Source organism: Perca flavescens, chromosome 4 (assembly GCF_004354835.1).
Source record: "Perca flavescens isolate YP-PL-M2 chromosome 4, PFLA_1.0, whole genome shotgun sequence".
NCBI lineage: Eukaryota > Metazoa > Chordata > Actinopteri > Perciformes > Percidae > Perca > Perca flavescens.
Genome location: NC_041334.1, coordinates 27,449,822 through 27,519,407, shown reverse-complemented (window position 1 = coordinate 27,519,407; position 69,586 = coordinate 27,449,822). Strand labels below are relative to the sequence as shown.

The window sequence follows — 69,586 nt, the reverse complement described above, 5'->3', positions numbered from 1 at the left end:
TAAAATGATAACAAAATGTGAACATTTTCAGACTGCAGCGACATGATCTCCAGCATAAAAGCCATGAAGATCTTGAAGCGAGTCGGGGGGCCAAAGGGCATGTGGACCAAAGACACCAGCAGCGGCTCTGGGAAGGTCTACATTTTTAACGGGACGGATGAAGACACCATCCATGAGTTTGCCTCTGTGCAAGACTTCTCCCGCTCGCTGGGCATGTCTCTGTCCAAGAACCTGAAGCTTCCATCTGCCTGGAGGGGAACAGGACACGTTGTCCTCAACAATCACGCGTATTATATAAATCAGGCTGAAGAGATAATGGTGGTTAAATATGACATGAAGAACAGCTCTGTGACAGACAGCGCAGTGTTCCCAGTGCAGGACCATGTCCCACCGTACGGCCTGACCCCCGAGACAGTGATGGACCTGGCTGTGGACGAGGAAGGCCTGTGGGTCATTTATGCCTCGCGGCAGAACGAGAGGTACATCTCTCTGGCTAAAATGGACGGCAACTCGCTGGACAACGAGCAAATGTGGGACACAAACTGTCCGAGAGAGAATGCGGAGGGGGCTTTTGTCATCTGTGGCACTTTGTATGTGGTGTACAACACCAAGCAGCCCGGTCGCTCACGTGTCCAGTGTGTGTTTGACGTCAATGATATGGTAACCAACGAAGAAGCACCCCTGGTTTACTTTCCAAAGCGTTACGGAACCCACTCCAGTCTAAAGTACAACCCGCAGGAGCAGCTGCTCTATGCATGGGATGATGGCTACCAGATCCTGTACAAGCTTATCATGAAAAAGAAACTAGAAGTTTGAGCTAAATAATACACCGCACCAAACCCAAACCATCTTAAAGTACCACTCCATTGTTTTTACAAGTTTAAGCTCCTTAACTACAAATCATGTGTACTTTATATTACTGCTGGCCATTTTTAAAGCTATAGTGCATAGTTTCTGTCTCCCCCATGATGAGGAATTCTAAGTAATGACAACATCACTGTCTTCAGTGATCACGCACCACCCCCAACCCTCCTCCACGCAGTTGCTTGTAGCCAAGGAGGACACTCAGGATTAAAAAAAAAACATGACGGACCCTTTAGAAGAGGTAATTATCTTCACTCGAGTTTCTGTGCGCGAAAGTTGCCGGACGACACCATTTTCTGAACATAGCCATACTGAGAAATACAGAGAGAGTTACTGTATGTGGAGCTGATAGTCTTAATTAGCTTTGTATCAACTCATTTGGCAATGGCTTGAATGTAACGGACGTTCATTAATATTTAAAAAGTTATGCACTAAAGCTTTAATGCATGTTGTGGATTTTCAGATTTGTCTGTGTATATCTGTGCGGTATAAAATTCAATGTTGAAACATACTTTAAAGGTCCCATGGCATGAAATTTTCACTTTATGTGGTTTGTAACATTAATATGAGTTCCCCCAGCCTGCCTATGGTCCCCCAGTGGCTAGAAATGGTGATAGGTGTAAATAGAGCCCTGGGTATCCTGCTCTGCCTTTGAATAAAAGTAAGCTCAGATGAGATCTGGAAGATTACCTCCCCTTTCTCTGCTTTGCCCGCCCAGAGAATTTGGCCCACCCATGAGAGAGAGAGACATCATGGCTTTCAAACGAGCAAAGTGGCAGTTGGTCAAGGCCACATCCCCACCCTCCACCTTGCCCCCCCTCTCTCCTCTTCAACAGCTACAGACACAGAAATGACACATACTAAGGAAAGCTCATTGTAGGACTGGCTCTAGTGGCTGTAATTCTGCACCAAGGCTGAATTTCAGGAAAGAGACTTCAGATACCGTATTAGGGGACCACTAAGGTCTATAGAAAAGAGACTTCAGATACCGTATTAGGGGACCACTAAGGTCTATAGAAAAGAGACTTCAGATACAGTATTAGGGGACCACTAAGGTCTATATAAAAGAGACTTCAGATACCGTATTAGGGGACCACTAAGGTCTATAGAAAAGCATCCAAAGAGCACCATGTCATGGGACCTTTAACTGTTTAATCGAGTGACCATCAAGTGTGCGTTTTTTTTTTTTTCTGTTTCATTATTGTGATCTCATATACTAATAACAGTTTAAGTCCAGACTGATTTGAAAAGTCTCAGAACATTTTCTAAAAATGAGTGCATTGTGACAACTCAAGCCAGTTTCAAGAGTCTGCATCTTGATTTTTATACCATTCGGAAATGAATTGACAACAACAGAGGATAGGAGAAATAAATTCCAAAGTTGCCAACATTCCAGCATGGTATGCAAAATGGTCAGCAGTGATGTGAAGTATTCTTGATGTGTAGTAAATCCCCCCGGCACACCCTTCCATTTCTAAGCCTGTAGTAGAACCTTCGGTAGCCTTTACATAATGCAAAAGGCCCCATCTAGAGAAGGTGTTTCGTTCTGTTCTGGGCTACTGTAGAAACCACTACAGACTGTATATAAAGATGGACGACGCGTCTCCACTTCCTCCCACTGTACAAAAGTGAAGCCAAAATATCCCGGATACAGGCACTGCCATCTTGTAATTTTGGAGTCTGAGTCTGGTAGTGATTTGGAGGTGGAGCCGCGGTAGCGAAGTCCCGCCCATACACCAGCCTGACTATACAGGTGTCAATCACAGCTGCCAATCATGACGTTTCGCCCCGTTTTTATACCATGAAATAACTAATAAAAACAAAACTTATCAGAAAAATTAACACTTAAACAAACCTCTGCGTGATAAGAACTACCTGAAATGACAGAAACCATGTTTGGGGAAAAAAGTAGTTTTGCCCGTGTCCCATCCGCTAACATAGTGGGCGCGTGATTTATGACCTTTACTGCAGCCAGCCACCAGGGGCGATCAAGATGTTTTGGCTTCACTTATACAGTCTATGCATCAAACGCATCAACCCCTGGTAGAAACAGGGAAGAGGACCCGCTCCTGTAGCTGTAGATATGAAGGGCTCATTCTAGGCTAACGAAAACACAACAATTCTTAGTTTCAGGTGATTATACACTAATAAAAACTTAATTATAAATATTAGCCTATATTTCTGCCAATAGATCCCCCTAAATCCTACACACTGGCCCTTTAAGTCTAAAAGCCCAAAAAGGTTCAAAAGGGCTGGATTGTAAAACTGTATCTGTATACTTTCACACTTTCAGATGTGAGCCAAGCACTTGTTTCTTATTGTTCATGCTGCAAATATAGGACACATCATACTTTTAAATTAGTATAATTTACCGGACCATTTGCTTTAACCTCACTTTCAAAATCTGTCCAATCTTCTTCTACTTGAGATGTCATTTTGCTGTCTGAATACATTTTGATAACATATATCTTGGTAGCATTGCTGAGTGCATAAATGAAAGCAAACTTGTTTCCTGCAATAATTCACCACATTGCCTTATGGGGAATCAAAGACAAAGATAAGTGTGTGTAACAGCTATAATAATTCAGTCAAAACACAGGCTTTGATGTTGCTGAACTATATAACATTTGTCATACTATATTAAAAGGCAATGCTTAGTTTAAAAGATAGAAGAAAATAAACATTTTCTTTAGTTATGGCTCAAACTTCATTTTGCAGCTTTATAAATTTCAACAACTACCATAATCCAGTTATATGATGTTGTCACTATTGGGGGCAACCTCAGAACTGCAATAAATAAACCTGGGATATTAGGATACGTGCAAGAAAAAGCTAGCTGGCTAGTGCTGTTATATTTCTGTTTACGCATCATGTGAACTTTTCTCACAAGTCGAGCACATATGTATTTTGTGGCGTCAACATTTTACTAAATGAAATCACCAAGATTGACAGAGCACCACTATTTGAATTATGCCTCACATAATGCACTTGTTTATTATTTATATCTGAATATAACATCTATTTCTTACTGTGTGCTTATAATATGCTAATTTTCCCACTATCATCTTTTCCTATTTCTGCTTCTAATTATTTTTTCATTGTGAAAATAAATGGCAAACTGTTATCACAAGGAGTCTGTCTTCTTTAATGTGCAGGATGTGCAGACACAAACATATTAAAGCCACTATGTGTAAGATTTAAACATTTTAGACTTTAACGACAACTTGTATCATCAAAAAGACACTGTGGCAGATAGCAATGCATTACTTTCTCGGTTACTGTACATCTTTTCAACCTTGCTCCTTAAAGGTGAAATGCATTGACTGACATGATGTCTAAGTATGGTGCTGACTAATAAAAACGTATTTAATTGACTGGTTGTAAACTCAGCAATAAAAGAAACACCGCTTTTTCAGGACACTTTATTTTAAAGATACGTTAAAATAACTTTAGAGATCTTCATTGTAAAGGGTTTAAACAATGTTTTCCATGCTTGTTCAATGAACCATAAACAATTAATGAACATGCACCTGTTGAACGGTCGAAAAGACAATAACAACTTCACAGTTATACGAAAATTATGAAAGTAAAGACCTTTCTACTGACTCTGAAAAACACCAAAAGAAAGACGCCCAGGGTCCCTGCTAATCTGCGTGAACGTGCCTTAGGCATGGTGCAAGGAGGCATGAGCACAGCAGATGTGGCCAGGGCAATACATTGCAATGTCCCTACTGTGAGATGCCTAAGACAGCGCTACAGGGAGACAGGAAGCACAGCTGATCGTCCTCACATTGGCAGACTACGTGTAACAACACCTGCATAGGATCGGTACATCCGAATATCACACCCGCAGGACAGGTACAGGTACAGGCAGGGGCGTAGCACAAAATTCTGGACCCTGTAGAAAGGCATTTTCTATGGGCCCCTCCCTGCAACCACAGCTATTCATTCTAGCATATTTTTGGGCCCTCCTCACATGAGGGCCCTGGGTCCCCTTTTTCCCCCCAGTCTGACGCCCCTGGGTACAGGATGGCAACAACAACTGCAAGAACTGGCCAGTCTGGTGCAGTACATGAGGAGATGCACTGCAGTACTTAATGCAGCTGGTGGCCACACCAGATACTGAGGGCTGCTTTTGATTTTGACCCCCCCTTTGTTCAGGGAAACATTATTCCATTTCTGTTAGTCACATGTCTGTGAAAAATGTTCAGTTTAAGTCTTAGTTGTTGCGAGACAGCATTTGACTCTGGTATTTGAGTCTCACAAACCATTTGGCATACTTGTTTCACTTGGCTGCAGAACTGAAAAAGCCATCATCCAAAAATGTTCCTCACATCGACAAACAGTAACAGTTGTTTAAACAAGTTTATTTTTTTTCAAACTGTAAATAAACAATATCCATAAAAACAGTTCATAACGTTTGAATAAAATCTAGAGTAAGAAAGATGCAACAGCACATTAAATTCCGTAAAATCTGAATTACAACAGGGAACATTTATATTTCACAACTGCACGTACAAAGCTCTGAGAACTTCAGTCAGGAGGAGTAATCCTGCCGACAAATCTGAACGACCAATAAACATTTTTGCGTGTTAAACTAAAGGTGCCGTTATAAAACCACTTCAAGATACTTTAAACCCAAATATAGAATTTAAGTGCGAGAAAATCAACCTAAAAGAACACAAGCGGAGTCCCATGTTCTTTTACCACAAACTGTTGTTAGCTGACGTTCGTTGTGTGACAACTGTCCCCTACCTCTTTCATTCAGCTGCTGCTCAGTCTTACAAAGCATGACATTTGTTGTTTGCACTATCCCATTCTAACTACCGGTAATTGACTATTTGAATTTGGACTTCCTAAAGCCAACATACCGTTTAAATTAGGAAATGGCAGTATTGGCAGATTGGGTAATGGCAGATAACTAGAATGAGTCTACCTGACCTGCACTCAGTCACAGGACCATCCCCAATCACAAATAACATTAGCATCAAAAATGGCAGTTGCACACAAAATATGCAAAATGATATTGAAAATTACAGTTTAACCTCCTCAACTATTATAACATCATGGCTGAAAAAACAGTAAACCTCTCGGGATGTCTGTCATCTAGAAAGCTGGTTTTAGGTATTAACAAATATCCATTGAAGGATCCAACATATCCTGTAGTGTCCACATTTTCTGTCCATTCCAGCCGAGGATATGAAGCGAGGAGGTCCTTATTGCTTAGACATTGTTGGTGTTAAAAAGGACTGATATTTTGCTTGACTCAGAGTCTCAGATGAGGAACTGGCATGGTGACGTCGCGGAAGTATCGATGTGCGAGGGCGTTTTTGGCAGATAACCTCTTGTTTGGATCATAATTCAGCATTTCCTGCAAGGACAACAACAGAAATGGAAAAAAAGATATAGTCAAACGATGGGTCTATAAAGTAGGGCTGCAACTAACGATAATTTTAATTAAACAACCAATTATCTTCTTGATCGATTTATCCTTTTAGTCTATAAAAAGTCGGGAAATAGAGAAAAATGTTGCTGGTTATAATTTTCCATAGCCCAAAATCATGCATCCATATTGCTTGTTTTATTCAATCAACAGTCCAAAGTGTATATGTAATCAGTTTACTATCATATATGGCAAAGAAAAACATTGAATCCACACAATGAAGAAGCTGCATTTCAGCTTGAAAGATTACGGAAATGACTAATCGATTATTGAAATTGTTGCTGACATTCTGTTAATGGACTAATCGATTAATCAACTAATTGTCGCAGCTCTACTATAAAGGTTTTGTACGCTGTAGTGGAAAACAAATGTACTTCTTATTTTGTTTGCCAACAATGCGATTTCATATCCCTGGTAGAAAAAAATGACAAAATAAAAACTAAAATAAAGCACTTGAGAAAATGACAACTTGTAATCTGCATCATAATCAAAATGAATAGAGACTACCCTGGGACATGTGTGCCTGATTTTGTTACATTTAAGTGCAGTAGTTTTTTACCCTTTTCACCAGCTGTACATATATCTTATCATCCTCATTTGGTCTCGCTGACTTACACACAAACAAGCACAAGAGAACGCCTTCCTCCGCGAAGGTAATGAATGCTAAATGAATCTGTGAATGAATGACAAATGTTCTCACTCCAAGCAGTTCTCTTCCATCCTCATCAAGAATTGGCACCACTTTAGATAATTCCTGCCGGGCCCACTTGGGGAAAGATGGTTTGTAGTCAGGCATTGATGTGACTCCAGGCCAGACAGTCTCATCAGGTGTGCCCAAGGTGCGGAAGATTCGGAATAACTGATCGATCTCAGAGTCGCCGGGGAACAAGGCCCTCTTGGTGAGCTGTACAACAGTGGACAGTGAGGGGAGTCTGCTGGTTAGATGTTACGTTTGATCCATAGTGTGCAGGCTTAATTCAATCACAGTGAAGCCTATTGTAAAACATGACACTCAGTGCAAATTACCATTTCAGCAAAGATGCACCCCAGACTCCAGATGTCGACAGCTGTGGAGTAGTATTTACAGCCCAGGAGGATTTCTGGTGCTCTGTACCAAAGTGTTACCACCTAAAAATACATCACAGAAGCAAGTTTATGAACACATATACATACATACATATATACACACACACATACACATATACACACACACATATACACATATACATATATATATATATATATATATATATATATATATATATATATATATATATATATATATATATATATATATATATATATATATATATATATATATACACACACACACATACATATATATATATATATATATATATATATATATATATATATATATATAAAAACATGATGGAGTGCACTTTGCTGCTGGACTAGTAATGAATATGCACTTCAAACCATATGACTAAATTTTTCAGAAGAAGCATGTTGACATGAACAGAGCAGCTGTACACGTTACCTCATGTGTGTATGTGCGGACAGGCACCCCAAAGGCTCTTGCCAGGCCAAAGTCAGCGAGCTTGATCTCCCCCTGGGCGTTGATGAGGAGGTTCTGGGGCTTCAGGTCTCGATGAAGAACCCTGTGAGAGTGGCAGAAGGCCAGGCCTTGCAACAGCTGGAAAAGATAACTCTACAAAAACAGAAATATAGATATACACCCAGGTAAGTCAACACAGAAATCCAGAGTCCATTTACTCTTGATTTCTTGAAAAGATCAAGACAGATATGTTTTGCAAATCTAGCTGTTGTTTACCTTAACCAAAGGCAGTGGGATACCAGCGACTGTGAAGGAGTCCATGAATTTTTTTAGATCCTGATGAAGGAACTCAAAAACAAGGTAGAGCTTGTTCTCTGTGTGGATAACATCCCGCAATCTAAAACATGTTAACAGGTAGGTTATCTTAACATCTGACGGAAACAAGTAACAAGAATCTTGCAAGCAGCAAGTAGACACTTACTTGACTATATTTGGGTGACTGAGTTCTTTGAGAAGTGAAATCTCTCGGATGGCAGTGCTTGGTACACCCTCTGTTTCCCTGCATGCAATAAACGGTAAATTAACTGGTTAAGTTTCTTAGGCTCATTCACTAATCTCAGGTTATATATATATTTTGAGTGGTTCTCAACCGTTCTGGCTCCTGACCCCTTATAATGAAGCAATGTCGACTTGTGACCCCTCATCACAGACTAATGCCTTAGTGTGGACATATTCTGTGCAGTCCAATCCAAAAGTAATATTTCCTTTTTTGAGGCTCTTAAAAGATAAACTTTCACAAGAAAAAAAAACATGTAATCTCCCAGATTTGGATGGGAGCAGGTTGGGTACCACTGCAAAACACCAACCATGGACCATGGTCTATTGTGTATCATATTTTGGTGTTATACTAAGATAAATGGCTGCGGTAAAATGTTTCGAATTTAAAATATAAGTGCTTTTACGTGTAGGGAATTACATGAGCAGTGTCTAAATGTAGTTGCAGTTTAAAGGCTGTTGGTTGAGAACCACTGTCACTGTAACGTTAACTTAATAGGTTTTGTTTCATACGTCTAAACACTAAAGAGTGATGGGAGGTAGCTCTGCAGAATAGCTGTTTGCAAATGTCGTCTGCTGGTCACACCCTGATGGGTGAGTAAAACAGTTTCATCACATTTGAAGCAGAGTCAAAGCAACAGTTAGCTCCAGGAACGTTAGCTTGGCCTCAGATGATAACCAACAACACTCATCATGAGTAAACTTACGTGTCTAGTCGGATTTTTTTCAGCGCAACAGTTTCTCCGGTGACTTTGTTCTTGGCTTTGTAAACTACTCCATACGTCCCTTCTCCTATCTTTTCCACCTTCTGAAACGTATCCATTTTACAAATCAACAGAACTTGGAGGTTTGTTGGTTGTTTAGCTAGCTAGTTAGCAAGATTCCACTCTTTGTGTGTGAGCTAACAAGTGCCCGGTGGCTACAGAGACAAACGTTAACGAACAGCGCGGGGACCGACATATAATTAACTGCTCCTCGTTAGTTCAAACGGTCCGGATACACCACAGACTGCTGAGGGCAGCGGTGTTGTCGAGGTTTCACTTTCTCAGATCGGAGCGAAACAGCTAAAGAATGTCGGGGGTCAGGTCATTTGTTGCCACTGATAATGATAATATCCGTAAACATGTGGATTAGCGTTGCGGCGGTTGCTCTTCTCTGGGCAACACTGAACCAACACAGTAGCGTTTCCCGCGTTACCTCGGGAGCGTTCGTTTTTGTGTTCAAAGCACACCGATTCATGTAGCCGGGTGATATTTTCAGAGATTTTACAATTGACTCCTCAAAAGCGTCTTCCGTTTGACTCGTTGTGAAGGGAACACTGGTGCGGACAAGTACGTAAAATTATATGTTTTCTCAAAAATACTGTCAGCTGAGTTTTATTGTCAGTTGGTGCAAGTCGACAAATTGAGTCGTATTTTACCAACAAGAGAAACGAACACCCAACAAACTAACCTCATGGGTCACATGGTGACACGGCGATGACGTTTTACGTTATCAACGTCGGCGACGGAAGTGGAACAATTTGTTTTATATAAAAAAAAAACAACAAAGAAGAGTTCTTTTGTCTGTAGGTTTTTGTAGTACAAACTTCTTGTAGCATACTACAAATAAAAAGTATATATTTTAAAGAACAGTTTTAGGTGAAGGGTAGTTGTCATGAAAATTCATTATATAATAGTCACAGTTTTTGGGTGTATAGAAAAAGAAATTAGTTAATAAAAAAAAAGCTTTTTATATGTTGACACAAAATAGGCTACAACAGCAGAAACACGCACACAAAAGGGGGATTATTCAGCTTAATACATCATTTGGTCACAGTTTTGGACACTTTTATAGCCAAGTTGTTTTCCAAAATATATAGACAGGCAGCTTTGTTTATGTTCTGTATGTTGGTAAATGCCAAATAATGTAGTAAATGGTCCTATGTTTCACAGTATATTGAACAGGACACAATGAAGGAGAATAACAGTTGCTCCCTCTGTCAGTAAGTCTAGTTGTGCATTGCGCTCCTTCACTGGTTTAGAGCTATTTCTGTCATGCCCACTCCTCTATGCTGTAGAGCAGGGATGTCAAACTCAATTCCACGAAGGGCCACACTGCAAAACAAGAATCACATCCAGGGCCAGACATGCTATTATTTCATCATAAAAGTCAAGCATCTTTTATTGTATTATTACATGTCTCATATAATCTTCTCACTTACAGCTCGGAAGACATAAAGACCCCAAAAAGTCAGTAAAAAAAGTAAAAAAAGTAACTTAGCCATCAAAGAAAAAATGACAAAAAAGCAACAAAAACGTCGTAAAACGGGCCAAAAAACATTGGAAAAAGTGGCAAAAAAGTCAGAAAAAAACAATGAAAAAGCTACAAGTGTGGGCCAAAGTCTATTGTGAACCTAAACTGATATGCGGGCTATGTCTCTGTTCCATCTATTATTACAACATGTTGCAACTCTTAACACGGTTAGTAGTCACACCAGTGTTTGGCAACTTAAATAATCCATGTAAAAAATGTCAACTTTAGTTTCACATGTGTCCCTCTGATCATGCCTTCTATCAATGGCTTGTGTGCCTCCAGGGGGCGGATTAGTTACGGGACCCTGGAGCTGCCGGGCCCTACGAAACCCCCTGGGCTGGGCAACATGCAGAATCAAGCTGACATGTGATAGTAGGAAAAGTAAAGGTGTACATAATAAAATGAATGGTGGCTAAATTCTATTTAGCCGATTCGGTTTCAGGGTCCTGGCTCATTGTCACACTGTCATGACTTACTGGGACACTTGAACAGAACAGAGCCATCGCTAATGTGCTTTTAAGTCAAAATGTCTGCTGTGAAAAAAACCTTTATTAATCGGAGCAGGATTGGTCATGAGGCATTTTCATGTCATCTGTTACTGCTTGAAGGAAAAGCCTCTGTTAGAAACACTCATACCAGTACTGCACATGATCAAAGCCCAGAGACTTGACGTGCATCCACCCAGCAGACTTATATGTGAAGTGACACATATTTCTCATTTGATTATTATATGTGAGGTAAAGGCATACAATGCTGCTGGCTATATGTTGGGTTCTTCGAACGTTTTGTCTCATTTTGTTTCATTTACAGAGATTCACTGTTTCCGAAAGTGACGCATATCACTATTCTTTCTAGCTGCTAGTACACATCCAACTTGTTGGCTACTCACAGATTTTTAATAATCTTTGTGGACATTTTAGAGGATTTATAACACCAGAAATGTATCCTGATGAAAGTCACGTACAACTGAAAGCTTTGTTTTGTGTTTGCACTAGTGTGTGTTTTATTTAGGCAACTCATTTTGTCCCATTTTTTGAGTGCTGGTGTTTGTGGCAATGATGAAATCAAATGACCAACAACAAGAAGGAATTAGGATCACTCACAAAAATGAGGGAAGTTAGTTTATTAAGTTTAAGCCTTGAATGCACTGAATGACCGCTATGCTCGCTGTATTCATGAACTCATTTGCCTGTCTGGTCTGATCTTGTACTGGCATTTCACAAACCAGATGGCCTTATTGATCGGACTTTTGGCCAATAATAAAACACAATCCTGATTTTCTGTGAGTTAGTGTTTGAAAACGGAAAAGCTTGTCGATTGTGTGTGACTGCAGGCGGAGGACGGGTTCTGTTGCCCTGATGTTCAATTCTATGACCTTTCATTACTTGTAACTTTACGTTTAGGCAATTGCTAATTATGATTATTCCCTTATTTTTATAATGGCAAATCATTTCATTTTGGCTTGCTGTAAATAAAACTACTACAAGATTGCAATCTAAAGCAATCAGTCTGTGCAACACATTGTTAAATACAAGCAGAAATAGTCCTGAAAAGCAAGCTCTCAGAATCTTTATTGCTTGACTTCCACTGTCTGAAGTCACATTATCTGATAATTACAGAAATTCCCTGAACCTCAGGCACAGTTATTAAAGGCTTTGAAAATGTCCAATTAAAGCTATATTTTAACTCTTTTTCAAGCCGCTAATTAAAGCTATATTTTAACTATTTTTTTCTCTCTTTTATTTTGCTATAAAAGCGAAACATCCTGTTTAGCCAGACTTATTTCACTTCAGAGTGATTGTACACCTCCCCAGACTGTCACTTGGGTGATATCAGAGCATTCTGATGCAGGATTTTTGAAAATGTCCAATTGAAGCTGTATTTTAACTATTTTTCAGGCTGCTAATTAAGATACAGTACTATACAATGGAGACTAATGAGCAAAGAAGCTAACAGTTGACTATTTGTGGTATGTTAAGTCAGGTGCTCTGTGGGAAGGCTTTCTTTCCTCCTGAACTCTGCTGTTAGCACATGAGGGGTCACATGTAGCGAAGCATGAGTAGACTCTCAGGCATGAGACAACATCAGTGGGAAAAACACCAGGACTCATAATGACTCTTTCTTTGTTATATAGACACGTATATGGCCCTTTTCTCAGTAAAATATCATTACATAATAATCTATTCTCTATTTAATTTAATAAGATTATTAAGATTGGTGCACACATATAATTACAAGAATACACCAAGTTCAAAGGAAAACAACAAATATTAAAAAATAAATAAAAAGTGACTGAATGATAAAAGCTATTATCAACCCATCCAGCTTTTATTAACTTTGTATTATTATATAATTCAAGAAAAAAAAAAATATATATATATATATATATATATATATCCATCCATCCATCTTCGTCTGCATATCTGGGGTTGGGTCGCAGGGGCAGTAGCTCCAGTAGGGGACCCCAAACTTCCCTTTCCCGAGCCACAGTAACCAGCTCTGACTAGGGGACCCCGAGGCGTTCCCAGGCCAGGTTGGAGATATAATTTCTCCACCTAGTCCTGGGTCTTCCCCGAGGCCTCCTCCCAGCTGGACGTGCCTGGAACACCTCCCATCCTTACCAGATGCCCGAACCACCTCAACTGGCTCCTTTCGACGCAAAGGAGCAGCGGCTCTACTCCGAGCTCCTCACGGATGACTGAGCTTCTCACCCTATCTCTAAGGGAGACGCCAGCCACCCTCCTGAGGAAACCCATTTTGGCCGTTTGTACCCTGGATCTCGTTCTTTCGGTCATGACCCAGCCTTCATGACCATAGGTGAGGGTAGGAACGAAAACCCCTCCACACCCAGAGCTTTCTGAATTTCTGGACGGATCTCATCAATCCCTGGGGCTTTGCCACTGTGGAGTTGTTTGACTACCTCAGCGACTTCCACCATGGAAATCGACGACAATCCCCCATCATCCTCCAGCTCTGCCTCTAACATAGAGGATGTATTAGTTGGATTTAGGAGTTCCTCAAAGTGCTCCTTCCACCGCCCTATTACCTCCTCAGTTGAGGTCAACAGCGTCCCATCCTTACTGTACACAGCTTGGATGGTTCCCCGCTTCCCCCTCCTGAGGTGGCGAACAGTTTTCCAGAAGCACCTTGGTGCCGACCGAAAGTCCTTCTCCATGTCTTCTCCGAACTTCTCCCACACCCGCTGCTTTGCCTCTTTCACGGCAGAGGCTGCAGCCCTTCGGTACCCTGCAACTGCCTCCGGAGTCCTCTGGGATAACATATCCCGGAAAGACTCCTTCTTCAGTCGGACGGCTTCCCTGACCACCGGTGTCCACCACGGTGTTCGTGGGTTACCGCCCCTTGAGGCACCTAAGACCCTAAGACCACAGCTCCTCGCCGCAGCTTCAGCAATGGAAACTTTGAACATTGTCCACTCGGGTTCAATGCCCCCAGCCTCCACAGGGATGCACGAAAAGCTCCGCCAGAGGTGTGAGTTGACAGTCTGTCGGACAGGGGCCTCCTCCAGACGTTCCCAATTTACTCGTACTACCCGTTTGGGCTTACCAGGTCTGTCCAGAGTCTTCCCCCACCCCCTGACCCAACTCACCACCAGATGGTGATTGGTTGACAGCTCCGCCCCTCTCTTCACCCGAGTGTCCAAAACACACGGCCTCAGATCAGATGAAACGATTATAAAATCGATCATTGACCTTCGGCCTAGGGTGCTCTGGTACCAAGTACACTTATGAGCATCCCTATGTTCGAACATGGTGTTTGTTATAGACAATCCATGACTAGCACAGACGTCCAACAACAAACAACCACTCTGAAGTTCCCCAGCAGAACAATGGAGTCCCCCACTGGAGCCCCACGCAGGACTCCACTCAAGGTCTCCAAGAAGGCCGAATACTCCGAACATTTGTCTGGTGCATATGCACAAACAACAGTCCGAGTTTTCCCTCTTACAACCCGCAGGCGTAGGGAGGCGACCCTCTCGTCCACCGGGGTAAACTCCAACGTAGCGGCGCTCAGCCGGGGGCTTATGAGTATCTCCACACTTGCCCGGTGTGGAACATACAAGTCAACAACAAAATCATCCTGTTGTATTTACATTATGAATTCAAATGTTGCTTTTCTTATTTCCAGGTTCATAGAACATAAACCCATGCAATCAGATTAACATGAATAATTAATTGTCATGTATCAATTATATCTTCTTCCAGGATTTATTGATGTAATTTGCCTTGAAGATGCTTTATTAGGCTAGATGTGACTCATAATTGTAATATAAACAAGCGAGAGAGAAAAGTCGTGGGATTTGAAACAATGCATTTATTTTCAAGAATGTGAAAGTTTATGAGTGAAAATGGATTTTTAGTTTTTTAATTCCTTTCAGTATCAATCGGCTCATTTCTCTAAATGTATATTTGTCCTTGTCTAAGTGGCTTTGGATTATGTCTTATAAACTGAGGCCGGGTGTGTCTGTGTGCTGCAAGCACAGATTCTTAGAGCTGCAGCAGCCTGAGGTGGACACCAGGATACAGAGGAATGGCTGAGGAAATAAAAAGATGCTATTGATTTGCCATCCACACACTCCTCTTGTGACGGCAGTGCATGCATAGCTCTAAGGTCATACATCTAAAACATGACTCGAGCTTTGCTCACAGTTCTCACCACACGCTTCGTCCTAAAGCAGGCATCACGTACAACATTTTCATTTACAAAGCATCCATTGATTTTTCAATAATGCACTTGGAAAATATTGTCCTGTTTGAGGGATGTCTGTTACTTTGTGTTCATTTGAATTATTTACATGCACTATATCCATCTTTTGGAGCCTTTTTTTCCATTAACTGTACAAGTTACTGAGCTTTATTGTAGATATTGTATTGATGATATGTAGTACAATTGAAATTTGGCTTAAATGTGGTTCCCAAGTAAAAACACACAGTACACATGAAGTAAAAACAGTGTTAGCTCACAGCTTAGTAAGTAATGACTTACAACAATGTCAAAAACTGTGAGTAAACACTGCAATGCTTGTGAAACACAACAATAGTTAACAAAACATCATATATTCTTACCAAAGGGGGTGGAACCAGTTTGAGACTATCAATGATGTCAGAGGTGAGAAGAAACTTTATGGTAATTCAGGTCCGAAACCCTCTTAAAGAGAGTGAGAGTACATTTCTTAAGTCTCTCTGTCGTGTTGGGGTTCAGGACTGCAGGGTAAGGATCAGGGCTCAGAGAGAGGAGACACAAAACCAAATACAGGATGAGGACTCTGGAACTGGTGCTGCTGGTTTTGGCTTTTACATTTGCCACTGCGATAAGTGAGTACTTTTTTCCCCATCAGAAAACAACTTGTTTGACATTCTTTTCAGTTTTTGGACTGGAATATATAGATACATACTGTTGTATTTTATATGAACTGGCAGTATATGTTTTGTTTCATCCTGTATTTTTGGTGTTTGTCTGTTCATACTCCCTTTGTGACTGTGAAAAGAAAAAGAAAACATGTTTTTCTCAGTCCAACTACATTGAACTTTTCTATCTAATTTGACATTTACAAAATATCTAAACCAAGTGAAACTGAATAGGGATAAAGTGAAATTACCCTATTAGCACAATTCTTCTAATTTGTTCAAGAAAAAAACTAAATTATTTGTTAAGATAGAGTTTTTTCTGTGTGTGATGTAAGACCGCTATACCAACACAGTTTAACAACAGGGAAAGTAATTTTTTTTTTTCTGTGACTAATGTAAATTAACACATTTCTGCTTTCCCCTCAATTACATGGTAAAATGTTAGTATTTCTTTGTTTGGACTACAAATTGACCAGCAAATAGATTGGTCTTTCTTTTCACACTTATTTCATGCTCACACACGCCACACTAAAGAGAGGGAAGATGGACAAACTTTTACATGCCAATTTTATGCTGTTTTTTATGCCAATTTGCATTCATGACTATAGCCTCAAATATGTTCTAAGGTGTGTGATTCAGAATACTGTACTGTAATTCATAAAGTTCTTTTCTCACTTGGAAATTTGAAGACCATTTGTCCTGTTATTGTGAGGGTATTTCATGCAAATTACACACACACACACACACACACACACACACACATATCACAAGCTGAAAAAAAACCAGTGAGCCAGTTGACTGGGATCCCTCATTCCTCTCACTGGGATTACTGATGCTGCTGCTCAGCTGATAGTCACATGAAAGGGATTGAGGGGGATTGCAGGTCGTGTGACTCCCACCGTTAAGAACCCTCACACTTCCCCCTCCTCAACACCAAAAACATGGACCTGCTCTCGTTTACATAAGCATCTGTATTAAGTTCAAAACCTGCTTGATTATAACAGTTGCAATACAAAGTGTGAAGAGTGCAAATATAAAAAGTCCAAGATAACAAATAAGTTGTGCCTCTTTTAACACAACTCAAATTCTACTGAAATTAGTAGTTAATGGTATCTGCCAAACAAAATATAAATGATATATGATCTACACAAAGAAAACTGAAATACATTTTTGCAGCTAAGGAAGGATTTTTATTTTTTTAAATAATGTGTTGGTTATTGATGATACTTGGGATATTAGCATGAGTTGCAAGATGTAGCTTCTTTTCCTGAAAGAGTGTGTGATGTTTCTTCCAGGGTCTAGAAGTCAGTTCACACGTTATCGCTCATGGAACTCACGAATGTATCCGGTGTGGAAAGATGGAGACCAGAGATTCAGGAACTGTTGGTTTGGTGAGCCCATATTCCTCCATAAGCCTCCATTTCACAAAAACAGAATTTCTTTTCAAAATTCTGTCTGCCAGCCAATCTAAAGATGTTAAATCATGAGTAATCTTTTCCCTTTTTTTTCCAGGTGGTGAAGTAACTTTTGATCTGAAAAACGATGCACCCACACTGACTGGAGCAAGAGCAACCTTCAATATTAATCTTAACTTCCCACCAAACCAGACAGCACTCCCTGATGGCCAGGTGGTCTGGGCGCAAAACTGCACCATCAATGGTAAGCAAAGCTTTCCAGTAAAGCAACTGATTTGGCTACAAAATGATCTTCATGTCATGAAAAGTGTTTGACATGGTCTTTTCTAAAGAAATGCAATTGTTTTTAGACTTTCATATACAAAATGGTTTAAAAAATAGTATAATAGTATTTAATTTAAAGAATGTATAAATGATTATAAAAAAGAACAAATTATTCTGTGAATTACCAGTTAAACCACTGACTATCATAACTAAACCAGTGTGATTTTGAAATTGTGCTAGTTTCATTATTCTAGGACAAATTGACTCTTATTTTATTTTATTACCTGTGTTGCCTCATATTGACATGTAGTGTTATAGTTTGAATCATCACATCTGTTATTGCTATTGATGTATGATCTATGTCGTCTTTTTTCAGGTCAACAGTACCAGGAGGGTCAGGCTGTGTATCCTGACCGGGGAACCCAGTCGACCGGAGTTTTCCCTGATGGTACACCGTTCTCCAGGAGCCAGAACAAGAAACCCCACTACGTGTTTGTGTGGAAGACATGGGGTAAAGATATTACATTTTTATAATATTAATATTTAGTCTGTTAAAAACTTAGGCTGCTCCTTAGCTATAATTAATGTCAAACACCCAAATCTTCCAAATGCAGCTTTGACTACATTACATTATTTGATAAAATCGCCATAGAGACAAAGAACAGACCATAAATGGGGCTCTGAAAGAAAATAGGGTAAGTTTCTCCTCCAGGCATTTGCCCCAGGCAGTATCACAAACAAAGCCTTTTTAGTCTGATCTTACATCTTATCTGTGCTAATCTCTGACAATTATATTTGTCATCACCTGTTCCATCTAAAGACACACTATTGCAGAAAATACATGTTTTAATTGTGCTGTTCTCAATAACATGATCTTATTAACTTATTCTGTAAATAGTTAATATTATCTGCAAGATGTACAGTACAACAGTAGTCTCAGTTTGCCATTTTTATTTTATATCATTAGGCTTACCTGTTTTGGTAAACAAGTCATTAAGTCTAACACAACCATCTAAGAAGAAGCTATTGTGTGCTAAATTTCACAAACTTTGGAGACATTCTTCCCAGTTTTGTCTGTTCTTTAGCACAATTCAGATTTTTTTTTATTTCTGTTGCTGTCTGTTTGGCAGACTTTTTTTTTTAATTACTTGATTATCATTACAATTGCATCTCATGTACTATATAATGAAAGTGACACCTGGAGTGTCTCCAAAATGTGTGACTTCAATTCATTTTGCTGTGATTACCAGACCACTCTAAATAAACACAATGTTGCTGTATTGAAGGGCGCTACTGGCAGGTGGCAGACGGACCGTCCTCCTCCCTTACTATCGGAACAGACAACGTCCCCCTTGGCTCCTACAACATGGAGGTTGTCATCTATCACAGCCGTGGCAAAGACACATTTATCCCTCTCGGCTACGCCTCCACGGTCTTCGCCATCACAGGTTACCTATCTAACCTAACTTGAGGAAAATTATTCTACAATATTGTTTTTTCTTTAACAAGCCTCATCATAACAACTCTTCGTCTTTCACTCCATTATCAGACCAGATTCCCTTCACTATGTCACTCGCCCAAGTCAACGATGTAAACCAGGAGGACCAGAACTTCATCCAGAACCGAGCCATTGCTTTCAACGTCAAGCTCCATGATCCCAGCCAGTATCTCAACGGCGCCGACATCAGCTTCAGCTGGGACTTCGGTGACAGCACCGGTACTCTGATCTCCAGAGAAACCACCGTCACACACACATACCTCACTGTCGGAACCTTCAAACCTCAGGTGGTCCTGATGGCAAGCATCTCCAATGGCTGCGGAAACCCCACTGCTGGTGAGATTTTAAACTACTAATTCCCTTTTGTCTTTTAGACATACATACATGCTTTCCTAAAAGAAGTCTGAACTAAGTTGTTTTAAACTTTTCTTTCAGTTGCTCCTATTGATGCCTCTGCTGCTACAGCAGTAGTCGTGATGGCCTCCACCCCTGCAGCTGACCCAGCAGTACCAGCCGAGGGAGGAGATGCAATTGCTTTGGACGTTCCTGCTTCTGACACCACTCCGCTCGCTGCTTCTGTGCAGCCAGGTGAAGCAGAAAATGGAGAAGCAGTCGTTGACACAGAGGCAGTAGAGGTCGCCTCAGTAGCGCCTGCAGGAGTCGACGCAGCTGTTGTTCCGGAGGAACAAGATCCCGCCGACACCGCTGCCCCTGCTGCAGAAGCAGATGTTGCTGCCGAGGACGCAGATCCAGCTGCAGGTGAGATGGCCACTGTTGCCCCTGTCGTACCTGTAGCTGAAGAGCCGGCAGATGCTGATACAGCAGCTGCAGATGAAACCGCAGTAGTTACAGATGCAACTGAAGAAAATGCGCCCGTGATTGATGCTGCTGCTGCTGCTGCTTCAGTTGCACCTGTTGCAGAGGGAGAAGAAGCTGTAGCTGAAGTTGCTGGCGCTGTCACTGTTGCTCCTGCAGCAGAAGTAGCTGTAGAGCAAGAAGGTGATGTGGCTGCTGATGTTGATGCCGCCGCTGCTGCTGATGTCGCTGCTGCTGCTGATGTCGCTGCTGCTGCTGATGTCCCTGCTGCTGCTGATGTCCCTGCTGCTGCTGATGTCGCTGCTGCTGCTGATGTCGCTGCTGCTGCTGATGTCCCTGCTGCTGCTGATGTCCCTGCTGCTGCTGATGTCCCTGCTGCTGTTGATGTCCCTGCTGCTGCTGATGTCCCTGCTGCCGATGCTGTAGCTGTTGATGCTGCTGTTGTTGAGGCTGCTGCAGAGGTTGTTCAAACTGAAACAGAAGCCCCTGCTGATAACGTTGTAGCTCCTGCTGCCACTGAGACCACAGCTGTAGAAGAGGCAGCACCAGCTGATGATACCGAGGCCGAAATACAGGCAACTGAGAATGAAGTTGCAGTTACTGCAGCTCCTGCAGGTTTGTGTTTTCGGTACACTAAAATAAATATGCACAAATTAAAAAGGTGGCTCTTGCAACAAAAGTATTATCACAAAAGATTCTGTGATTTTTCCAGAGCAACCAGCAGGCGTTGAAGAGGCCCTTGCAGCTGAAGGTGAAGTTCAAGCAGAGGTCGAAACAGATCCAGCACAGGTTGCCCTCGTTGTGGCTAAAAGACAAGCACCAGAGCTGACAGCTGGCTGCATGGTTTACCGTTATGGCTCCCTCGCCACCTCTCTAGATGTTGTCCGTAAGTCAATACAGTTTTTGTAACAATGGCAGTTCAAACCTCAACAGATGATATTTAGCTTAAATAGAAACAGTATGATTTTTTAGTGTTAAAATCTCTCTTTTGGCCCTTTTCAACCCTACAGAGGGTATTGAGAGTGTACAGATTGTACAGATGTCCAACGTAGTAGCAATGACGACTGAGTTGGATCAGAATGCTGTGGACGTCACCATTACCTGTCAGGGAAGGTGAGTAGTAAAATTCATCAACTCAATATAGAGAGCACACAGACACAGTCAAGAGGTTCACTTACTGATGTTCAGTGTATTGATTTGGACTAATGGTCTTCATAACAATGATCTTCTAGTGAGCGTACACCAAAGTTGATATGTAAATTGTAATTATGTATTATGTTTAGCACAAAAAAACACGTTTATAAGAATAATTTATCCACTTATGATTGTTCTCCTTGTAAATGTCTTCTTCACTATCCTTCCTTCAGTCTGCCAAGTGAGGTCTGCACAGTCATTTCAGATGCTGACTGTATCACACCCTTGGCAACAGTCTGTAATGCAGCTACACCCTCTCCAGACTGTCAAATGGTCCTTCGTCAGTTCTTCAATGACTCTGGAGTATTTTGCATCAATGTCTCCTTGACCAATGATGTCAGTCTTGCTATGGCAAGTGCTAGAGTCAGTGTAGCATTAGGTGGGTGGAAGAAAAATGAATTAATAACCACTAAAGTACTCAATCTATAGATTATTCTCTCATTTGTATGATGGGCTTCAATTTCAGCCTCCAGTGGTTCCCCAGCTGGAACTGCAGCCACAGTCCTGGGGGTTATGGTTCTCGCCTGTGTTGTCTGTTGTATTGGTTTGATGTACAGGTGAGTACCTAATTTACTAATTTAATTTATAAATAATAAAAAAAGTTATCACCAAAGTGAGTATAGCTCACTTTTTTTTCTTTACAGTTTTCATTTCTTGTTTAATTTTCATGATTTTGTTTCTTTTTGACATGTTGGCCTTTATTCCATGCCATATAAACTTATACATTTAACTTTCCTCACCTGTTTCATGTTTTTAAACAGGCGGTTCAAGCAGTATCAGCCACTAAGAGAAGACCATGGTGACAGTAATGGAAGGAGCTCAGTGGTAACATCTGTGCCTTTGATGTTGTGGAACTTGTTGAGCAGACAGTCACCTGGCGAGAGCCGTCCACTGCTTCAGGGGAGGATTGTGTGAATATCATCATCAGCTCATGCACTCAACATCTACAACATCCGCTACAATATTGACTTCATACACATAATCTAACTGTTAACAGTCTAACTCCCAGTCAATGTATTTAACCAGAACCAATTAAGTGAACCAAGTTAAGTGAAACTGCCCTCTGTACAAGAACGTGTAGAAATAGAAAGGAGTCAAGTGTGGAATAAAGGAATGTCATAAGAATGTTGAAACATTTGTAGAGGAAAGTGATATTTATTTTGACCTATGGTATTTTGTATTAATTGGCACTGGTAGCTTATAGAAGCCATAAGTTGTGCTGTTATTTGTGGCCTACTTTTACTAAACAAATTGGAAAATCAATGTAAACACAATTCAGTTCACTTTCTTTACAATGTAATTTAAATCACTTATATCACAGAACATTAATATGTTTGCTACCCTGAAATGAATAAAGTGGAACTTCGTCTCCATCAAGTGTTTATTTCCTTTTCATTTGCATGTGATATTTGTGATTTCACCCTCAGCACGCTCATAAGCGTTGCTTTTAGATGCAGCAGGCAGTTGTTTTCAACAAAAAAGCCCCGATAAACCAATTGTCACTAAAATCACAGATATAAAGAGCCAGCACAAGAGTTGGTGGAGACCAAAACTGAGCTAAAGGAAAATGTAATATTGAACTTACATTCAGAAATGTAACTCCAAATGAATGTGAATGTTGATCCCTGTCTGCTGGATGTGTAAATCATGGCAGCTGTTTGCTAGTCTGGCTCACCAGATGTATAGTGCTGGGATAAAGCTTTAAGGCATTTTCCTCTGCCTTAGATACCTATTTTGCAAGGGCACCATCGCTGCATGGGGGCTTAGCGCTGCCCAAGACAATTGTGATTGGTTTGAAAAATGTAAACAAGCCAGAGAGTTTTTCCCATATCCCTGAATGATAAGCTGTGTAGTCAGACCTTACTCTGGAGATGAAGAAAGAATGAATGCAGGTTTAAATAAAAACTCTAAAGATCATTAGGCTAAACCCATAAGGACTAATCTACTACAACAACTTAATGTTTAAAGAAAAGCATAAATACAATGGTAACATGGGTGTTGAAAGGGAAAGTTTGGGGTCCCCTGCTGGAGTTGCTGCCCCCGTGACTTGACCCCAGATGAAGTTGAATGGATGGGCAGAATATATCACACAGTAGAGTCACAGATTAGATTCAATTTACATTGTATTAGATAGGGAAAGAACATTTAGACAAAACACCAACACATAACACTCAAAAATAAAAATATAAAGTACAATATTCTTAAAACAACAAAATATGCCTTATTTGGACTGCAGCAAACTACTTAATGAAATATGGTATGTCATAAACGTTTCACATGGTCTCAGCAGGCATTTAGGTGGCGCAGAGATGCGTTCAGGAAGTGGTGTGGTCTCAGGATCACTGCAGCTGAGTGCGCTAAAAAAATACCATCATGTTCCACTCTCTGCTCAATTAAAAATGATTTGTTTAGATGTTGCGGGATGCCATCATGCATTGAGCTGACAACAAGCTGCTGGTCGTAACACGCACATCATATGAAACGCTGCAGTGCAGGAAAAAAGCTGACATCAGTGCGGCAAAATCTTTAATGGAAGAAGCTATGGCCTGGCCTACACAGTGGAAACAAACATATGGAAGGATGAAGAAGTAAAGGAAAGGATAACTCTTGGAATTGTTGTTTGCATTCAATGAAAAGTAAAGGTGTGAAGAAAGTGAAGGCTGTTTACTTAATGTACTGTATGTATTTACAGAATTTAAAATTTAGTCTATTATATTATTGCACTAGAGTAGGAATCTATCTAGCCATTTTGAGGCACTACATTTGGGATAAAACAGGAGCATACTGTGCTCTTTTCTCAACAAAACTATTTGGGATATCAGGAGGAAACTGGTGTACTGTAGTTTTAAGTTTTTAAGTACCGGTACATATTTTTCTGCTTTAATATGAATGTTATTTAACTCATGCACACTCCACAATGTCCTTTCTTACTTCTCTCTCTCTTTACCTACATACATAAATATTCCAAATGAATATCCTTCCAATAAACTTGTGTAACACTGCAGTGCGCCATTAAAGTAATTACACAAACACAGCCGTTAATCATCCCCCACCCTTAACATGTCTCTAGGTCACATGTACCAAGTGTTGTTCAGCCATCTCAGTTCCCTCCGGACGTGCACTGCAGCCACGACGAGATCCCACAGCTCTGCAGGAAGGCCATCATTTTTCACATGATTATCTCTATCTTGGACCTGACAGCCCCCCCGGATCTTACCAGGCCTGCAGCCATTTAAACTGGCTAAATCGTCAGGAAGCTCCATGAATAAGCTTCTCTTTTCCAGATAACTAGGCCAGGCCAGACTTTTCCAAGTCTTGAATTCTCTCTGGACAGTGAACCTGGAGATGAGTCAGTGGGTTGACACCACAGAAGCAGCTACACAGCTCTTATTCATTTGAACGATTCTTTATTGCTCACCATTCCCTAGCAACTGATGTTAAAAGGGATGCAGTTTCCTTCATCTGTCCTCTACAGTGCAGAAACCTACCACAGTCAAGGATGTAGCGATAAGTCTTGCTGCAGTACAAACCAGTACTGCAGCACATACTGCACATACTTTTATTTTCTACATTGGTAACATTTGTCACATGATGTATCAAGTTCTTCGTTTCAAGTGTAGCTCAGCCTCAACCCCCACTAAATTCTACACATACTGTATTACCATCCTTAATGTGTTAGTCACATATGATTTGAAACATTCAACAACTAATTTCTTTCTTCTTAATGAATTATTAAAAAAGAAATATATAACATGTGAAACATTATTACATTAACCACTTGATGGAAATGTTATACACATATAAAACTAAATACTTTAACTTTGTTGTCTTGTAAACGTGTTTTATAGGCTGCAATATCCAACTTGCACTCACAGATAATTGTATATATTTTTAAATGAATACTCAGCCCAAGTTCATTCATATCCCTACAGTAACCATAGTTTATTTGCCAAATCCACCATCTTTCCATAACCTAAACCATAGTTGACATGTAGGCATTGTTGACAAGCATTGAATGTAATCCAGTGAATAGCAAAATAGTTTAACAGGGATGTCCCCTAGCAACAGGGTTGGGATTACTACCACTATAAGTCGTCAAAGCCAGAATGTATTAACAAAATGACAGCTGAAAATGATGCTGTAAGCTCAGTTTTCAATGAAGCAGTGCCATTGTCATTGCTGACTGCTGTTCAGGACACAAGTTTGATAAGATTTCTTATCAGAGACCACACCCAAGACATCATATAGGGACATAGGGTAAATCTAACCCACCCCCTAAAATTAAATCACAACGGCTTAGGTATGAAACATGACACACATATTGTGAGTTCAATATGTGGAACAGATATTCCAGCCTGACACTGTTGAAGGAGCATGATTGAATTTATGGCCCTTCAGGGAATTCTCTGAGAACCAGAAGGATCAATTGCTTATGGTAACATCTGGCTGATGGTTAGAATTACTGAATCATTGAATGTGTGTGTGTGTGTGTGTGTGTGTGTGTGTGTGTGTGTGTGTGTGTGTGTGTGTGTGTGTGTGTCTGACATACACGTGATTAATTAAAGTGTAGAAATGCAGATTTAGTCCTAACACTGATAAGAAACCTTGACATATACTGTAGACAGATTTGATCTGGGGAAAGAATTGAAAGTAACATCTGCTCTGAGCAGAGAGCGTGAGACAGGCGGTGAGACAGAGAGGAAGGGAGGGAGCGGAGAGAGTTACTGACCATAAAGCAGGTTGATTAGATTACAGAGCTAAGACTAACATGGGCCATTTATTGCACAGAGAGCCAGACATTGGCAGTAGCAGCCTTGCAGACCCAGAGTGAGGAAAATCAAGTGTGTAAGTGCATGTTTGTGAATGACAGACAGAAGAAGAGATAACTATACTTTTATTTTAGTGTGCTCCAGATGCTCCATCAGGAAGAGGAAACTCAAAGTTACATTTAATTAGAAAAAGCGCTGAGTACAGGTCAAAATAAAGGCTGCTGTTTGATATGTTACAGTGTGTATGTTTAAAAGAGAAACGATATGTTATATTTATAATATGATATATTTGGTTGTGTATTATATTAGATACAAAAGAGCATAAATGGACAGGATGCAAGGTGCCAAGCATCACTGGGGACACAAAGGGAAGACAATACCACACCCAGTCGCAACAGAGCATGCTCAGAATTACGTCAACTTTATATTAGAGAGGTAGCCTGTCTGCATTAAAATGACCATGGACCTCACACACACACACACACACACACACACACACACAGACACACGCACGCACGCACACGCACACGCACACGCACACACACACACAGTCTGCACAATGATTTGAAGGTGCTGCCTCACAGAATATCGCTAACAATAATGTTACATTTTTACTAATATTTGAAGCTATTGTACATAATTAATTAATAATGTTACATACAATTTTTAACCCCATATCATAACTTTACAGTAAATCTTCTAGTCCATGCACTTTGTTGTTCAACCTTGCAAATAGGAATCACACATCTCTACAGAGAAAGAAACTAATACACTATTGATAGTTTTATAGCACTTTTTTGTCCATGATAAAAGATAAATTATAACACCATATGTCAAGAGCAAAATACTTTCTTTTCTGATTTAAAGGTGCTATAAAGTTGTAACTTTGATATCTGGAATACTGACCACCTAAAACAGCATCAATGTCAAGCGTTGTGTGTGGTCAGTTGCCTAATTAAATGAATGCTTTCAAAGTTATATTAAACTCAAAACAATAAAAAATTGTATAATGTCGTCCTACACTGCTAATTATTTGTGCTGGGTAGCTGGGACTGTTGCTATAACACCAGTCACTATTCTTTGACCTCTGTCATCATTAAGTCCTGATTCAGACTTCATACGACATTGCCAAAAACCTGTTCACCAAAAATAATGACAGGGTTTTGACAACTCTTACTCTACTAACAGGGGCAACTTATCTAATGCATTTGAAAAGGATAGAATAACTGCAGAGTCATGGCTCTGCCCCAGACGCCCAGAATATCAATAAAGTGTTCCATTACTGTAAAAGGAGAGAGAGACAGAGAGACTGAGAGGAGAGAGGAAGGGAGACAGATGGAGGGGGGGAAGAATTAAATCAATGTATCCAATTCATTCAATTTAGGCTACAATTTCACAGTTTCTTATTTAGAACCAGGTAACAGAATCCTTGACACACACATTTGATAGTAAAGTTAAGAACATTACATGTGCAAGTAAGAGTGAAATCATATACTGTATGTATATATATATATATATATATATATATATATATATATATATATATATATATACAGTATATATCAATCATGTGGAGAAACAAGAATCAAAACTGACTGACTGAGTAACCAGTGAACAAGTGTCAACGAGGGCATGCATTAGAGAAGGCAAGGAGGGGAGGGAGTGAGGAGACATCTTTAGATATCAAAGCAGAAATGTGGAAGCCAATCTGGCCTCCTGCCAAGTGCTCTGATAAAAAGGGTGGAGCTGTCGAGACAGAGAGAGGGAGGATCTATCTCTGAAGCATAGGGAGTGGCCAAAGATTGTATGTTCATGAGTGATTGAAAAAGGAAGGATTCATGTGGGTGGGGTGAGGAGAAATGAGGGAGGGGGATGATGGGATAGCCAGCCTGTGTGCATAAAAACTCACAGCACTCTTCAGTCTGATGTACTGTTGTATCACGAGCATCTCCAAGCCTCCAGCTCTCTCTTCTCAGAACAGAACGAGACCAACCATGAGCCACTCTTCAATGCATACCTCAACTTCCTACAGGCGCACCTTTGGAAGCCCACACCCCATCTCCATGTCCTCTTACTCCCCTGTATCCTCCCGCATGCCCGTTTCTGGGGGTCGCTATATGCGTTCAATGTCACCCGTGGTTGCATCCCGCTCCACCATCTACCAACAACAGCGTTCTCGCTCCGGCGCCCAACCCCCTCGCCTCTCCTATGACAAGGTGGACTTCACCCTGTCTGAAGCCATCAACCAGGAGTTCCTAACCACCCGCAGCAACGAGAAGGCCGAGCTGCAGGAGCTCAACGACCGCTTTGCCAGCTTCATCGAGAAGGTGCGCTACCTGGAGCAGCAGAATGGTGCACTGCAGCAGGAGCTCAACCAGTTCAAGGGCCAGCAGCAGCATGGTCAGCCCAGCCGTGCCTCTGAGATCTTCCAGGAGGAGGTGAGGGACCTGCGCCGCCAACTGGACGCCACCGGAAAGGAGAGGGACCATTACCAAGTGGAGAGGGACAACCTGGCTGAAGACGTGGTCCTGCTCAAGCAGAGGTTGGTACCAACATGATGAGAAAGAAAAGTATGATGCATGAAGAAATGAGATAGATAGATAGATAGATAGATAGATAGATAGATAGATAGATAGATAGATAGATAGATAGATAGATAGATAGATAGATAGATAGATAGATAGATAGATAGATAGATAGATAGATAGGAAGCTCCTTGTCTCAAGCAAACAAAACCAATACAGAACATTTGGCTTCAGAGAAAGTTGCATCATGTTCCAAACCATATTGCCCCAACAAAGTCAAAGGTGAAATTCTCTTTCTTCCAATATTTCGTAACTGTTTTGTACAGGTTTAGCCGGGGGTGTGGTAGTGATGGTGATGTAGGGCGTGGCACATGTGCGGACCGGACACCACAGAGCGGCAGCATGATACAGGACAGCGCACTGCATCTTGCACATGAGATTGTTTCTATGTATTTGAGTTTATATGTTTACTGAATATCTTGTGCACTGGCATGATTCAATGAAAACAAGGAGGAAAGCCTCAGTACATGAAAGCAAAGTGACCCACAGAAAACTCTAACACAGTACTTGATGCCAAATTAGATAAGGAAGTGTTTAGTGATTACCTTAAAATAATGCAAATGTATGGACTTCTGGAAACACAATTATGTATTCACACTCTGAGATGATACTAAGAGGAGGATGGATGGATGGACTAGACACAAGGTGGGGCGGGCTGAGGTGTGGGGAGGGAGAGAGAGGAAATGGGACCAGAGGAAGAGAGTTTCAGGCGTGGTAAGAATAGCGTCAGGAAAAATCAATGTGACTCAGTGACTCCATTAGGTGTGTTTTCAGTATCCCTCTGTGCTGATGGGATGGTGCCAGAGACCCCATTAGGACAAAAGGACCCCTATAACACAACATGAATTAAAGATGAGGAAGCAGGGCCCACTATGTGATGCTTTCCCCACTAATCTAATTTATGTCCAGTCTGGACATGACTTTTGTCTGACTGGACAGATGGAGCCAATCAGTCAGAGAATGAGCAAAAGTGTGTATTGTGCATTGTGATATAATTTGAGATGAGTCATCATGGTGACTCATGGATTGTAACTGAGTTTGCTACAACATTATGAAATATCTTTTTTTCATTTAAATTTTCATTTTCATTCTTGCAGGAGTAGCCAATTGGAGTACAGAGTACACCCTGGATAGGTTGCCAGACTATCATAGGGTTGACATATAGACAAACAACCATTCACGCTCCCATTCACACCTACCGGCAATTTTAGTTCAATACTAAAATGATCATTTAAAATCTTTAAAAAAGATGGGAACTGTGTGTACATAACATTATTGAGTGTGTGCAGATGACCTTATTGAACTGTAGAGAAACCACATTAGCTGAAAGGAGCAGCTGCTGATCCCACTGGGCGCACTCCCAAACCCTTTTTACAGGACAGTGAATTAACAAATTGATCCAGAATGCTTTTTGCCAGCTGATGCCTCGGTGCAACCTTAGACAGAAAGGGAGTTCTTCTTGGACAAATTCGACATGTTCTCCTCTCCCCTTTTTGTAAATAGGACATTCTTGGAACCTGAAGGAAACCTGTACATTGTTTGAAATATTTTGTCTTGCTCCTTTGTCCTCAAGGTTGGAGGAAGAGGCCCAGAAGAGGGCAGATGCTGAGCATAACCTGGTTGCCTTCCGCAAGGTAAACGCTCAGCTCACTGGACCATGATTACCTTATTGATTGCAGTGTCCTCAGGCTCTGATAACAGGTCAAAATGGACAGCTTTGCTCCCCATCTCCAACACTTCCACAATATTGACAATGTAATATGACGGGGCAGATTTATAAATGCAATTGATCTAGACTGCTGCACAGGAAAGAGACTAGGCACTTTTTTATTGAAATACTTTTCCCCCATGGCTGCAAATGCTCACAAATCAAATGGTGTATTGGCATTTTTTTTTGTCTTTAGTTAATTAATTTTTATTTATTTATTTAACAGTGTTTGTCTCATATAAAAATTAGGATGTGGATGATGCCACATTGTCCCGTCTGGAGCTGGAGAGGAAGATCGAGTCTCTGATGGATGAAATTGAATTCCTCAAGAAGCTACATGATGAAGTAAGTGACAGACACACACAAGCGCCAGAGATGCTGCAGAGCAATTTTATGTGATCAACTAGTCTATATCGACGACATTTAATTTCTCGGGATTGTTCAGGTGCCGCCGGAAATTCCTTTCGCTTTATTTGTGTTGCCATTTTAAACTCCGGTAGATTCATGAGGACTATGGTTAACTGCTCCTCAGATCTCTGCAGGGTAAATCCAGACAGCTAGTTAGACTATCTGTCCAATCTGAGTTTTCTGTTGCACGACTAAAACAACTTTTGAACGTACACATGTTCCACCAAAACAAGTTCCTTCCCGAGGCTATTTTGCAGAGGCACCGTGGCTCCGCTCAGTGCTTAGCGCTGCCCCAAGACGAATGTGATAGGTTTAAAGAAATGCCAATAAACCAGAGCACGTTTTTCTCCCATCCCGGAATGCTGTGTGGACCAGCCAGACCCTCCTCCGCAGCGCTGTGGAGGAAGGTCCGGCAATGCGAGACTAGTGTTCAACTAACAAGCTTCAACTTATTAAATTGTCTTCAGTAAGTGTCATTTTGTGAAATATGATTTTATTCTCTTTTTTTTAGGTTAAACAAATGAGTGGGTGGATACCACTGCACTGGCACTTTTGACAACCAAGCAACGCAAAGCAATGGAAGAACAGTGCAATGGTTTTTCTGACAATATTTTGTCCATATCTTGGTATTATCAGGAAATCCAGGACGTACAAGTGAGTGTCCAGACCCAGCAGCTGAAGATGGAGGTGGACAGCAGTACTGCCAGGCCTGACCTAACTGGAGCTCTGAGGGATATCCGGGCCCAGTATGAGACCATTGCCTTGAAGAACATGCAGGAATCTGAGGACTGGTACAAGTCCAAGGTAGGCAGAGAGACAAACTGACAGTAACACATGAACATATAAGCACATATTCATTATTGTGTGCTTCATCTTTTGTTCCTGCAGTTTAATGATCTGACTGAGTCTGCAAAGCGCAACACTGATAATCTGAGGCAGGCCAAGCAGGAGGCCAATGAGTCCAGGAGGCAGATTCAGTCTCTTAGCTGTGAAATTGATGCACTGAAGAACACGGTGAGGCCAAAAAAACACATGTCCTTTGGGTATAATAATCTATAATCTATGATTATACACATTACACCCTCTTATTGCACCGTATCTGCTACTGTGTTTCACAGAATGAAGCTCTGCTGAGGCAGATGCGTGAGATGGAGGACCAATTTGGCAATGAGATCGGCAACTACCAGGACAATGTAGGAAGGCTGGAGGATGAGATCCGCCACCTGAAGGACGAGATGGCTCGCCACCTTCGGGAGTACCAGGACCTCCTTAATGTCAAAATGGCTTTGGACATTGAGATTGCAACTTACCGTAAACTGCTGGAGGGGGAGGAGAGCAGGTGAGAACAAAATGTCTCTCAGGTTAAATTCTTTGCTGTTTTTACATGATTTTTATCTTTCATCACTTTTCTCTCCTGATTAGAGACAAGATCGGCAGTATCTAGAATGCAGCTGTACTTATAAAATAAACTAATACAACACATATTGTGATTTTCTTTCTGACAGCCAAAAATGTTATTGTTTTGTTTCTTGTCTAGTTTTTAGTCAATTACAAACCTCAGAGTAATTGATATGCAAGTCTAACCTCAAGTAAAGCAAGTTTTCACATCCAGCTTTCATATTCCCTGTTCAGGATTACTCTTCCCATGCTCAATATTGGCATGAGCAGTTACCAAGTCGAACGAGGTAAGCTATAGTTCTCTTTCTCCAAAATATAACATGATTAAAATCCTTTTTACCTTATAGCATTGCAACATGTGAGGAGCCACTGATTCTGTAATAGGTTTCCCCCATTGTGTAGGCCTATTTCCATTTCAAATGTTGTCCTAATATTACTTAAAGTGACTAAATGTAACTTTTTAATGTTTCTAAAGTTCTGTCATTTTTCATATAATGGCCTTAAATGACCTGTAACGGCAAACAAGACTAACAGTGAAAAGAACGCTATTTTTATATAGTTTTTGGTAAGGCATCTGTCCAGGTTAGATGTTTCCCACGAAGTCACAGAATGAATTTTAGCAGGTAGACGGCGCTACTATAACACATTCTGACGGGTCACAGATTTCTTTGTAACACCAGAACAGCCAGTGTTAGCGTATGCCAGCGGAGCCAGGTAAAAGGAAGCAGGAGATTTATTTATATTGGCCTAAGTGTATTTTAATTTTATTTTAGAAGTTAGCAGCGGATGTAATCTAATATTTTTAGCTCTGTAATGTAATTTTCCAAAATGCACCCAATTGGGAGTCAGTTGTAGCCTCGTGAGACCGTCCTGATCTCGCAAGCTCCAGTTTTCCACTCGCAGATCAGTCTGGCATCTTCAGGCAGAGAAAATTTGGAGCCGTTAGCCAAACGAACGGGCCAATCAGCGTTGGTTTTGAGGTGGGTTAGGTGGTGATAGACCGATGGTTTATCCAATCAGCTAACCAATATTATCAGACAGCGGTAGCCCTAATTCTGTTAGCCGCTCGCTAATGCTTTTTTTCTCTTGGATCCTTCTTTTGGAATATGGTCCGGGAACCTGAAATGGTGACTTTTATTCCTAAATTCTCATTACACAAACGGCAAATCTCCTTTACCGACATGTTGCTTGCATGCTGAGCTTACGAGCTATGCTTTGCCTGCAGCAGCAGGGGCGGGCTTGTGGTTGTATTTTCATACGCTTCGTGGATCTGATTGGTTGATTTGGCCCGTCTATCACTAACATAGGTGATAGACAGATGGTTCATCCAATCAGCTAACCAGTATTTCCGCCCCTTCCCAAAAGTTCTCCAACGGAAAGTTCCCAGATGGATATGCCGAGCAAATGCGAAGCAATCCATCTGGCGGAGTCAGGTTAAGTCAGTTGTGGATCATTGTACTGTCGATTCAACCAGGAGTTATTTTGTAATTTGAAACCAGGGGTGCCTCAGTTCCACCTTCAAAGTGAATCTTAAAACAAAAAAAAGTAGTTCAGAAAAGCGAAACATTTCGTGAATGCAAATTTATGTTTCTGAATTCTCAGCAGCACTTTAATCTGACTTTTCACAGACTATGAACACACTCCAGGCAGCATGAGCAAGAAGACTGTGGTGATTAAGACCGTTGAGACTAGAGACGGAGAGGTACAATAATTTATACAAAAATAACCATCTTAATATATTGATAAATTTGTTTTAAAATAATTGTAATTTATAATCTGTTTCTTTTCCATCAGGTGGTGAAGGAATCCAGGAGGGAGAAGGAGAGAGAGTCAGTCCGAACAGACAAGGACGACAAGGACGACAAGGACGACGACGACGAGTAGAAAAAAACTATTAGAAAGTGTTAAGGCCAGAGCCACGAGAGAAAAAAAATACATTAAATAAATGAGGACCCCCTCACTGCCAAAAAACAAATACAAAAAAAACCCTCTTATCTATATAGTCCTCATTCCTACTAGCTGTGTTAAATTGTCTAGCAGAAAGTCTCTCAGTATAGGTGCAATGTTGAATGAATCCCTTTAGACAGTGTCACTTTGGTGCTATTTAAACCACCCAACTTTTGCTAAACACTTATGTCATCTGTAGGGCTATGTAAAGCCACTTTATTAACATATGAAAATGTGACAGTCACCAACTGAAAATACTTTTGCTGAATGTGCTTTGCAATGCTGTGTGTATCTGGCATGATTGATGAATGAATATGTAAGTGCAAATAAACTTCACTGGCGCAAATCTGTCTTGTCTGTCCACATAACTCATTATGAATATACTAGTTTTTATATGGCTACTAATTTCCTGCTCGGTCAATGAAGGCTTGTATCATGTGGACGCACCGACAGTTTTGTTGTCATTACTTAGAATTTCTCATGGGGTGAATAGTGTACTAGCTACTTTATAATAACAGTCAACAGAAACTATAGCTTTAAACTCAAGGGTAAACACCTTTACCATACATACAGTTTCTCAAATGTGTTTAAAGCTGTACATGTCTGATCAAAACCACAAGAACCTTATAATATTTGTCTGCAGACAGGTTTGTAAAAACATCACATGGTTAATAAGAAAAACTGTGCTTGGTTAGAACATGTACAGTAGGCTACCTTCACGTTGCTTCAGTTCTCTTAGGCCTGACTATCTGGTTGCCCAGCAGGATGTCAAAACCTTTAACAATGTTTTTGATGTTTTTTCTTTCAGTGTAAATGACGGAGCTTGGTGGCTCCCATGGGTGGCTAAAGTATGGTGACATAACGAGGATACACTTTACATTAAACAAAGAAGATTTTTAGGTACAACTACTATCAAATATACAGTCTATGGCATATACTAAATATTTAACATACAAGGAGCTTTGTAAACAGGAACTCCTTCTTTCTGGCATTCTTTTGCCCGACGTACAACCTCTCAGGCGACCGTTTAGCTCAAACTGCAAGTATATTCCACTACATTCTCAAAGTTTGGCACATATAAACGTCAACCATGGATCTGGTCGTAATTATATCTTCTTGCCTCAACCTGGCACCGGCAATTCATTTATTTAAGTTAGATTTGGAGTTTGTTTGGCAGGTAAACCTGGAAAGGGGCTGCCTGTAATTCCTATCTCAGGGCAAAATATGTATCCGCACGGACGACATTCTACATCCGCTTTCTGGGGTTTTGCTATCTGTCTTGGCGCGAGACTTGTCTGACTCTCAGATTTGTGAAATATCAGACTGAAACAACCCTAATAATTGATGGAAACCTCTTCATTTTATACTCCAGCGGCTTCTTAACACGGAACCTGTCGAGGAACAGCGTTTAAACTATCTGGTAAATGAATCCGTGTTGTTGTTCTTTCTCTGAACCAAGATTCAAAAAGTTACTGGTCGACTAACGTTAATGTTAGACTGCTGTAAACTGCAGCTAACTGATAATATTAACATTAGCAATATGTGGAGGAGAACCGTCCTTTGTGGATTAGCTAGCTAGATACCGTGGCTAATATAAACTCCCGAATGTGTGAATAAATAAAGTTTAATTAATTAACACAAAATCTGAAGTTCATAGTAATCAGCTTTTTGAGATACTCTGTTGATCTTGATGTGTTGGTCTGTCTGTATCCTACTGTGTGGCAGATAAGACTAAACCGTCACCTTTAGGCAGTCTGAGTGTGTGGACTTATTCAGGATGAATTGTGAGCTCTTGGCAACGTGCACTGCTCTTGGCTATCTGGAGGGAGACACCTATCACAAAGAAGCTGATTGCTTGGGTGAGTTTTTTTTTATTTTTTTTATACATATTCTTATACTTTTTTCTGCATCATCAGAGTGAAGGGGAATATATTGATGTTATGAATTAACAACCGCAAAGCTCCTGTCCTTCTCTAACTGTTCTGTCTCTGTGTGCAGAGAGTGTGAAAGACTTGATCAGGTATTTACGCCATGAAGATGACACTCGGGACGTCCGCCAGCAGCTGGGTGCAGGCCAGATTGTACAGAATGACCTTCTGCCCATTATCATCCAGCATGGACAAGACAAAGCCTTATTTGATGCCTGCATCAGGTATAAACCCTAACTTGAATCTTCTCTCTTGAACTTGAAATGTATGCTCATGAATATTTATAACATGAGGGTCATAGGTTCTTATAAAGTGGATTATTGATACACCATTGCCAATATTGTGATACATTATTTCCATGCTGGTACCACCTATTGTTTTATTAAACATGTATTAAACATGTCATTAGATTTACTGACTCTTCTCTGTTTTTTCCCTCAGGCTCATGGTCAACCTTACTCAGCCTGCGATGCTTTGCTTTGGTAAAGTCCCTGATGACCCAGTGTTTAGACATCACTTTTTGCAAGTGACGTCTCATTTACAAGCCTGTAAAGAGGTATTAGAATCTCATTATAACAATAATAAGTTATGCCATTACTCTAATAACAACTGTAATTCACTTTTAAAATGTACTGTATATAACAGTAAGTACTTTTTTTGTCCTCTGCTTTTATTTCCAGGCATTTGCCAGTGAAGCGGTGTTTGGCATTTTAAGTGAGACATTATACACGCTTCTACAACTGGTGAGTGTTTCACTGGTAAAAAAAAACAACCTTACCTTCACCTCACCTGCTTCCCACATGGTTCTGTTTATCCACGTGTTTCTTCCTGTCTGTCTTGACTCACCTCCTTCTCTTTCAGGACTGGGAGCAGAGACAGGAGGAGGATAACCTGCTGATAGAGAGGATCCTGCTGCTGGTCAGAAATGTGCTTCATGTACCTGCCGACCCATGTGAAGAGAAGGTCTGACTTTAACGTGAATACCAATGTGTCATATAACATAATCATATAAGAGGCAGAGCTAAAGTTACAGTATTTTAGACTTTACCCTTCATCCCACCTGTACTTCTTCCCTAATCTGTTTCTCCTGTAGAAAGTGGATGATGATGCCAGCATCCATGATAGGCTGCTGTGGGCCATTCACATGAGCGGTTTCGATGACCTGATCAAGTTCCTGGCGTCGGCCCAGAGTGAGCAGCAGTGGAGTATGCATGTGTTGGAAATAATCTCCCTGATGTTCAGAGACCAGGTTAGACAGAAGAACCTTTTTAGATGAACACATATAGGTTTGCAGCTGTTCTGTGTTTGAGCTCTTGTTCTCTCCCTACAGACACCGGAAGCTTTGGTGAGCGCCGGTCAGGCTCGTACAGCAGAAGAGAAGCACAGAGACACTCAGGAGCTGGAGGCACTGAGGGAGAAGGAGCTCGCAGCCAAACGCTCCCGCACATTACAAAGAGGAACCAGGTAAAATCAAGTTTATATACAGTCACCACATTATTTATTCCATCCACAGCCAAAATGTGTTTTATTTTCCAACTTGGCCTGAAAAATCCCCTGCATGTTAGTTACAGAAATCGTTGGTTTGTGTCCTAAAATGTGTACATACATGTATATGTTTGACGTAATTCTGAGCATGCTCTGTTGCGACTGGGTGTGGTATTGTCTTCCCTTTGTGTCCCCAGTGATGCTTGGCACCTTGCATCCTGTCCATTTATGCTCTTTTGTATCTAATATAATACACAACCAAATATATCATATTATATTATAAATAAAACATATTGTTTCTCTTTTAAACATACACACTGTTACATATCAAACAGCAGCCTTTATTTTGACCTGTACTCAGCGCTTTTTCTAATTAAATGTAACTTTGGGTTTCCTCTTCCTGATGGAGCATCTGGAGCACACTGAAATAAAAGTATAGTTATCTCTTCTTCTGTCTGTCATTCACAAACACGCACTTACACACTTGATTTTCCTCAGTCTGGGTCTGCAAGGCTGCTACTGCCAATGGCTGGCTCTCTGTGCAATAAATGGCCCATGTTAGTCTTAGCTCTGTAATCTAATCAACCTGCTTTTGTGTGTGTGTGTGTGTGTGTGTGTGTGTGTGTGTGTGTGTGTGTGTGTGTGTGTGTGTGTGTGTGTGTGTGTGTGTGTGTGTGTGTGTGTGTGTGTGTGTGTGTGTGTGTGTGTGTGTGTGTGTGTGTGTGTGTGTGTGTGTGTGTGTGTGTGTGTGTTATTCTTTCAGACACTCTCGCTTTGGAGGGTCCTACGTTGTTCAAGGCCTCAAGTCGATTGGGGACAAAGATGTTATTTATCACAGAAATGTTCATAATGTGAGTAGTGAACTCCTGCAGTGATACCAAGCAATCTTGGTGCAGACTTGTATGTATTGAATATTAATTTGTTTTTGTTTTTTAGTTCAAAAACTATACTCATGACATGGGCAAAGCAGTGAGACGTGTTCCCAAGAGAAATCGACAGGCTCGGGAATGTAAGGACAAACGTCGCTCGGCCTTAAATGTTCGACTCTTCCTGCGAGAGTTTTGTGTGGACTTCTTGGAGAACTGCTACAATCGCCTCATGTACCTTGTTAAGGTCAGCTGCTGTAACATTAGTGACTTATTTTTTGCAGTATAGACTCCCAGACCCAATACAACAATCACCCTTTTTGTGTCTTGTTTAGTAGTATACAAATGGAAAATAGGACAGTTAAAATTCGAATACCTTTTTATAAAACTATGTTGTGTAAAAATCCTTTGAAAGAAGATGTCTGATATGTTTATGTGCAATAGGTGACTCATGAGTAATTCTTTCTTAAGTTTCTGTCCACATTTGTGGACCAATTCTGTAAAAGTTTCACTAGGCTCGTTCTAGGTAAAAATAGTCTCATTACTGTAATTACTGTATTTCCTTGTCTCCTCTACAGGAAAGTCTAATTCGAGAGCAAAGTCAGCAACATGACGAGACGTACTACCTCTGGGCGCTCAGCTTTTTCATGGCCTTCAACCGTGGCAACGGTTTTCGTGCTGACTTAGTTTCTGAGACCATGTCCATCCGTGCTTTTCATTATATTGAGCGCAACATCACCAACTACTACGAGATGATGCTCACAGACCGCAAGGAGGCCACGTCCTGGTCACGCAGGTAAGACCGTCATCAGGAAGCAGGTTAACAGAAAAATGTCAAATCTGTGTGTTGGTCCCAGACTTATATCACTTGTTCTTTCTAGGATGCACCTGGCACTAAAGGCATATCAGGAGCTGCTGCTAACTGTAAATGAGATGGACCGCTCACAGGATGAAAGCATCCGTCAGAGTAGCAGCGTAATTAAAAGTAAGGTGTTAACCGCTGTTGTTGACAAAGAGTTGTCTTTTCAGTTTTGAAATTTGAATTTTAGCGGGTTTTTTCTGTGTAATGAGTGTGTACATTGCTGCATAAGGCATCTAGTATATAGGATATAGGATATGCTACACAGTTTTAAATCTTGTTCTAAATCTGAAATATGAAAAAGGGTTTGCCTGTCATTGTAGTCCTAGTTGCCTCATCTATTTATCCTCACTTTCTAGGTAACATATTTTACCTGATGGAATACAGGGAGATTTTCTTGACCCTACTGAGGAAGTATGATGAAACCAGACAGCCTCACTCCTACCTCAAAGACTTGGTGGAGTCAACGCATCTCTTCATGCGCATGTTAGAGCGCTACTGCAAAGGTCGCAATAGCTTGATGGTTCAGGTATGTTCTTGTGCTAAATTTGAAGTGTGTGTAAATGCTTGCTTTTAGTACCTGCTTAAAATATTAATATCTAACTCTGTTAACTCTGCAGAAAAAGAGGGTGAAGCGAAAAAAGTCTCGAGGTCAAAAAAAGCCCTCGGCTGCAGAAACTAGTCCAGAGGCTTTGGCAGAGACCTGGAAGGTTGTGGAGGAAGAGCTGAAGGCTTCAGGGTTTCAGGTCAGTTTGAGAATCAACCTCTAGGAGGAGCAGATGGGCTCCCAACATCAATGAAAGTTTTTTTTTCTGGTCCACAGTGAACAGGGCCAAATTTAACGACACTGAATACCACCTTTTTGTCTTCTGTGTGCAGTTGTCAGAGTCTTTAACTGAAAGCATTGTGCCATTTGATGCCACATCTGACACTCCTCTTGAGGAGCAGCGCACTGACGCCATGGTGCGGGTGCAGGATGCCCTGCTGATTCGACTGGGACCAGAAGCACTGGGGCTGCTGCGTGCTGCCAGGTCAGTGAGACTCGGCCATCGCACCCTCAGACTAATCACACATGTTTAGCTATTAAAGTATTTACCATCTTCTTGGCATTTCCAGGGAGGTGTGGCCAGAGGGAGATGTTTTCGGTTCAGCTGATGTGGAACCTGAGGAGGAACTGGAACTCCTGAAGCAGATCCTGCATGCCAACCTGCCAAGTAAGTTTTTTTTTTTTTTTTTTTTTTTTTTTTTATAAATGTATATGTATGTGAGCCTTCTGTATCACAGCATCTATGCAGCATTCAAGCCTTGCCTTTTGATTTCAGGGTCATCTCCTCCTGAGCCTGCCGTGGAGGAGGATGATGATGCAGCAGAGTTAGAAGAGGAAGAGTTGCAGTCGGTCCAGGTTTTCGAAAAAGAGTTCAACTTTCTAGACTTTATCAAGAGGTGAGGAAACCAGTTATAGTAACAATAGCCTTGCATTGCCAGACCTTCTTTCACAGCGCTACGAAGGAGGGTCTGGCTAGTCCACACAGCATTCCGGGATGGGAGAGAAACGTGCTCTGGTTTATTGGCATTTCTTTAAACCAATGACAATCGTCATGGACGGTGCTAAGCGCCGCACAGAGCCACGGTGCCGCTGCAAAACAGCCTCGGGAAGGAACTTGTTTTGGTTGAACATGTGTACGTTCAAAGCTTATTTTAGTTGTGCAACAGAAAACTCAGATTCAACAGATGGTCTAGCTAGTTGTCTGGATTTACCATGCAGAGATCTGAGGAGCAGTCAACCATAGTCCTCAGAAATAGACCAGAGTTTAAAATTCCAGCACAAAAAAAGCACAAGGTAACGAACATCCGGCTGAAAAGAAAGACACGGCAAAATTTCCGGTGACAACGGAGCAATCCTGGAAGTGGAAAGTCGTGAATATAGACTATAGTAACAATAACCTGCCGCTGCATGCCGAAAAGTATTGTTGTGACCTTCCTAATGGGGCATGTTACCCTTCTCTTTCCCCTCACAGGTTTTCCAACCCCAGTGTCGTGCGTCCATACCTCCTCTTATTAAAATCATACTCCAAAAACACACCTCACACAAACCACTGCATCGCTCGAATGCTGCATCGCTTGGCTGTCGACCTCAAAATGGACGCCCAGCTTTTCCAGCTGTCAGTCTTCAACCTTTTCAACAAGATCCTGAGTGACCCCGCTGCAGCTGCTTACAAGGTACATGACATGAGAAAACCTTTCTTTAGTGTTTTCAAGCTAGCTGTTTGTGTTATACCGTCAAGTATAAGACACAGGAGCTTACTTTTATTTTCTCCTTCACAGGAACTGGTGACCTTTGCCAAGTTTGTTCTGAACCGTTTCTTTTCACTGGCAGCGCAAAACAACAAGGTATATGTTGAACTGCTGTTCTGGAAAAATGTGGGAGCCGTGCGTGAGATGACTGAAGGCTACGGCAAAGACGGGTTGGTGCTTGTTTTTGCGCGTCTACCATTGTGTGTCATGTTAAGCTGACCTTTGTTACCAAGTTACAGGTAAAAGACGCGTTTGTCCAAGATTGTAGGACATTTATTGAAACGTGGCATTTACACTTATTACAAAGTAGCAAAGTCTTGGCTTTTGTAACGTTGTGTCTCGTTGTCCTTAATATGTCAGAGAGGGAAAGAAACCAACATGGACTGAAGAAGAGGAAGAGGAGTTGCGCAACCTCTACGAGGAGCACCGTCATTCTGAAGGTATGTTTGTTGTATTATAAGTTACAAGATGCATTTTGCACACTATGTACTGTCTAGATTCTTCCGTTGACTGTTGATTCTTGTGTTTAGAGCCAGATATAGTGGAGACTCTGCTGCCATTACTCAGCGACAGCACCCGCACTCGGCGCCAGGTAGTGACGCAGCTGGTGCGTATGGGTCTGGTGGACAATGCTAAAGAACTGAAGAAACAGAAGTATGTACTCCAGACAGAATGAGTAATGTGTAAGTGCAGTAATGCAGTGAGGAATAAATTGCCGAATGGCTAAATACACTGCAATTCTCTTCCCAAAGGAAAGGTACCCGGATTGTTCTTTGGACTGAGGAGCAGGAGGAGGAGCTGCAGATGCTCTACGAGGAGTACAAAGACTCTGATGGTACCGGACACCATGATATCATTGTGTAGTGCATGAGGGGAAAATTAAGTAGCCTTTACCTCTGTCCTCATTTCCAGTCCTTGTACAACAACAGTCTCAGGAGTACTTCATGCTTTGTGTGGTGACTCTCTTTAGTGATTAAACTGTTTTCACAGATGTGCTGGGTAACATCATGAAGAAGCTCACAGCCAAGCGCTCCCGTGCGCGTGTGGTGGACAAGCTGCTTAGTATGGGCTTGGTGTCCGAGAGACGAGAGCTTTATAAGAAGAGGAGTCGCAGCGCTAAAGGGACGAGCTCTGGAAAAGGAATGGTAAAGTTATTTAAGACTATGAACCCGATTAAGAACTGGGGAGGGAGAGAGTTAATTTTGCATGTAATAAAAAAATAAATATGCTTCATAAAAGAATCACATGTATGAGAAGTTGTAGAAGTTTAAGAAATGGTGTTTCTACAATAAAGGTCCCTCTTTCTCTGCCGCAGACTGAAGACGAGTTCCTAGAAGGACTAACACAAGGGTTCACAGATGATCCTGGCGACAGAGATGATGAAGATGAGGAAGAGGATGAGTCTGAAGAGGAAGAGGAAGAGCAAGAAAGGGAAACATCACAAAATGGAAGAAGGAGTAGCCAAAGCCTGCACTCACCAGTAGAGAGGAGACCTGATGTAGGCACCATGGTGTATGCTCTACAACAGGAAGGTGAGGCAAAGGCCCTCTGTGCTTTCTTTAGTTGGCTGGATATATTTCATGTGATAATGTGTGTTAAGTAGCCTAGAAATCTAGACGCACCCTATCGGCAGCAAATGTAATTTGCAGCCAGGGGCCAACATCTTGATGTGGGTCTGTCTTGTCAGGCTATGTGTTAAGTCCATATTTAGTAAACCTTTAAGACTACAGGAATACATTATTCTTCTATTACTTTTGGGATTAGTTTCATGCTGTTGTTTTTTTACAACAGGCATGTCTGAACCCTTGTTGTGGCTACAGAATTGTCTAAACAGAACAGCAAATGACCGTCAACAAGATGGTAAGTGCAACTGTCCAATTTAATAAAAAAAAATAAAAAACTATCCATTTTGCATGTTATTTATGTACTCTATAGAGTGTTGCAGTGATGAAGTATTTTTGTAGTCGACCTGGAAGTTTGCCTCACCCAACAAAAATGGAATTGGGGACCCATTTGACATTGGATCATAGCAGAAAACAAGCTCTGTTGCAAACAAACATTGATGATACTTACACGTAATCTTCACAAATGTAATTTAATGTAATCTTCACTTATGATCGCCAGAAAGGAAAAAGCTAATGTTAAGCTTTAAACGAACCACACCCTGGTCGCATGGACCACCAGCTTCCAACCGATTTTAGGTGTTCGGGGTGATGCCGCTTGTAGTCTCAGTTATCATTAGCTAAATTAGCACCTGCCTTTTTGAAGACGCGTACAAGCTTCAGAGTTCACAAGTGCGGTATTTACTGGTGTATTTTATGTTGTAAAACAAAACATTAAAATCTCTTAGGCTTGTGTTGAACACAGACCTTATTTCAGGAAAAAAAACAAATTAAAAAAAGCCTTTGACTTCGAGATGAGGGAACCAGAAGAGAAACCCTGCTTCACTCTATTGCAAGTTGTTTTAGCTCTCACAAGTTACAGTATGTGCAAGAAAACCTATTGTGATTAGTGCTCTTTGGTCTGTTAATGAAATTGTTGTGGTCATTCACAAGGTTTCTCCCAGGATGTGCCACTTGTTCCTCTGAAAGAGGCAAATGAAGAAGCCATGGACAACAAGACCTTCCTGAGGCTGTTGCGCAAACTGGGAATTCGAGCACCTGCAAATGAACAGGTGTGGCTTTTCTGATACTTTACCACCAAATGAGTCATTTTACCTCATTCTAAGTAAATCCCTTTGATCTGCTCTTTGTGCTTTCATTTGAGACCGTGTTGGAGTTCCTCAGTTTGATTGCAAAATAATCAAAACGTGGATTTAAAAAATACCTAATGTGGAAAATACTATACAGCTGATACGTTTACATACAAATTAATTTCAGTATTTTTTTTACTGTTCGTTAACTAGGAGACCTTTTGGAGGATTCCAGCAAAGATCAGTGTATCCCAGCTCCGGAGTGCAGCTGCAGCTCTCAGTCCAAGAGAGGAGGAACCTAAAGGAGGCGAGGAGCAAGACAGCTCCAGAAGTCCAACTGGAGAATCCCAGGAGACGGAGGTCTCAGGGGAACAGAGAGCTCAGGCTCTGAGAGCTCTGCTGCTCACACGCAAGAGGAAACACCACTCCTCGGAGCATACAGGTATGTGTGCTGTACACTGGTGCTTCAGATTCTGCACCTTGTCTCATATGACAGCAGTTAATTACAGCGCTGTCACGTAGGTAAGCGTTAAGTTACATGGCTCCTAGAATAGCCTGCTTTGGCTAATCTACCAGCCATGAATGAGGTATTGCATATTTATAAATGGAAAAAGGAAATGTCTATGCTTCAATTTCCTTAGAATATAACAGAAATCTACTGCATCCACTTTGCAATGGCAACGTTCTCACAAGTGTCGTTTTATCCCCAATTTCCACCGGCCGTGGAACGTCTGCGGGTCCGCTCTGGAACGGCAGCCGAGTTAATAGGTTTCCATTTCCATTAAAGTCAATGTGTGTATTTTCACTGACTGCAGAACGGCTGCGTTCCGGTGATCCGCATCCCTCCGGAGGAGATACGCAGAGCTTCTCCGCAGCAATTCAGCACAATTCAGATTGTGCGGGACAGGAAGTTGAGCACAGAAGCAAAATAAAACATCCGGTTAATTTTCAAAATAAAATACACCCTGCTCACGGCAGATCATATTTTAGCTGCACTAAACCTTGAAAAAACAGCACAGAGTTGTTCCCCCTCTACCCCTCTGGATGGAAACAAACTGTTGTTGGTTTTGTGGTTCTATTCTACGTCTTCGCGAGATCTCGTGGGTCCTCGTGACTACAGCTGCCAGTCATGGCCGCAGCTGTGCCGCAACAAATCCAGACCTGGGTGGGTATTGAAGGACGGCGGAGCACGGAGCCGACACGCAGCGGAGCCGATCCGCAGCCGTACCGCAGTTGGTGGAATTTCAGGGTTAGCCTGGAACTTGAGAAGCAATTGTAATTGTGATTGTAAATAACCTTTCACTCTCATTTTGCATCTCAAAATGTTGGATCTAAGAAACTTAAAAATCAGCAACACATCAAGGTTAAAAAACAATAGTGAGAATCACACCTTATAATAAGATTCCTCCGGTATGCCAGTTTAAAAATGTGTTCAACTTCCTTAAAGGCGACATGTGAAGATGCTGGCTCATACCGAGGGGACACTGCATTACTGCTAATCAAAGATGAGTGAAGGACTGAGATGACTTTGTTCATGTTATGATACTTTTTTGTTGTTTTTAGCCCCTGTGTCAGATTTCACTCCTGAGGATACAGACGGTACACATGAGAGGTGACTCATCATTGAATGTTTTTTTGTAAATCAGTTAAGCCAAACCACAGCTGAGAAATGTCTATTTTTAATTCTGAACTAAACTTAATTCTTAATCTATTCATTTTCACATCCCAGGTCCCAGGAGACGATCTTGACTAAAAGAAGCAGAGTGTTGGACGATGATGATGAGGAGGAGAATGGTATTTTAATGTTTTTTTATATATATATATATATATATATATATTAGTACAGGCCAAATGTTTGGACACAGCTTCTCATTCAATGCGTTTCCTTTTTATTTTCATGACTATTTACATTGTATATTCTCACTGAAGGCATCAAAACTATGAATGAACACATATGGAATTATGTACTTAACAAAAAAGTGTGAAATAACTGAAAACATGTCTTATATTTTAGATTCTTCAAAGTAGCCACCCTTTGCTTTTTTTATTAATAAGGGAAAAAAATGTCACTAATTAACCCTGACAAAGCACACCTGTGAAGTGAAAACCATTTCAGGTGACTACCTCATGAAGCTCATTGAGAGAACACCAAGGGTTTGCAGAGTTATCAAAAAAAAGCAAAGGGTGGCTACTTTGAAGAATCTAAAATATAAGACATGTTTTCAGTTATTTCACACTTTTTTGTTAAGTACATAATTCCACATGTGTTCATTCATAGTTTAACATCTGTGCTACAGCAATCCGGCACCAATAACGGGCCTCCGACAACAGTGGTTTAATCATGACTGAACTGCAGCATTTAGGCTCACACATTACTGTCTTTACAGAGGATAACTCCACCACTGCAATGGATATGCAAACCAGCGCTGATGCCGATTCAGACAGGGAGGATATCTCTGCTCCCGTGAAGCGTAGGCGGAAGATGGTCTTAATTGATGAAGAGGACGATGAGGATTAGTGACTTTCTTTAATGGACTGTAAAAACTGCAGACAGGGGAGACATAAAAGGCCTTCTCTTTGCTTGTTGGGGGGGAATACAGCCCTCTGGAGGTCTGCAGTCCAGCCAGCGGAAACTCTATTAATGGAATACCAAACAACCCAAAGAAACAGGCCCTTAGACCGGCCCCTGGGGATACATAGATCCCATTAAGCAATTTCATTTTGTCATCTCTGCCAGTCTTTTATCTAGTCGTTCTTTTTATCTTAGCATTCTCAGCATGGATATCATACAGATGTTGCTGTATGAGAAAGATTTAGCTCACATTATGTTGTCGATAACTTTGATCTGAAAGCTGTTAAAGGTTTCACTGTTTTGATAAAATTATAGCTGCATTTGTACTTTTTGGTCATTTCCATTGCTTTGGGTTTTAGAGTACAATTAATTTCTACTTATTCATAATGATGATAATAATAAAAGCACTGTTGTCAAAATAGTGGCTCACTTGCAGCTTTTGTTTTGCCACTTTGTTGCACTGCATCATTTTAAACACTAGAGGGCACTTACATGTTGAACTATCACCTTTGTGAATTAGTTAAAGAATAATTTGTACTCTTGAATATATTGTATACCCCCTAAAATTCAAAACAGGGATCATGTGTATGCGCGGAGTCGCTGCCTGTAGTCGTCCACATTTTGCAGCTGTGTCGGAGGAGGGCTCTTGTCCCCACATCTGGACCATGTTAGTAACTTCCTGTCACATCATCTGCTCTACCCCCTAGGCAACAGAGCCACAAGCAGACCTGAGAATCCACATATGCTGCTCTGTGGTAAGCATGTGAGCACAATGGTGGCTGGGTGTAGTTTATAAAACAAAAGATTAAAGGTACATCACTTCCTTTTGCGTAGACAACTGTCCCAATATGTCCCCATGTGTTAAAAACCAGGTTTGGACAGTCTGTATATTGAATATGCAGGGATAACTCATTGTTTTTTAACCAGAACATAAAAGCTTGGAGACTGAATTGCATAAATGTTTGCAACAGATGCATTATACAGTCATTAAATCATGCAAACTTTCAGTAAATGGAAGCCATGCTTTTGTTGGTGAAAAATAAGACCTGATTTTTCATTTAAAACTCTTGAGTGTTTGAGTTGTCACATTTTCCTCAGCAATTACATCTTAATTAACACTTCAAATATATTACCTGGGTTGAAAGTATGCATAAGAAAACGTATTTCAAGCATATCTAAACCTCAGAAACCTAGCCACAGACTATTGTTGCTGCTTATCCACAAATGGGTCATTGATAGTCAAAGTTAAGGTTGTAGAAGGGCTTTAGTGATTCTCCTGCTGTATGTCACCTTGGAGCACAGTCTAATTTAGGCAAATTCTCAGGGAAATTTACTTGTCTGTTCAGCTGTGAGGGGTGAAGGAAAAACTACCTGATTTGTTTGTCACATAATTTTTTTCCCCCCAGAACTTGCTCGAACTCAGCTTCATGTCGCAACACAACAAGACACACATGGCTTTTACATTTTACCATGGAACATACAAGCCATGTCAAAGTAATCTGTCATGTTTATGATGTGCTCAGTTGAGTCAAACCTGAATGATCATACAGTGATCTCCATATGTAAATGTTGACTGTGAACACCCTGCACCTGGTAAACAATGAACACCTGTGGCTGTAGTTGTTGAACTGTTAATGTGGTGGCCATGCAGCCAATGGGCATGACTTTTACACGCGCACACACACACACACACACACACACACACACACACACACACACACACACACAACACACACACACACACACACTGAATGTACCAACACAGTCCACAGGGTTCTGTCATCAGTTGTTAGTCTCTAAAAAGCAAATTCACAACCCTTTTCAATGAATGTGTGAATGCAAAAAGGAGAAGAGAATGAGATATCCTTTAAGATGTACAACCTGTCTGTATTTATCATGTCTGTACCACTTTCTAAAAAAGACAGCCTTTAAAAAGGGTTTAAAATTCTAATGTATTAATGGTTAAATTACTATTGCGTTATAGATCAGTTATGAGACATTAACGTTTAGGTTGTCAGGTTGAAGAATGTGTATGTATAGCTTATGTATTCCGAAATTTTTTTAATTTGTCCGAAAATGACACAGTTATTTGCAATAACTCTGAAGACCCCAGGGGCGGCGGGTAATGTAGGCCTCCCAAGTACTTGATCTTGCAAATATGGACAGGCATCTATCCTTGGCACCATATTGTGACAATCTGCGGTTAATTGTCATATTACGCCAAGAAAACTGAGGGCACCCTCACTGCCCAGAAGCAATCCTCACCCAAGTCTCGGTCATGGTTACACCAATACATGTAGATAAACCTGAACACTAAATCAAGCCCCCTAGGGGCCCCGGACTCCCTGTTGGAAGATATTTGCTTTAGACTATCCTAATAATAATAATAATAATAATAATAATAATAATAAACAGCTGTAGATTAGCTAGTGTGGGTCAATTATAAGGTTATCTAGCTGTGGTCATATTTGATTATGTTGCTGTGTGCTGTGCCCCCCCCCCTTTACTCCCTCCCTCTCTCCCTCCGGGCTTCAACGGCCCAACTGACGAGACGACGCTGGATGGAGATAGGGAGGGGGGATTGCCTCGGAGGGAAAAAAAACTTTTTCTCCTTTGTTTTTTTAAGTGCCGTTTACTTCAGCGGCGAGAAAAGGAGAGGGGAGGTGTGTGATGGAGGATGGTTAAGATTTTCCAGCGAGAGGAGCTGGACTTGAAGTACTTTGGTGTGCTGCCACTGACGGGAACTCCAACGGTTAATTTAGATCCAAAGTTGGGTGACTGACTGACTGAGGCACCGCGGAGAATGGAAACTAGCCTCCTCACATCTGTGGTCACAGCTAGGTTCGCGTTTTAAAACATTTGAATGAGGCCGGGATAGGAACCAAACGATGCCGTTGTTGGCGGTGTAGTGCAGCCCGTGTGTTTAAAAAGAGTTTAGGAAGAAAACCGGTTTTTCCCTGGTACTCTACCGCCGCTTTTTAGTTGTTGGCGTTTTTCCTGTTTGACAGGACCGATTGTCAAGGAGAAGTTAACCTTACTGCCGAACGTACAGGCTCATCGGTAAGTTTTTAAAATTACTTTTACTGAAGTATTGTATTTTTGGTTGTTTGTTAACTCTAGACTATCGTTGAAAACAATAGCCGCATACTCCATTACCGATGATTGATTGTAGTTGAGGGATTCCACCTCAGATCCTGACTCATCGGTAGCCCACGTTACCAAACCCTACAGCTGGACATGTTTGTGATAACACGTAAGCTGCCTTCATGGCTGCTCCCCTCTTCAAGCCTTTTACACTTGATGCACATAATGCAATTTATCCTTTTAGCCTTTGATGACAAAGAAATAATGATCCAGGATAATAAAGGCTTTATTTGTGTGCACTGAACCAAACATTTAGACCACAATCCCCCAGTACTGTGCTTTAAGCAGTACTGGCTAACAACTCTAGGTTTTAAGTTAATTATGTGAAAGTTGGGCTAGTGGAAGATGGCAAGTGGCCTGCAGCCTATTTACAAAAAAAATCAGTACTGTTTAATTTGAAACCAGTTATATGGTATGTGTAACAGATGGAAAAATATGAACACTTCACATCTCAGAAACAGAACTTGTGTTACTTTATTTTGTTTCACCCAGTGTGGTAGAATACTACTAATAATAATAGTAAAGAATAATGAAGAAATAATAAATGAAATAAAGAAATAAACCCATAGTGTCTATGCATATGCATATATGGAATAAAGAATGGAAACATCCTTCATCTTGGAAGGCAAACATTTCATGTCCCTTTATGGCCCACGTAGTGTGTGCAAGAAGCCTTGGCCCTGCGGTTCTGCTGTGTGATCCAGGGTGGGATTGCCTCTTTGGTTTTCGTGCCGTGGGACAACAGCCCACAGGTCCTGTCTTTACTGCGGAGCTGCAGTCTGTAGTTACACCCCCTCATTGCACCCCCCCATCTACTTGAGCTAACTCTGTCAGCCTGCACCAGATGGTTTTTGGAAAAGGCAAAGAGGAAGCCCTTCCCTGCTTTGGGGAAAGAGAGAAGACAGGAAAGGAGGCATGAAGAACTGCACATGTTTCGCATGGTGCCTTTTAATTAGCGTGGGTGCACGTTCTTGTCTTTGTTATTAGAATATGCTGACTTATCGTCAACAAATAAACACAAACTTTATTGTAAATACTGTATGCAACTTTCAGGAGAGTGTTGTTGGGAAGAGTGCACAGGAAGAGCAGCTGACACGCACAGCAAAGCAGGAATTCCCATTTTATGAGAACAAGCTTTAATTTTGAAGTTTGGGTAATTACTGTGTTCGGATCTGCTTTCTTAAACACAAGCAGTCTTTTTTTCTCTTAAGACAGGTTTACTCCTCGAATTAAGGTATTGGAATCTCCATATCTGCAGTTTTGAGAAGGTAGTTTTGGTTAACTATATTTTGTAGCATTAAGTAAAAATGAAATTACTTTTTAGTTCACATTAGTACAAATCACTTTGGCTAAAGCTGTCTTAGACCCCTATTAGAAATTTGGGGAATTTCTATTTTACTTTCAACTGTACCAGCTGAAAAAGATGAACTTCATTGCTTTATTTGGTTACTTTGAAACACAATCTAGTCATGCTATCAGTATTATAAAGTGTATCCAATACATGTATGCAATACTAATCAATGACAGAATCATATACTCAGCTTCTCCTCTGATGTTATTGCTGTCGTGTGTCAGGTCGGGACATATCGACTTTATTTAAGATCAAAGCCGTCACAAATGTGGTTTTACAGTGACACTGCTGATAAATTGTTGGGTTAGCATAGCATCCCAGCTCTTTCAGGTTACACCCTCAGGCCTCCTGCATCTGTTCGTTAACACTGCACACAAATGTACTGAGGAGGAATAAGAGCAGTGTTAAGGAAGAGCTGTGCCGTATAACTTGTACAAGACTCATTGCTGTTATTAATCTAATTTGGAGATGGCTGTGCTCTGTACTTGGGACTTTCTCAAGTGCATTATTTAATGTTTTATGTCTTGTTTTTAATGTATACTAGTTTTAATGTAGTCAAAGGTAGCAAATTCACTACATTTTTAAATTACACAACCATAGGTGTAATTGCTTTCATCGTCAAATGCAGCTGATCCTGTCTTCCTATGTTACTTCTTAAATAGCAAAAAGCCTGACTGAAAGAAGAACATGGCCGAGCAGCAACTTGAGTTTGTAGTTACAATCAGAGATGGAAGGATTTGGAGACTCCTGGGTGCAAGAAAAACCCCATTGTCACATAAAGACCACATAAAACTGATAGCAGTCATTTTGAAACATCCATCCATATGCTACTTATAGCACTTTAAACACTGGTTATAGTTATGACATGAGAGGGGTGTTGAGTTGGCTTGGAAATTGAAGGACGTGATATTTTAGGCTCGTGAGATCGCTGTAGGAGGTACAATTATTGTTGACTGGAATTTGACAAAGAGGGTTAAATGGCTACTCTAAATGATAGAGCTGGAGTGGAAATGCTGCAGACATATATAGGCACTGCACTGAGGTCTGAACGGCTACTGTGTTCTGACTCCTCTTTCTGCCACTACAGCCAACCTATCTACAAAGTACCACAACTCAATCAGTGGCTTATTTTATTTTACTTTGGCAGTCTGCCTAAGCAACTTGTGTTTATTGTACACCAACTCCCTGTGAAAAGAAATAAAAACTGTTTGATAAGAGCTAAATATCCTCTTAATATACACTATAATAATATCATACCCCCACTGACATTTCCCAAGCTGCTACAGAACACTCCTGGACACTTCATCAGCAGCATATATTATCTCATACAGAGTGCCACCCTGTCATGCTCTCACTAACATATGGACATCAGACTCCACCGCACCGCCTACTAAATGCTGCTCTCTACCACAAACCCTAATCGAGCGTTGTGGAACTGCCCCTCCTTGCTGCACACAGTGTACGCTCCGTCCTCTGCTGCTGGATCACAACCCCAACTTACTGCAGCATAGAGTGTTTACTTGGTGTGTGGATATTAGTTCTTACTATGTTAACGACCATGTGAATTTCTGCTGTACAGTACACTCTTGCACCATCGACATGTGACTCTTCAAAAGGCTCCTCATTGTGTTTCAGATCTTTTTTTCATGCCTCCCTATAAGTAGCTCTCTGCATTTTTAAGTTGAAAGACCTATATTGTTTAGATTTAAGTCAGGCATGAGATTGATGGACATAATGCAATTCATACATTTAGCCTTTGATGAAAAAGAGATAATGATCCAGGCTAATAAAGGCTTTATTTGTGTGCACTGAACCAAACATTTAGACCAAAATGCCCCAGTACTGTGCTTTAAGCAGTACTGGCTAACAACTCTAGGTTTTAAGTTAATTATGTGAAAGTTGGGCTAGTGGAAGATGGCAAGTGGCCTGCAGCCTATTTACAAAAAATCAATACTGTTTAATTTGAAACCAGTTATATGGTAATTGTAACAGATTGACAAATATGAACACTTCACTACTAATGAAAACATTTGCCACAAGTGACCGTTATTGGGCTCCATGGCCAGAAGGCAAACTATTTGGCAAATAGAATTATAAACTTTATCTTTATTCGGAAATAGGAAACTTCAGTTTAAGTAGTTAAATTTAGGTCCTACAACTGCCAGTGAGATTGTGACATGTTGTCATTTGAACGGCTGCCAATTGTGTCATTATAAAAAAAAAGCTATTAAATGCAATAAAATATTGCAAAATTATGTGAATTTTCATAACTCTGGGTAGTGATGAAGATGTTGGAACTCAACTGTGCTGTGTGCAAAATTAAGGAATTGAGTTAGCTTTGGTAGGTAAATAGTTAAGCCTAAAATTCACAATTTTGGAAACTCTGTTGCCACAATCTTTTTTTTCTTCAGATTTTCTGGTTCAAGAAAGATCCATTGCATCCAAGTGCACATTTTTTTGTCTCACATCTTTTCAGAGACTTGCATTAAAGCCCATGTATTGGTAAATGTCTGCTTGAGATTGCTTTGGGTTAAGCAGCTGATAACTAGGGAAAGACCATTTGACACCCTGGAAAGGCTGGGTCACAAGAGAATAGGGCTGTGTATTGGCAAGAATCTGGCGATACGATACGTATCATGATACATGGGTCACGATTCAATATATTGCAATATATTTCGATACTGTGTGTAAGGCGATATATTGGGATTTTTTTTAAGTATAATTTTAGAAAAACTAATATTTAAAAAAAGACATGATGTTCACAAAAGTCAAAGAAGTTTACTTTGCTAAACAATTCAGTACACAGAAAATCAAACTGCCACTTTGGGATTGTGGTCTACAGGTTCTTAGTGAGCACATGTTTATATGCTAAAGTAGACCAAAGTTCAGCCATAGCTACATTGTTAGCTTCTAGCAAAAAGTCAGGCACCGCTAGGCAGTGCTAGGCAAGGACACTAGTGGTGCGTCTCAGCATAGCCATCTAGCGGTAGGGGGTTTAAACACAACATAAACGTGAAAAACTGTCTTACATGAATATTTTTTAACGTAAAAAAAAAATAAAATGTAACTTTGTTTTTTAAATTTAAAAAAAAATCGATATTGCCTTTTTGAAAATGTATACAGTATTGCAAAATAAAATATCGCAATACTCAAGTGTATCGTTTTTTTCTTAAACCCCTACAAGAGAACAGACCTGAATTTGAAAATGAATGAAGGATACATCCCAGATTATAGGCCCTGTTCACATAAATCCTGCTCACTGTTGGCCCTAAAATGGGATCCTTAGTAATGTAATAAGTTAATACAGTTGTGAATGCACCCACAATGCAACTAGGATGCACTGGGGTTGTTAAAGACCATGTCCATATGAGTATTGTGCATGCAAAAGTGTGCCATGGGTGACATGATATATTACTTAAGAGACCTAGCTGGTGTAGTGCAAGTGATTTCGATTTTGTGACTGCGGGAGTCAATACATTACAAACTGTAAGAAATCGTATGTATACATGTATTTGCCGGATTAGCTGGATTAATGACTTTAATGAAAATAAAATCATTTTGGGCTTATCCAACATAAAGTTTAGTACACTACTGATCCCAGCTGTGGAGACGTTGGTATAGTTGTCTCTTTGGACGCAGATTTTTTATTCTTTTAACCATGTATTGTGCTTTTGTACGTAATTTATTGATGTCATGTTTTGTCTTTTATTTGGATCCTGAGTCTGTAATAAAGTATTGATTAATTGATTGATTGCTGTAGTGTGCGCAAAGGCTCAACAGAGCTTTTAAAACACAACTGAATTGCTTATGACACGCACTCAAGGCTCAAGGTACCAAATATCTATCGGATTGCTCTAGTTTTATAGCTATATTTAGCTATTTGTTGGTGTATTTGAGTTTTTAGTTTGTCAGCTGTAAGGAAGTGTTTGTGGGGAGGGATCAATCTGGATTAAAAAAAATAAAAGGTCTGGAATGTGACAGTAGAGGCGTTTGACACTGGCAGGTAAAAGTCTGTCTAGATTTGTAGTACATCTTTGCGCATTCATGATCAATACATCATTTTGGCTGCATGGCATTAGACAAAAAAAAAACGTGTAACTGACTGAATAATGTGGTTCTTTGTTCATTTTACAAGTCGTTACAGCACAACAAGCACAAAATCCGTGCTGAAGTACTTCAATCACATAAGCAGAGACACAATGGCAGGTTTTATATGTAGATTAGCCTGCGAGCCAGACAGATTAGAAGTTTGTTTTCATCATATTGCAAGGTTGCCTTTCCTTCCGTTTCCTTAGAAGGACCAAATTGCTCAGGTCTAGTTGTTTGTTTTGACAGTTCTAACTTTCGTAGCAGTGCAGAGTCCTGGGTAGCTGCATCATGTTTCCCAGTCCCAGATTCTCATTTTAAATCTAGGCAGTGTTGTTGAGGTGAAGTGATGATGATCCAACTTTTTGTTCCTGTCTGCTCCGTGTCACAAACACAAGGGTCAGTTCCTACTGAAAGCTGATGTTCCACTTCCTCATCTGGTCCTGAGCTTCCTGCTGTGGAGAGACAGGAAGCTCAGTAGCGGCCCATATGATGTCTTCCTCAATATGATCCAGAGTGAAGCCAGATGTTATTGTGACGATGAGCATAAATGTATCCTTGTTTAAACTTAGCACAATATGGCATCCATTTTAATAACCCCCACTGTGACACTTAGCTGTATTCCCAATGGTTCCTGTTGTCTAGATCTGATCAGTCTTTCAGCTGGTTGGGGTGTTCAGCTGAAGGTGGCGTGATTTATTGCTGCAACTGCAGAGCGCAGTCTCGCATTCTTGGTAGAGTCTTCCAAGTTAAGTTGTCAGACAGCCAGGTCATAACACGGCAGGTTTTCAGCTTCTCAGCTGGCCCTGGCCGTCAAGTCGGAGGGGCGCTCGCAGAATCCTTGGCCGTGATCACACACGCCCACCCCTTCATTAAACACACCCATATTAGCTATGTGTGGAACTTGTAGTCAGCCCTGCCTGTTCCTCAGCAGCTGAGCACTCAAATCCGCGCTATGCAGCCCCCTGCAGTGTTTGTTCAGGGGGAGTATACTCCTGGGCAAGTTCTTGTTTCAATAGCAATGTAATATTCTAATGGCTCCTCAGCAGCTGATGCTTATTGTATGTTAATGCACAATTCCCACCTACTGCCTCTTAAGTACATGTAAGTGATGCTTCTGGAGGCCATTATGTTTTTTTTTCCTTTCCTTACCATTGGAGTCCAAGTAAAGGGATTTCACACATTTCAGACCTACTGGTCAAGCTAGTCCATGCTGAAAATGAAATACTCACTAAACATTTTAGCCTCGATCGGCCGGTCGGTCTGTCCACCAACTATTGAATGGATATCCATACAATTTTGTACAGACATTTATAGTCCACAGTATGAATCCTACTGACTTTGAGGATTACCCTTACTTTTCCTCTAGCGTTATCGCGAGATTGACATTTTTGTTTTCAAGTGAATATATTTTAACATTTTTGATGGATTGCCAAGAAATTTACTACAGATATTTAAGTTATGAATACATAAGTTATTATCCAAATAACTTTGTTGATCCTCTGACTTTCAATCTAGCACTATTATCAGGTCTAAATTGGAATATTGTCTAATCCTTTGCTGTATGTTCATAAACTCGAAAGGCAAATAACTCAGCCACCTCAGCTGCACTTTGTGTTTAGTGCTAATTACCAAATTTTAGCATGCTAAGAGGCTAAACCTAGATGGTGAACCTGGTAAATATTACTTGTAAAATATAAGCATGTTAGCATGAGGTTGTTAGCATCTAGCTACAGCTAAGGAAGTACAGCCCATGATGAATAAGGTACAGCCTCACAGAGCTGCTAGCGTGGCTGTAGACTCTCAGCCTTGTTGACTTGTATTGAATTAGTTGCCATGTGACTTTAGCTTGTAGAAAATTCAGCTAGAAGGAAGCATTGGGAGGTTTTGGGGCCTCCAGAGAGCTCAGTCATTTAGACAGATAGTTCTGTTTCTAGTTAGGACCCCCCTCCCTCCATCACTCACCAACCATCTGAAGACAAATACTTCCAGCAAACACTCTGGATCTACCAGTCTCCTTGGCGCTCTCAGCCATTTATGTGGTCTCGTTTTTCGTTCGCATGGCTTCCTCTGAGTGCCACACTAGAGGTCACAGCATGGGCCTCAGAGTCTTTGTTTTGCCCCATAATGGCTCTATTCTCCCACAGCAGCAAGGACTTCCAAGCCTGCTAGACATAGGACACCATTGTGACCCACAGAGGGATAACATGAGGCAGATGCACAGAGACATGAGTGTGCGTGTAGAGTTAAATAAATCACTGTTAAAATGGTGTTGAAATAGTAACTAATTCACACATATAGTGCCAGTGTTAATGGTACACCAAAGCAATGTAAGATTTAACTCTAAACAAATTTGATATGTGCTAGAAAGGAGGAGACTGAACTTATTATTCTCATTAGCACTGATCACTTATTATTATGGTTTAACTTTATTCAATAAGCAGACCACAAAACATTCATTCAAAGTCCTGGCTCGCTAGAAGCAACAGAGGAAGTCGTGGGTAGTGTCCAATTGCAGCAATTACTGTAAAAAAATAAGCTACTGTGTAATGTGATATGTTCCAGTGTATCTACCTACACCATTTTGTACAAATATGTATTCAAATTTGACATGCTGTATGTTAAGGACAAGAAACATAAAATCTTTATTTTTATCACCTTAGTCACTAATTTTTTATTTAAGTTATATAAGTATAGGTTTCAAATTTCTCACAAGAAAAAAAGCAAACAGCAAAAGGTCACAGAGCAGGTAAATAAGGGAAAGCTTTAGAGCGGAGTCAGTCTCAAAAAACTCTACAAATAAAGCTCACTGCAGTAAACTGGCTGGTGCAGGTGTTTCATATCCAAACCAAACAGGTGGCTTTATGCTGCATTCATGTCATATTGGACAAAGGCCAACTAGGGTAAAATGCTCTGTGGCAAACCAACCGCAATCAGTCAGAAGTAAACTGTATCTACTGAAGTTTCTTGGTTCATTTTTAAAACATAAATACCTTTTTTGAAGTACATATTAAAATTCACTTCCACATTGCAACTCCTCTTTTTCTTATATGACTGAATCAACACCAGCATGGAGAAGCAGATCACAGTAACGAGACCAAAGAGCGAGACAAAAGCCCATAACAATGAGCTTCCTGTGTCTGTCAATCCATTTTCTAACCTCTTATCCTGTTCAGGGTCACAGGGTGCTGAGGTTCTCGCTTATGGTGCAAGGGAAGCCACTCTTATCACAAAACGTACACTACAAATATAGAGTTTAACCTGAGTGTCTGAAGGTGCAGCGGTAACCCTTACAGATATGGAAAGACTATGAGAACTTCAAAGAGAAAAACCCACAGCCAGCCCTCACATTCAAACCCTTCTCACTTTAAGGCGACAGTGCGTGTAGTTTTATATTATCCTGCAATAGAGTTTGGTTCTTCATTTTAAGTCAGCTGGGGTTGACGTGAAGATTAAAGTCTTGATTTTACGCTCCAGCAGTGCTCATTTTCTTTGAAAAGTAACATTTTATTTTGTGCCTGTCTCAACTTTTTGTCATTTTTTTTTTCCACAAAATGTCCTAACAGTTTTCTTAACATTCACTTGAGGCATTTCGACCCCCCCCCCCCCCCAACCTTTACTTTAGCTGATATCAGGATAGTTTGCACACTATTTCTTACATTAGATTCAAAAGTAATTTTATAAGCAAAGAAATTAAGTTTGTTGCAGAGTATTGAAGATGATACATCTAAATAATCATTGCAGTTTGTGTTGTGTTTATTAGACCTGTGTATTTAAAACCACATTACTACACCCACATCAAATAATTTTACATAAATAATGTATATATTATCTCAATGTCAGCTATTTACACATATCATCAAAGTTTTAATATACTATACAATTTAACCTACACCCAACCATAGTCTCCAGACAATATATATTGGACATAGTTCCCCTAAATGTTGTCTTTTTCTTTCAGCGAAGAACTAAGACGTTGCAGTTGTTACTGATGGAAAGCAGAAAGAGGGAGAGAGGGATAGGTTCTTAAAGAAACTGCGAGTGACTAAAGAAGAAAAGAAAACTTTCCAATGCGCTGTCATTTTTTCCATGTAAAGTAATTCATAGACTTTGTAACTTCCACAGCCCTGTGTCTAAGAAAAAGGCAAAACAAATAATGGCTAATTTCATTGTGAAAGATGAAATAGATTTAATGTGGGGAAAGTTCAGATAAAGAAGGAGAAGTAGTGATAGACAGGGTGGAAAGAGAAAGATCTGGCAAGAAGCAAAGAATAAAGGCAGGAGTGACTGTTCCTGACTGTTTGTCTCAAGTAGAAAACTTGAGTGAGCTGTAATCGGATATCAGCTTTGGTGAGATCATACAGGAGACCTGCCAGCAGCCTCAGAAAAAGTAGTCCACCCATAAGCTTTTAGCCCCATTGAAGACCTTTGCGGCTCTCTACAGGCCTGCCAGCTTAAATATCATATATAATTAAATTTTCAAGAGCACTAGTTGGTCCTAGAAATTACAATATAAGTGGAGGTAAAATGAGAAAACAAAAAACGTTTTAAGCTGATTTTGCATACAGTTTGATAAAAAGGTACACTTCATGTCTTGTTAGACTCTACTTTAGTATAAGCTTGTTGCTGTCCAGGGAAAACCCTGTAGTTCACAAAAGTTGGTGATGTTTTGTGAATCTTTTGGATAAACCGAAGGATTACATGTTCCTTTAAAGGTCCCATCGTGGCATGAAAATTTCACTTTATGAGGTTTTTTAACATTAATATGAGTTCCCCCAGCCTGTCTATGGCCCCCCAGTGGCTAGAAATGGCGATAGGTGTAAACCGAGCCCTGGGTATCCTGCTCTGCCTTTGAGAAAATGAAAGCTCAGATGGGCCGATCTGGAATCTGCTCCTTATGAGGTCATAAGGAGCAAGGTTACCTCCCCTTTCTCTGCTTTGCCCACCCAGAGAATTTGGCCCACCCATGAGAGAGAGAGACATCATGGCTTTCAAACTAGCAAAGTGGCAGTTGGTCAAGGTCACACCCCCACCCTCCACCTTTCCCCCCCTCTCCTCCTCAATAGCTACAGACACAGAAATGGCACATACTAAGGAAAGCTCATTGTAGGACTGGCTCTAGTGGCTGTAATTCTGCGCCAAGGCTGAATTTCGGGAAAGAGACTTCAGATACAGTATTAAGGGACCACTAAGGTCTATATAAAAGCATCCAAAGAGCACCATGACATGGGACCTTTAAGAATTGAGAAAATGTATCTACTTCTTATGCTAAATAAACCATTTCACAGAGATAAAAACAGGGTTGCTCTTCTTAGCTAATGAGAAGTCAACAATTTGGAGATGCGTGGTTTTCACAGGATTGTAACATCTGCTGCTCTGCAGTAGTTGTGGACATAGCTACTGGGTCCACTACTTGTTCATCATAATAAAGTTATCAATTAACTGTATGTGTGTATATATTAAATAAGCAAGGATGCCAAGTAAAGGTTAAAATCATTAAAAAAAAATCGAATTAAACATGGAACCAAAGCTACTAAATTGCTGACAGAGCAGTGCTCTCTGGTTTTCTCCTTCCCATGTAATTCTAAAAGGACAGTTAAAGCTAAATGATTTTAATTGTGTTAAAATCTAATAAAGTAAAGCCAATTACTCTTCTCAGATGACCAACCACTTAACGACTGTCAGAGTTCATCATGACCCTATTGATTCAGAGGGAACAGAGATCAACAGGGGTCCTGGCACATGGATTATAGTGAGTGAATAAGCTGCTTGTGTGTATGCCTGGGCATACAGGATTGCACTGAGTTGCATAGCTTTGTGTGTTGAGTCTATGGCAGCTGCACATACAGAGCAGCTCGGAAGAAGTCACAGTTGAGCTGAATATTTCACACTTCACATGTACCCCTGGAGTACTTAAGTTTTCTGTGTGATCAGAAAACCACACATTTTCTCTATTTTTCCGTAATTCATCAACATTTCTTCTCCTCTTACAGTCACCAGACCTGCTCAGATGGACTTGAGATAACGCCACCAAAAGTTCCACCCTTGTCCCAAACTCCAGCCTCTCACATTCACCCAGAATGGCAGATCCCACCGGGCTGAGCTCTGAAGGGGCCGGGGCAGGCACAGCCCTGGTCGACGCCTGTAGTTTGGAGATAGAGAGGAAGTATGACGTCATCCCTGCTGTCATCTGCTCCATGTGTTGCCTGTTTGGCATCATCTACTGCTTCTTTGGTGAGGATCCCTGCAGGCTCACAGACCTTGACATCAAGGAAGCTGAAACTGAATGTTTTTGGGATGACATAACACACCATCAAAATGCCACTCGTAACTGTAAACTTGCTCCATAGTGCAGCCTTTAAATATATAAAATCAAGTTAAAGATAAATCTGCGCTATTAGCCTACTTGATGTTACTGATTTCCTCTGCAACCAGGTTCTAGTCGACATCTTCTGTACCTTTGACACAAAAACATTCTGATTTGTATCTGTGTCCAGAGTTACTTTGCTATGCTTGCACCTTGTGTACTTACATATAAAATGATCAATGCTTTTCACTGATCCTGCCAACTCCTGTTTCCTCATTGTACGTCTCTCTTTGTCTCTCCTCCTCTAGGTTACCGCTGTTTCAAGGCTGTCATGTTCCTGTCTGGTCTGATGTTTGGCTCCGTCATCATTTTCTTGCTGTGTCACAAGGAGCACGTGCTGGACACCCAGCTGAGTGTGGAGGCCAGCGCAGGTATCGGCCTCGGTATCGGCCTGCTTTGCGGTCTGGTTACCATGCTGGTGCGAAGCGTCGGCCTCTTCATGACCGGCCTGCTGCTGGGCCTCCTCCTGGCTCTCGCCTCCCTGCTGGTCACTCACCAGTTCTACACCCCAACCACAGTCTGGGTCCCACTGGGTACACTTCTGGGAACGGGCATGCTGTTTGCTGTGCTGACGCTGCAGTGGCAAAAGCTCTTCACCATGCTGTCCACGGCTGTGTTCGGGGCAGCTATCATGACAGTGTGTGCTGATTACTTTGTGGAGATGCTGGTTTTGGCCATGCATGTGTATGATTGCTTGCGCCTCACACCTGGGCCACCTCTCTGCTGGTACAGCTGGGTCATTCTGGGCGTCTGGCCCGCCCTCAGCCTCATAGGAGTACTGGTCCAGTGGAAACTGACAGATGACAGCTTCTCACACACTGAGGGTAAGCAGAGAGTATCATGACCCTTTGAGTTCTGTTGTTGGAGTGCGTCAGGGCCTGCATTCATCTAACTTTTAGGAACTACACTTAAGAACAGAGGAGTACTAAAGTTGTCTTGTTTCTAGTGTAGGAGTAACATTTAAAGGTGACTCAAGCTATTACATGTATGCTCAGAGCAGAAACAGCCAATCAGAGACAAGGATTTATTTGACACCTTTTGTTCATTCTTGTTAAAAGAAAATCCCTAAATTTTCACAGTGACATGTTATTCAGCAAAACCATGTGATTTGAATATTTTTTTTTCCATTAGCAATTCATATGATAATGATAATATAAAAAATGAACAGCAATGTTAATTTATTAAGACACAAATATATAAACGTACAGAAGATCCACCAGAGAAAAACATATAATAAGGAGAATTTAGTACTGAAGAGTGCAAACTTGAAGATACATTGAAAGTGATTGTAAACAAAATTGTCAACATCAGTTTTCAACCCTGATAAATGCAAAAAAAGAGAAGGTGGTATAACATCGTATCAAATGTTTGAATCAAACAATGACAATCAAAATAACAGGCTAAACTTGTCCTCTTCTAAATATAACGTTTCACTCGTCATTACCCCTTCTCCTTGTAGTCGTTATCAGCCGGAGACAGAAGAGAGTCCAGCTGATGCGGATTCGAGAGAAGGACGCCAAGAAGCGACCGCAGGCAGGTGGGCAGGAAGGCACGTACCGCCGTAAACCCACCCCAGTGAAACGTTACGCTGGGGATCTACTGGCACCGGTCAGTGTCACCCAACATGGCGTGTGCTGTAGATACTGATTGTTGTGTTTTTATGGCATCAGTTATATCTTACCAGTAAGACTAACTGATGACATAAAATCTGCATCAAGTTGACTCCACCATTTTTGTGTAGCTCACTCATGGCTCCCTGTGTTCTTTTTCTTCTCAGAGCTACCTGCAAAGTCTGCGGGACAGACAGATGGGCACAGGCACTTCCCTTAGCAGCCTGGGCACTGCCAACCACACCATGATCGACCTGGACTATGACACCGGGTCCACCGCGCCCCTTACAGCTACAACCCCAGTCGTCAGGGTCTGAGCGAAACAGAGATAAGGGACTACTTAGTGCTCTCTGGATCTCCAAATGTGTCTATCTAACGTAGAGTCGTAGAGTTAAAAAACTGCTCCCCTCAGTTAAGGGTTTATTGTGCCCTTGATTGATTTGGAGCGAGGATGTGGGTCAGTCCTGGGTGTTAGGTGAAAGAGAATGCTGCTTTTTGGGGAGATGTAAGAAGTGTCACCGGTTTGGTGAAAGCTATAATATAACCACTGCAACCACTGTGTTTCTCAGAGAAACACTTAAAAACAGATACTAACAAAGTAAGGTCCTCCATTTCCTCTCATCATGTATCAAATACATAAACAGCATGCACGAGCCTCAAAAACGGATGTATTTCTGTTGTAGTAGTGAATATGACAAAGCAATTTGTTTGACATTACATGTACTGTACTTAAAAAGTTAGTCATTGCCGTTAAGTGTTGTGTTATATCCTGTCTTACCTGTTTAACTGTGTGCCTGTAGAATTTGTGAAAGTTTATCATTAAAAGGACTTTGTATTTTGTTTTAACGGAGTTGGGTGAGAGAGTAAAATATGGCATGCAGATGGATACATGGAGTATGACAAAGTGAAACAAATACTAAATGGTGCAAATACGGTTTGTATTTCCTGTCAGAATACAGTAGGTGAAGAATTTAGGCTGTTGTGTATGCGTGTGGAGTAAACGTTTTATAATTTAATTTATATAATGACCAAGTACATGGTAGGGTTGAAAAAAGGACAAAAAAAAACAAAGCATGTTTGTTGTTAATTTGTAGATTTTTAAATAATTATCCATTGTGCCGTTTGAATTTTGTAGGGACAATACACTTGTTACCTTAATCTGTACATACCTGTTGATAGAAATTTCAAAGATAAATAAATGTGTTTGATACAAAACGATTGATTGTCTCTTTGGGCTCTTAGCGACGCTGGCAGCATTACTCACCAGATTTTTCATGGGCAATAAAGAGGTCATGGGGAGGATTTCCTACTCTGCAACTGGTTGGGGTTGCCATGGCGCCTCCAAAGTTTCTTTGCAGACAACACACTGCTGAACAGACTTGCCTTTCATCATAAGGAATGTTAAATGTTTTTCTATCCTTCTATTGCGTGGTGTTTTCATTGGTGACAGGTAACTGCATTCAGAAAGACAATTTTACAGCAGACAGTATGTCTTCTTTAATTGTAGAAAATGTTACATTTGATCTATGTCACATGATTTCTGACAGACCAGTGTGATTCATGCAATAATGGAAGTGTTAAGTGACATTTAAGAGCACTAAACATACTTTTAAAAGTCGCATGATTGGTTAAACAAAATGTCTGAACAGAATGTGCACACTCCCATCGTCATATTACATCTTACTGAAAGAATTAACACATGATCCAACACATATGTTGGAGACAAAAAAAACAAAAACAGAAGGCCTCCCTTGGTTTCTCCCTGAGATCATACAAAAAGCTTACATCATTTTTACAAACACACATTTTTGCTCAAAGAGTAAGCCTAAAAAAAAGCCTGCCATGAAGGCTAGGAGTAGCTTGGTTAAAATCAAATCCAGTGAAATAAAATCAATTCCCACACAATATTGTTTTTACTTAGTAGATGACAATTCACAATCAATCACCGCTGTTGAGGTTGCCTGTTGTCAATTGCCTCTGGAGTAGAACCGGTACCCTTGCTGTGGACCTCTTGATACATGCTGCCCCCTGATGGTGGAACCCTAGCATCGCATCCAGCGCTCCTTCTTGCTCAGTGGGTATCCTCTGTCGACCCTCAGCAGCTCATTCACACGCCAGTACTCATCTCCCTTAAAGAAGAAGATCTTGCCGTTGGTCCAGGTGAAGGCGGCATCCGGACTGGACGGAACTCCGGTGAAGAGCATAGAGAGCGGTTTGGGGTAGAAACTTAAGTCGCTGTATGTCAGTTCATCCCACTGCCAGTGCTCTGAACCCTACACAGGCAGACAGCAAAGAGATACAAACTGAGGATTTCTGCAAGATAAATGAGGATGCACTTACATGTTTAAATGCTGCTCATGTTTAGATACCTTGATAAAGACCAGCTTCTTGTTCTTCTCCAGGTACACGGCTGCATCAATATTAGGAGGGATCCGTTTGACCAGTTTGGGGTAGCCGTAGTCCAGCACAAACATGGTATACCTCCACACTTTATTGCCTGTGACCAGAAACAGTATAAATATTCACACGTTTAAATTCTGGACTCACAGCAACAGCAACAGAAGAAGAAGAACACACTACAGTATACAGGACAACTGTACCTTTAAAAAAGTATGTCTTGTTGGATCTTTGAGAGTGCACAGCAGCACTCAGGTTTCCAGGGAGGGCCCTCCACAGCTTGTCAATCTTTATTGGTGTGTTGTGTCCCAGATCAGAGATCGTCCAGACATAATCACCACTGAAAGCAAAGGTTTTCCTCCATGGACCTGATTAAACATACAGTGAGGTCTTTGTGACACACTTTCTGATCCTGTTGCTACAAATGTCTTGGTATGATGGTACAGCAAAAGTGTTGATATGCTGATGTAGAAAGATTAATATCATCACAGTCATAGACCAAATACTGTAAACCTGTCGTGAAAATTGACTAGAAGTCAACAAATCCCCATTGCCAAGTGAACTAATGTAGCTTGTTTTGAATGATGGACCTGCGGTCTCATGTTCCTTTAAAAAACAATTACAGATCAAAGTACAACATTTTCTGACCTTTATTGTGGCTCAAAATGGTGCTAATTTAAGTTTATATTACTTTGTCTATTTCCTGTAAATCCAGCGTGTTGGGGTCTAATGTAAAGTCAGGCTACAATACACACAGGTGGTAATTTTATCTAGCAACAGCTAGTATGTAACATACCCAACATGATGGCATCCAGTGTGGCAGTGCAGGGGTTAGGGATGTTCTCAGTGTCATGGCTGCTTTCTGCAGAAACCAGACTGTCTGGGGGTGTTGGACTGGCTGAAGTGCTGGTGATGCGTTTGCCTACAAAACAGAGAAGTTAGGATGAATGCACACTCTCCTTAATTTGACATAAAAAAAACAGTAAATCTAAAGTCATGCAATCACATGAAGTGTCTGGTCGAGTTACAGGTACTGATTTATGCAAATTCTCAAATACCGATACAATACAGTCAATACCAAAATGACAGCTCTAAACTAATCCAGTGGGCCTTGATGCACTCACCGTATAACATCTGGATGCCTTTGATATCATCTGTATGCAGCCTGAAGTTGGCACGGTAACCAGAGTAGACGGGAGCCATCAGAGCGCTTCTGAACTGAGAGTGGCCCAGGCCGAGGGCGTGGCCGATTTCATGTGCAGCCACAATACGCAGATTAGTACCATAATATGTTCCCTCGGTCCAGAACTCATCCTCATCAAAATGGACAATACCAGATTCTGGTGACTCAGCATGGGCGAGTACATGACCTGCAGGTGGTACAAATAAACAGTTGAGTTAGTGTTTCAGGAGACAGTAGGCCCAATAGTAGCTATATATAAATGTTTTCATGGAAATCTGACCACGGCCATCGAATGGGACGGGGCAGCCATCTTTCTTGTGGAAGTGGATCTTTATGTCTGCTCTGCCATAGCCGACTTCTCTGAAGCTCAAAGCAGTCACATCACTCCAGTACTTGAAGGCAGAGCTGATGGCCATCTTGACCTCGGCCTTCTTCATGTCAGGTGTGTAGTTGTAGATGCGGTAGGTCAGACTCCTCTTTCTCCAACGACCTGTAAGAAAAGAATCCATCCTTTATTCTGAGTCACTTCAACAAAACCTCACTAAAAGTTTGTCTGTGAGACCACATTTGGGGGGAAAAAAATAATCTGAAACTTTATCACTTTATTGTGTTTTTATCATTGAATCGCAAGGATCACAGCCAATGATTCATAACACTTTGTGTGCACTTTAAATAAGGAAAGGTATTTCTTTACCAGTATTTCTACCAGAGAGGAACATCTCAGCAGTCTTTCTTATAAAAATCGAGGTGATGAAAGTTGCTGCCTTTATAGATCGTTGGATCTTTCCAAAGCTTTAAAGGTTTCTAAAAGGCTGAAAAGTCTGAAATTAATCAGATATATTGTTGCTGATCCAGACCTTGCAAGTTTCTGACAACATGCCTCACAGCTGTCAAAGTTAAAACGACAAACACTTTTAGCATTGTTCACACTGCAGGACATGTGGACAGCGTAGGTACCTTTAACAGATCTATAACTATTGCGTCAAAGCACATGCAAAGCAAACATAGAAATTACATTGCTGATAGTTTTGTGAAAGGGTAAAATCAGGATTTTTTTTCTTGACTCACCCATCAGTCTGTATTTGTGAAATTTCTTGTTGAAGGGGTCCTCCAAGCCACAGCGTGGCTGTCTCATCACATTCAGAGTAGCTTCATCCAATTCTCCAGTAGGAGGCAGATCATTCACCCGCTGGAAAACCCTGCAGACAAGAGGTGATCAGACATCTGCAAACTGAGGGCTTCTCACATCCTCCTCCACTCTATCTGGGAGTATTGTTTCCATGGACCCTCACGCAGATCTAAACGTACTGTAAGTAGCTAACTGTGCTTCCCCTTGAGAAACCATCAGTTCTATTTTACCTGAGAGCTTCAATGACCTGCTCCAGGTAATAAGGGTCCTGTGGATCAGCGGGGTCATTGAGGTAACCATACTGCCTTAAATAGGCCTGTGAATGCAGAGGCAGACAATAAAGCTCTCTGTCAATTTATGCAGCATGTCTTGCATATATACTCCACGTTCAGATAAGGTGAATTGTGAATGTATTTTTAAACAAATTAAAAAGCAAACTATCATCTTACCTTTGCTTCTTCTAATTCTGTCCATTGCACCACTGCACAAATAGCTCCACTGAGGTTGAGCAGCAACAGCCATGTGTAGTCCATATTCAAGTTTTCATCAAGAGTTTCTGAACCAAATAATCCCAGGCCGATGCTCAGAGCCTGCGAAGTGCTCAGCAGAGTCCCACAGCAGTCTGTGTTTGTTCTCTGAGCGCTTCAGAAGTTTTTAAACTCAGCCCGGCGCATGAGTCAGCCCTGTGGCTACGATGATCCATCCCTCAAGAATGAGAATTACAAGAGCAGCCAGTTGACCTGCAGCCAACCTGTCTGCTGGTGAATTGTACAGCTGTTGGGAGAGGACACGGAGCTGCAGCAGTTGTCGACACACTTTATAGGCTCAAGCTACCATTTAATTCTCTGTAAAGATTAACCCTGAGCGAAACTATCACAATAGCACTCCTATGTTATTCCCTCAGGGTTAATGCCTTGGTGTTGATTCCCTGGTGTTGCACCGCATGTCCTACAGGTATGTATCACAGTTCAATTATGGGCCTTCACTTCCACATTCCTGCATTCCTCAAACCTATCCCATTTAAGCAAATATTTATGTTTACTACTCAAACACAAATTGATCCATCATTGGACTCTGGAAGCAGTATCGGTTAATACCAATCACCGATCACGTAGCGTAGCATTATTTATTGATATCTCAACAGCATTTTATATTAAGTATTAAAATTATGAGATGAGATAGTATCATGAATTGACAACTGTTTTATTTCTTGGCAGGCAACACTTGCAACATGTTCAACTCTTTCTTTAAGAGGTTTCCTTTGCTTGCCTGATCGGCCTTTAGAGACACCAACGATCAAACTATTCAGAACATATATCGGCTGGTAACGATCAGAGCACATTTGGTTGAAAGTCTAACATCTAGCGAGCAAAACACCCAGATGTTAATTTCAGGAGTTGACAAAGAAAATAAGTGAGTGAATAGGGGACTTAAAGGAATACGCCACCGTTTGTTGAAATAGGGCTTATCACGGTCTACCCTGGCTGTAGATAGGTGGGCCAACGCATTTTTTGTCTCAGTGCAAGTAATTAGGTTGTTTTTTTGTCTTTTGTTGGCTCACTTTTACTCACAACATGC

The 69,586-nt window shown here is 41.0% G+C and overlaps 7 protein-coding genes across 10 annotated transcripts in view; 5 read left to right on the top strand and 2 right to left on the bottom strand.

The window, feature by feature from the left end:
* The window catches only part of olfml3b (olfactomedin-like 3b), a 4,093-nt gene extending 2,865 nt beyond the window's left edge, over positions 1–1,228 (top strand). Inside the window, exon 3 of the mRNA XM_028575167.1 lies at positions 32–1,228. Within this exon, the coding sequence (XP_028430968.1) occupies positions 32–816 (785 nt within the window). The 3' untranslated portion in view covers positions 817–1,228. The remainder of the gene's footprint in view (positions 1–31) is intronic.
* Positions 1,229–5,210: 3,982 nt separating this feature from the next.
* cdk2 (cyclin dependent kinase 2) lies at positions 5,211–9,894 on the bottom strand. 2 transcript variants are annotated; one of them, XM_028575182.1, is made up of 7 exons: positions 9,834–9,894; positions 8,308–8,385; positions 8,103–8,223; positions 7,809–7,979; positions 7,334–7,435; positions 7,008–7,211; positions 5,211–6,235 (listed from the first exon to the last, which is right to left on the bottom strand). In XM_028575182.1, exons 1-7 carry the CDS (start codon positions 9,836–9,838, stop codon positions 6,131–6,133), a joined length of 786 nt encoding a protein of 261 aa, XP_028430983.1. In that variant the 5' UTR covers positions 9,839–9,894; the 3' UTR covers positions 5,211–6,130. The 2 variants fall into 2 exon arrangements, with proteins under 2 accessions (XP_028430983.1, XP_028430982.1); XM_028575181.1 differs by lacking the exon at positions 9,834–9,894 and adding an exon at positions 9,089–9,827.
* Positions 9,895–15,966: 6,072 nt separating this feature from the next.
* pmela (premelanosome protein a) lies at positions 15,967–22,560 on the top strand. The gene is made up of 13 exons (XM_028575076.1): positions 15,967–16,009; positions 17,338–17,433; positions 17,555–17,701; positions 18,098–18,232; positions 19,008–19,169; positions 19,271–19,555; positions 19,655–20,218; positions 20,402–20,650; positions 20,748–20,921; positions 21,046–21,148; positions 21,403–21,608; positions 21,696–21,786; positions 21,991–22,560. Exons 2-13 carry the CDS (start codon positions 17,382–17,384, stop codon positions 22,142–22,144), a joined length of 2,322 nt encoding a protein of 773 aa, XP_028430877.1. The 5' UTR covers positions 15,967–16,009; positions 17,338–17,381; the 3' UTR covers positions 22,145–22,560.
* A 5,385-nt stretch (positions 22,561–27,945) lies between these two features.
* Positions 27,946–34,277, top strand: prph (peripherin). The gene is made up of 9 exons (XM_028575896.1): positions 27,946–28,540; positions 30,157–30,217; positions 30,541–30,636; positions 31,336–31,503; positions 31,588–31,713; positions 31,818–32,038; positions 32,332–32,384; positions 33,726–33,799; positions 33,892–34,277. Exons 1-9 carry the CDS (start codon positions 27,993–27,995, stop codon positions 33,979–33,981), a joined length of 1,437 nt encoding a protein of 478 aa, XP_028431697.1. The 5' UTR covers positions 27,946–27,992; the 3' UTR covers positions 33,982–34,277.
* Positions 34,278–35,295: 1,018 nt separating this feature from the next.
* timeless (timeless circadian clock) lies at positions 35,296–47,144 on the top strand. The gene is made up of 30 exons (XM_028575533.1): positions 35,296–35,464; positions 35,770–35,903; positions 36,043–36,196; positions 36,414–36,528; positions 36,653–36,715; positions 36,834–36,935; positions 37,066–37,221; positions 37,303–37,436; positions 38,221–38,308; positions 38,394–38,570; positions 38,902–39,119; positions 39,205–39,308; positions 39,542–39,711; positions 39,803–39,928; positions 40,062–40,213; positions 40,299–40,396; positions 40,505–40,625; positions 41,201–41,402; positions 41,508–41,647; positions 41,838–41,917; positions 42,008–42,131; positions 42,230–42,312; positions 42,468–42,622; positions 42,793–43,009; positions 43,269–43,337; positions 44,033–44,151; positions 44,383–44,611; positions 45,733–45,781; positions 45,899–45,963; positions 46,557–47,144. Exons 2-30 carry the CDS (start codon positions 35,822–35,824, stop codon positions 46,685–46,687), a joined length of 3,723 nt encoding a protein of 1,240 aa, XP_028431334.1. The 5' UTR covers positions 35,296–35,464; positions 35,770–35,821; the 3' UTR covers positions 46,688–47,144.
* Positions 47,145–49,264: 2,120 nt separating this feature from the next.
* On the top strand, positions 49,265–64,514 carry LOC114554530 (transmembrane protein 198). Of its 3 annotated transcripts, none has more exons than XM_028576435.1 (5): positions 49,265–49,801; positions 61,316–61,556; positions 61,938–62,513; positions 63,149–63,297; positions 63,467–64,514. In XM_028576435.1, exons 2-5 carry the CDS (start codon positions 61,403–61,405, stop codon positions 63,614–63,616), a joined length of 1,029 nt encoding a protein of 342 aa, XP_028432236.1. In that variant the 5' UTR covers positions 49,265–49,801; positions 61,316–61,402; the 3' UTR covers positions 63,617–64,514. The 3 variants fall into 3 exon arrangements, with proteins under 3 accessions (XP_028432236.1, XP_028432238.1, XP_028432237.1); XM_028576437.1 differs by having other exon boundaries at positions 63,149–63,226; positions 63,467–63,603; XM_028576436.1 differs by having other exon boundaries at positions 63,149–63,238; positions 63,467–63,603.
* A 252-nt stretch (positions 64,515–64,766) lies between these two features.
* Positions 64,767–68,642, bottom strand: mmp19 (matrix metallopeptidase 19). The gene is made up of 9 exons (XM_028576434.1): positions 68,458–68,642; positions 68,239–68,324; positions 67,948–68,078; positions 67,160–67,369; positions 66,821–67,066; positions 66,493–66,618; positions 65,900–66,064; positions 65,669–65,796; positions 64,767–65,572 (listed from the first exon to the last, which is right to left on the bottom strand). The coding sequence occupies exons 1-9, from the start codon at positions 68,539–68,541 to the stop codon at positions 65,342–65,344; spliced, it is 1,407 nt and encodes a 468-aa protein (XP_028432235.1). The 5' UTR covers positions 68,542–68,642; the 3' UTR covers positions 64,767–65,341.
* Positions 68,643–69,586: the final 944 nt, after the last annotated feature.

Bases quoted from the DNA above. Each gene is read 5' to 3' on its own strand.
- cdk2 (XM_028575181.1), bottom strand. From the start codon at position 9,204: ATGGATACGTTTCAGAAGGTGGAAAAGATAGGAGAAGGGACGTATGGA. The intron at 8,224-8,307 runs GTAAGTGTCTAC...AACATGTTTTAG, and splicing joins AGTCACCCAAATATAGTCAA to ATTGCGGGATGTTATCCACA. The intron at 7,980-8,102 runs GTAAACAACAGC...CTGTTTTTGTAG, and splicing joins TCCCACTGCCTTTGGTTAAG to AGTTATCTTTTCCAGCTGTT.
- pmela (XM_028575076.1), top strand. From the start codon at position 17,382: ATGTATCCGGTGTGGAAAGATGGAGACCAGAGATTCAGGAACTGTTGG. The intron at 19,556-19,654 runs GTGAGATTTTAA...CTTTTCTTTCAG, and splicing joins CTGCGGAAACCCCACTGCTG to TTGCTCCTATTGATGCCTCT. The intron at 20,922-21,045 runs GTAAGTCAATAC...TCAACCCTACAG, and splicing joins CACCTCTCTAGATGTTGTCC to AGGGTATTGAGAGTGTACAG.
- prph (XM_028575896.1), top strand. From the start codon at position 27,993: ATGAGCCACTCTTCAATGCATACCTCAACTTCCTACAGGCGCACCTTT. The intron at 30,218-30,540 runs GTAAACGCTCAG...TATAAAAATTAG, and splicing joins ACCTGGTTGCCTTCCGCAAG to GATGTGGATGATGCCACATT. The intron at 31,714-31,817 runs GTGAGGCCAAAA...TGTGTTTCACAG, and splicing joins TTGATGCACTGAAGAACACG to AATGAAGCTCTGCTGAGGCA.
- timeless (XM_028575533.1), top strand. From the start codon at position 35,822: ATGAATTGTGAGCTCTTGGCAACGTGCACTGCTCTTGGCTATCTGGAG. The intron at 42,313-42,467 runs GTACCGGACACC...CTGTTTTCACAG, and splicing joins GGAGTACAAAGACTCTGATG to ATGTGCTGGGTAACATCATG. The intron at 43,010-43,268 runs GTGAGGCAAAGG...TTTTTACAACAG, and splicing joins GTATGCTCTACAACAGGAAG to GCATGTCTGAACCCTTGTTG.
- LOC114554530 (XM_028576435.1), top strand. From the start codon at position 61,403: ATGGCAGATCCCACCGGGCTGAGCTCTGAAGGGGCCGGGGCAGGCACA. The intron at 61,557-61,937 runs GTGAGGATCCCT...CTCCTCCTCTAG, and splicing joins CATCATCTACTGCTTCTTTG to GTTACCGCTGTTTCAAGGCT. The intron at 62,514-63,148 runs GTAAGCAGAGAG...TTCTCCTTGTAG, and splicing joins CAGCTTCTCACACACTGAGG to TCGTTATCAGCCGGAGACAG.
- mmp19 (XM_028576434.1), bottom strand. From the start codon at position 68,541: ATGGACTACACATGGCTGTTGCTGCTCAACCTCAGTGGAGCTATTTGT. The intron at 66,619-66,820 runs GTGAGTGCATCA...TCTGTTTTGTAG, and splicing joins AGGCATCCAGATGTTATACG to GCAAACGCATCACCAGCACT. The intron at 66,065-66,492 runs GTATGTTACATA...ATGTTTAATCAG, and splicing joins ACTGGATGCCATCATGTTGG to GTCCATGGAGGAAAACCTTT.